The sequence below is a fragment of the Calliphora vicina genome, chromosome 2 (genome assembly GCF_958450345.1).
Source record: "Calliphora vicina chromosome 2, idCalVici1.1, whole genome shotgun sequence".
In the NCBI taxonomy this organism is placed as follows: domain Eukaryota; kingdom Metazoa; phylum Arthropoda; class Insecta; order Diptera; family Calliphoridae; genus Calliphora; species Calliphora vicina.
Genome location: NC_088781.1, coordinates 124823982 through 124894750, shown reverse-complemented (window position 1 = coordinate 124894750; position 70769 = coordinate 124823982). Strand labels below are relative to the sequence as shown.

The following is a 70769-nucleotide window of genomic DNA, read 5'->3' as shown; positions in this document are numbered from 1 at the left end:
ATACTTTAAAATAAATTTTTTTAAATATTTTTAGGTAACAAAATTTTATTTTTTTTAATTGTTTTTTTTTAAATAGTTTTTTAATTTTTTTTTTTGGAAAAAAAAAATGTCAGACAAAAAAAATTTTTTGATGAAAAAAAAATTCGGGTTAAAAAATATTTTTCCCGATTTTGACCCATTGTAGGTCCAACTTACTATAGCCTTATCTACATCGTTGCAATGGACTTTGAAATATCTATCATTAGATATCCATATTGTCTATATTAATGACTTAGTAATCCAGATATAGATCAAAAATAGGTCAAAAATCGAGGTAGTCCCGGTTTTTTGCTCATATCTCCGTTATTTATGGACCGATTTTAAATAGAAAACTTCTCGAAAGCATGTCTGACAGAATTATTGAAGATTTGGACCCCGAAGATATCTGGGGTCTTCAGAAAAATTACAAACGGAATGACAAACTTATATACATATACCCTTCTCACGAAAAAAAAAAATTTAAAAACAATTTTGAAATAAAAAATTTAATTTCGTTTACCTGAAAATATTTAAAAAGAATTCATGTTTAAGTATAGTTAGGTGAAGGGTATATAAGATTCGGCACAGTCGAATATAGCTGTCTTACTTGTTTATCTATATATGGATTACTAAGTCATTAATATGGACAATATGGATATCTAATGATAGATATTTCGAAGATCATTGCAACGATATGGCTATTATAGTAAGTTGGACCTACAATGGGTCAAAATCGGGAAAAAAATATTTTTTAACCCGAATTTTCTTTCTTCAAAAAAATTGTTATAAAAATTTAAAAACAATTTTGAAAAAAAAATTAAAATTTTTTAATATTTTTAGGTAAACAAAATTTAAAACAATTTTTTTTTTGAAAATTTTAAAAGTTTTTTTTTAATTTTTTAAAATATAATTTGGTGAAGGATATACTATATAAGATTCGGCACAGCCGAATATAAATGAGTTTGTGTCATTGGATGAAAAAGTTTATTTTTCATTTCTAAATTTTGAATTTTTCTACTGAAAATAGATTGTCGGTTTGGGTTCGGTTTTAGGTCTTGATAAACCGCGTTTTCGGATGCGGTTAACACCGAACACGAAACTCTAATATTTATGACTGCTCAAACAGTTTTAAGTGGCGACATTTTTTATGGGCGCTAGGTGAAATTATTGACCGATATTGATCATTTTCAATACCAAACAAGCCTTATCAACAAAGATTATTCGTGTAAAATTTTAGCCAGCTAGCTAGTTGGGCCCTATCGTGTTTTCAACAGACAGACGGATGGACATATCTAGATCGTACCCTTATTAGTACCCAGAATATATACACTTTTTGGTTCTACGATTAATATTTCGATATAATACAAACGGAATGATAAACTCAATATCCATGCCCCATGTTTTTTGATAATGAATATAAAAAATAGTTTGCAGTGTGAAAAAGTAGTATTCAATCAAAAGCATGCAGGTTACAAACCTTTTAACAAAGTTAAATATGGAAATACTTCCTCACTAACACCGGTAATTCAGTGGCTTAATCATTAAGAATATGCGGCAGTATGTAATGTACCTTTTGAGGTATTTCAATTATTATTATTTTATTTATTTAATAATTGAGTAAAGAACAAACTATGCTGTGCAAATACGAAAAAGTCAGCCTCAATTTGCTAAAATAAATAATTAATTTTTTGTTGTATTGTATTTCTAAATTGGTTTTTGTTTTATTATAGTGTTTATTTCATAAATACCATATGGACAAAAAATAAAAAAATAAAACAATAATTAACATCATTATTATGTTCTTTATGATTATTATAATAATCATTATTAAATTGTACATTTGTAAATACTCTTGTCTACACAAAGCATTGGGCATATTTTATTTTTGAATGATGCCGTAGTTAAGGAAAATAATAATATTCATCTAAATTCGCCACTTAGTAATAAATAAATGATTGCTATTTGTATTAAACACAAGTGTTAATAAACAATTTATAAACAAATGTTTCAAAGAAATTATATTTTTTGTAAACAAAATATTTGTTTCTATTTTTTTTAATAAAACAATAACATATTTTCTAGGTGCAATTTAATAAATAACAAAAAAAAAAAACTTAACAAAAAGTTTACTTTCCCGGCAAAAAGTTACATGACAAAGAACTAGTTCCAACACTTATTCAAATGATAATAAACAGGTTCGATTTAGATGAATCATGCTAAATAAGAGCCAGCCTATTTTGAAAGATTATCACTTCCTCTTAATACAATATTAAAAATTCTTAACATTTACTAAACAACAAATGTTTTGCATTTTTATTTACCTCTTTCTCTTAAGAATTCTTTAAATATTATTCATCTTAGTTTGAATTTTTCGCATTTGAATATTTTCTTAACAAACATTTTTTATATACTTCCAAAATTTTCTTTAACAATCATAAAACATGATAAGCCATACAACTATCAAAGCCGCTTTATTTTTTAGCAATTGTTAAAAGAACTAGATAAGACGCACAATATTTGGGTACCAGCATAGAAATTCAATTTAATAAAAACATGATAACATACAAAATTAAAAAAAAAAATTCTCTTAATGAAACTAGAATTCTAGAAAAAAACAAGTAAAACAATAATTTGTTGACGAACAATTTAATTATTTTTTGAGAAAAATTTAAAGTTTTTGGAAAACCTTTTTCTTTGATAAAAAAACAGTTTATTTCTTGGAAAGATTTGTATGATTTATATTCTGGGTTCTCATAAGACGATCTAACTATTACCGTCCATCTGTCTGTCTGTTGCAAATACGATAGGGCCCAAACAAAAATGTTTGTCTTTTTAATTAATTTTTTTTTAAATTTATTAGTAAAAAAAAATTATGACAAAACATTTTTTCGTGAAAAAAAAATTCAGGTTAAAAAACATTTTTCCCGATTTTGACCCATTGTAGGTCCAACTTTTTTTAATTGCAACATACATCGTTGCAATGATATTTGAAATATCATTAGATAACCATATCGAGCCCTTAGCGCCAAATTATCGTAAGCGACAAAACACAAATTTTACAGAAGAAGGTTATTTCGATTATTTTGAAATTTATACATAGAATTAAAAATGTTATGATGCTATATAATATAATTTCGTTCAAGCTATTTGTCTATTTTTCAAAAATATTTATAACTTTTGACAATTAAAAATTCATGGAATACTTTATTGAAAAATATGACAAAAAATGTTTTTTATTGAATTTTTGCTTAGATACAAATTATTCGAATTGAAATAAAATTGTTATTTATGAATAGTTTTTAATGAAATTTCACTGTTATGTAAAATTTTCTACTTCAAATGGAAAAATAAATCCCGCAATTCCCAAAAAAGTGTTGAAAAATCCCAAAAATGGAAATTTTTAGTTTTTTGGCTATAATATCCATACCAGGGTCGGAGTTATCGGAATTCTTTACAAAATAATTAAAAGCTTATTGGGCCATCTAAAATCGCTTACTATATTTTGATATCGAATATGCGATTTGAAAAGTTTAATTTTACATAAAAATAGGTGTTCTTTGATTGGACCTGGTCCCCTCGGTAACAAAAATTTTTAATTTTTTTTAATTTAAAATATTTTTTGCAAATTTAGCATTCAGAAAGTATAAATTCCTTATACATCGTCTTAGAAAATTAGCGAAAAATCGGCTTTTTAAAATTGTTTAAATTAAAATGCATATAACTTTGGACTTAGTCATTATTTTTAAACAGTTCTTTTTCTATTTGACACATACATATGTTGTTAGTATAATGAAGGAAAACTGGAGAAAATCGGAAAATATTTGGATACGCTGTTATCAAAAAACTGGAGTAGGTTGGGTAAAACTGTTGAAAATATAATTTTCAAATGTGAATATCTCCTAAGCTATAAGAGATAATTGACAGCTACGACTAGGTCTTTTGTAGCGCTCGATAAAAAGATTTTATATGTCCAATTTTTTTGAAATCGAAACACAAACGAAGAAATAGGATCGTTTTACAAATGTAACATACCCGAGGTGTCCTAATGTGAGGGCCCTTGATCGCGCCCCTGTTGGACCCATGAGGTCCACGTTCAGCACTTAAACTCGTCAACACTTCTTCTTTGCGCATGTGAAATTTCATTCAAACCAATCTAACCATTTAGAAGTTACAGATTTATTTCCCTCTTTTTTTTTTCTATACCACTATGTGTCGCTTACGATAAAATTCGTTTACTGTACAATGTAAACATTGACTTACGATAAAATCTTACCCCCTATAATTTTGAAGTTATTAACAATTTTGATATTCTGAGAACGCTACAACATCAGTCGCTCCATAAAATTTTAATTTTTGCAATAAAAAAAAAATTTAGAAAATGTCGCTTACGATAATTTGACGCAAAGGGCTCGATATTGTCTACATATATTAATGACTTAGTAATCAAGATATAGATAAAAACAAGTAAGAGAGCTTTATTCGGCTGGGCCGAATGTTATACTTATACCAAATTATACTTTAAAATAAAAATTTTAAATATTTTTAGGTAAACAAAATTTAAATTTTTTTTCAAAGTTGTTTTTTTAATTTTTTGGAAATTTTTTTTTCGAATTATTTTAAAATTTTTTTTGGAGAATAAGAAAAAATCAGGTTAAAAAATATTTTTTCCGATTTTGACCCATTGTAGGTCCAACTTACTATGGTCTTATATCATAAGATATTAATGACTTAGTAATCCAGATATAGGTCAAAAATAGATCAAAAACCGAGGTTGTCCTAGTTTTTTCCTCATATCTCAGCCATTTGTGGGCCGATTTTGCTAATTTTAAATAGGAAACTTCTCGAAAGGATGTCTGATAGAATTATTGAAGATTTGGATCTCGAAGATATCTGTGGTCTTCAGAAAATTGATTTCAACGGACAGACAGACGGACGGACATGGCTTAAACGACTCCGCTATCTATAAGGATCCAGAATATATATACTTTATATGGTTGGGAAATTATTTTGTGGAAATTACAAACGTAATGACAAACTTATATTTACCCTTCTCACGAAGGTGATGAGTATAAAAATAGGGCAAACATCGAGGTTGTTCCGGTTTTTCCTTATATCTCAGCCATTTGTGGGACGTTTTTTTCGATTTTAAATAGCAAACGAGCCGTAAGAATTCCCGATGTATTGATGTATCAATTATGTTTGTAAGTTATTTGGGGGCTACGGAAAGTTGATTTCAACATACAAATGGACATGGCTATATCGACTTCGCTTTCTTTAACGATCCAGAATAGTTTTTCTTCGTGGGTTCGCAAATGTAAAATGTAGAAATTACAAACTTATATGGAGGATTTCATGTCAAGTGAACCAACTTTTGAAGTCGATGTCTTCCGATCGCGATTAAATTTGCACCAAGGTTAGTCCTATTGGACAGTAATTCAAACACAATTTTTAAATTTTGCAGCCCACAAAGCGACCAAATAGGTCTTCAAGGGAAATATCTAAGCTTTCATTTGAGAAAAAAAGCGCCAAAAAGTTTTTGATTTTTGAAAAAAAATGTCAACATTTTTTTACATACATACATATTTATTTTTTTAAATTTTTTTTTTAACGACAGATTGAAGAATTAGCTTCTAAACTATTTGGGACACATTTTGCTAAGAACAATAGGTAATAAGCAGGGCAACCAAAAATATGCTCTAAAAAAATTGTTTTATGCTCATAAAATATGCACTTAAAAACGAAAAATATGCTCTTAAAATATAAAAAATATGCACTTAAAAATAGTTGGTTATTGTTTGAGTTCAATGTTTTATTAAAAATAATATAAGAAGTAAATAAAAATTTGTTTAGTAATTAGTTGCATAATATTGTATGGAGAGGATATTAAGAATTTCTCGAAATGTTTTTATTCTACATAAAGCTTTTTTTAATTTAATTCAAATATATGGAAACTAAGATCCCTTAAGTCAATGAAAATTTAATGAAGATAAATCGATTATGGGTACTCTATTTCTACCTTTAATTAGCTTAGGCAAATTATTATTGGACCTTACAAAATTGTAAAATATAGAAATGAAAAAATACTATACAAGCAATAAAATTATATTTACAAAATAATGGAAATAAAGAAAATATGCAACAAAAATATGCAGTTATGAGTTAAATATGCAAAAATATGCTATAAAACGCAAAATATGCTAAAATATGCAGTAAAGGGCAAAATATGCAAAAATATGCACTAACAAATCGATGCCAAAATTCTTAAAATTGTCTGAAACGGATAAATATCTAACTCATATGTTTATACGACGCACAGCAAAAAATATGATATTGCATATTTTTGGTTACCCTGGTAATAAGTTACATGGATGAAAAAAATCACATGTTTGGCCAAAATATCAAAATTTTACCCCCTCTAACTCAAAAAGTTCTTGACCGATCCTGTTGTGAAAATTGTCACTATCCAATAGGACTAACCTTGTTGCAAATTTCATGGTTCTTTTGACATGAAATCCCCCACATTTATGTGGATTATATGGATATACAATGATGTTAATACTCGTATAATTACATAAATGTTTCATATTACGGTAAAGTAAAGAATACGAAAGAATTAAGCACCTCCAAAAGCAACTACTTAGCATTTTCAATAATGTATTTACAACAAAATTTTAGGTGATTATTTCTAACCGAAAAAGGTTTTATCAAAGTGAAATATGTAAATGCTTCCTTATCAACACTTTCTGTGGTTAAAGAATTTAAACAATTCACATGCTGCAAAATCAAAGCGTGCACAGTGGGCTTGTCGAACGTAAAAACGAATAGGCGGAGTGAAAAAATTAAATTATAAAACAATCAGAAAGAATTACTAAAGCTGTATGAAAATTGAAGTCAAGGTCAAAAAGTGTTAAAAAGTTTTTATTTACAGCGGGTAATTGTTTATACAAATATGGACCAAATTGATTAAATATTCGTTTCCAGAAATTTTATCCTAATAGATTCATACATAAATGAATAACAGATCATTTGAATGTCTAATTTCATCATAGTGAAAGCTAACAAATCAATTATTCTTAGCTTTCAACAATCAAATCAAAATTATTCAATTAATTATGACTCTAATCAGAATATTAGATTAATAGATTAATTCCTAGTGTTGACGTTTATGAATGTGCAATTTTACAATTAAAATATTATTGATACTGTAGTTTACAGCGTTTTTATTGTTCATAAATTAAAACCAAAACAAAAAGCCAAACCAAAGAAAATCTAAAAAGGTTTCCAACCTAAACAATATATGTAACTACATTTCTATACTATATACTACATACTTATAAGGGGAATCCCCAAATTCGGAACTAATAACATACAATGAATACCTATACATATCGTTGATCTCATGTAGAAAGGCCCTAACTCAAAAAATAATTTGAAATTTACAGCAGAAGGTAAAATGTCATAGAATTATTATTATCAAAATGTTACTTTTTTATACAATTGCTTGTAAATCTATTATTTCTGATACAGAAATGCATTGGAATCACTAAAAAACTTAATTTGGAAAAAAAATCGAGTTAGGGCCTTTCTACATGAGACCAACGATATGTATGTACTTATGAATTTTAATTGTTACTAATGCTAAAATTTTGCTTTATTTACAGCTGACGTTTTACAGCTTTCTGGTTTGGTTGACTTTTTAAAGTAGACAATGTCAATAAAAAGATGTTGACGAAATGGGGTGTTGACGTTATCCCGAGCACATCGTTAATCTATTTGTATGCCCTTCACCATGAGCGGCAAAGGTAAATAAGTTTATTATTCCATTTTTATTTTTCATATTTTTCATTATGGATCCTTATAAATATAGCGGAGTCGATATAGCCATGTCCGTTTGAATGTTTAAATCAACTTTCCGAAGCCACCAAATAACTTACATAAATCGAGAAAATCGGCCCACAAGTTAAAAAAAATAATATTCAAAATTTTATTCAATATTATTTTCAACAAACATTTTTTCACCAAATTTTTTTTAAAAATTTATTTAACCAAACTTTTTTTGAACAGAAATTTTTATAAATTTTTTTTTTCAACAAAAGTTTCACCAACATTTTTTTTCATAAAATGTTTTTTTTTACCGATATGTTGAAATAAACTTTCCGTAGCCTTAAAATAACTTAAAAACTTGATTCATACATCAATATATCTGCAATAGACCCGGTTCCGTTGCTATCTGGATTACTGAGTCATTACTATATGCAGATGTTCTGAAGAGCGCATATCACTTAATCGCTTATCAATTTGAAAAAGCCAAACAGGTGTTCTGACAAACGAAAACGCTAGAAATTTGACGTTTTCGAACCTCTAGTGTATACTGAAACCAATAGTAAATCACGTGGTTTTCAGAACATGCTGAAATGCGTTTTGCGTTTTTCAAACCGTAAGCGATTTGAAAACGCTGCTTTTTCCAGAACATGGACGATAGAAAATATGTATTTAATGATAGACCTTTGCAACGACGTATATAGCGCCATAGTAAGTCGGACATACAACAGGTCAAAATCGAGAAAAATATTTATTAACCCGCATTTTTTTCACCAAAAACATTTTTTCACATACAAATGTTTTTACTAATAAAATAAAAAAAATTAAATTTGAAAAAAAAAATAAAAAAAAATTTTAATATTTTTTCCTAAAAATATTAATAATTTTTATTTTAAAGTATAATTTGTAGGGCATATATTGTTTTTAATAATAGGGAGGGTGACTACATCGACTTTTTTTTATACATTTTTTCACGAATTTTTTTTCCAAAAAATGTTTTTAATACGAGGACTTTTTCCCGCATTTTAACTGAAAGGGCAACACGGTCGAGTCGATTAAACGATGTCCCTTCGTCTGGCTGGCTGGTTGGATGACTGGCTGTCCATATAAACCTTGTGCGCAGAGTACAGGTCGCAAATTTGAAGATATTTCTATATTTGGTACATATTATTTTTTCGGCCGAAGGACCAAGCCTATTGAAACTGGCTGAAATCGGTCAATTATTTCGACTTGCCCCCATACAAATGTCCTTCCGAAATTGGACTTTATAGGTCATAAATGTTTAATTTAATTATGTATCTCCACAAATTCCGCTCCAAATAAGTTTTATATATACAAAATTCATGTCACCAAATTTTGTTACGATCGGTCCCTAATTAGTCATAGCTCCCATATAGACCCGCTTCCGAAAATCACTTTAACGTGCATAAATCGCTTAAAAATGTTGGTATACTCACAAAATTCAACATAGTTAACTTTCATATAGACACAAATCACACGACCTAATTTCATGGTGATCGGTCCATAATTGGTCATAGCGCCCATATAAGGCCCACTTCCGAAAATCACTCATAAAATATAAATTATTGAAATTTTAAAAGAAAAATGTTTTTGCTCTTTTACTTAGTGTATTTAGGGTATTATATGGTCGGTCAAGCCCGACCATACTTTCTTACTTGTTTTTTTTTTTAATTTTTTAAACATTTTTTTTTTAAATTTTATAACAAAAAAATGGTTTTTGTGAAAACAAAAAATTCGGGTTAAAAAATATTTTTCTCGATTTTGACCCATTGTAGTCCAAATTGTTTTTAAATTTTGTTTAAAAAATAGTTATTTCCATTTTTTTTTTAATTATTAAAAATTTTTTTTTGAAAAATAATTTATGAGAAAAAAAAAATTTTAGAAAAAAAATCGGGTTAAAAAATATTTTTCCCGATTTTGACCCATTGTAGGTCCAACTTACTATAGCCTTAAATACATCGTCGCAATGTACTTTGAAATATCTATCATTAGATATCCATATTGTCTATATTAATGACTAAGTAATCCAGATATAGATCAAAATTAGGCCAAAAATCGAGGTTGTCCCGGTTTTTCCGTATATCTCAGCCATTTATGGGTCGATTTTGTCGTTTTTAAATAGAAAACGAGCCGGAAGAATTCCCGATATATAAAATCATGTATTTAAGTTATTTGGGGTCTACGAAAAGTTGATTTCAATATACAGATGCACAGACGGATATGAAAAATGTAGAAATTACAAACGCGATGACAAACTTACATACATACTATATTTCAAAATTTAAATTTTTGACATACCTTTGACTGTTTTTTTAAAAATATAGTGCGTAATTTTGGACCGAATGGACTCAAATTTCTTTTGTTAGTTAGACAACTAAATTACCAATAATATGCAAAAGATTTCAGTGCAATATCAATTATGCCTCCAAAAATAAACGATTTTCAATTAAAAAAATCCAAAAATTGTAGATTTTTGCTGTTTTTTTGGGCGAAAAGGTGATTTATCTCTTTTTTTATTAAAAAGAAATTTTCTTTAAGAATATATGACAATTTGATGTTTTTCTGTAAGGCATCTTTACGGAGAATATTTTGGTATAAAAAACATGTGCTATTTTTCGCTCTTCAGAATTTGACCTATTTCTTATATCAAAATTTGAACTTTGAACTACATGTTCTAAAATCCGAAAGCTGGGATCAGAAAAACGGAAAGCAGGTTTAGAAACCTTGATGTGTTCCCTATTTATGGCCAAAATATTTTCTAAGCCCTGAAGGATCCTATGTATCCAATGGGCAAAATTGTAAAAAAACACCATTTTTTGAATTTTTCTCCAATTTTTAGGAATTGCGGGATTCTCTTTGACAAGTTTTTATTATTAAGACAAATTTAAAAAAACATTGAAAATTTCATTGAGTTTTGTTAATAAATAAAGATTTTGTTACATATTACATATTTATTGAGTTTCCAAAACTTAAATTTGTATCAAAATTTTATTAGGATTGCGAATATTAGGAACACATTTATTCCGATGTAACTTTTTTTGTTTAGATAAGTTAATTTTTGGTCTTACAAAAAAAATTTCAAGTCAATATCTCAATTAGATTAAAAAATATGCCGCTTTAAAACTCCATCCTTCAAAACGGGAATACTCCTGGGCTACGCTCGCGTCAATTTTTATACCGATCAGACCAGCCGTTTAGAAATGCCAGATTTATTTTTGATTCTGCCCAACAGTGTCATGGTGAAGGGTATAAATAATCACGGCTTCGTTTTTTTTCTTGAAGATTACCAGGTGAAGAGTATATAATTTTCGGCTCAGCAGAATATAGCAATCATACTCATACAAAGATCCATATAAATAACACATTTTTGTTTGCGATCGATTCCACAGTGCTGACTCAGTAACTCAGTATTTGAATTGTTGTGGATAAGAATTTATTAAAATTAGTAAAGTAACAACAAAATATATGCCACCACTTTCAAAATAAATTCTATTTATTTAGCTAAACCGATTTTGGTTTTTTCTGAATTTAGTTCTTTAAAAAAAGAAACCAAAATAAAAACAACATAATCACATTTATGTTTATAATAATTAAACATAAAAAAACAATGACTAACATCATAATCAAGTACATTATCAATGAAATAATCATTAGGAGTAAAATAATTCTTTTAAAACTAAGTAATGCTGGGTAATTGTATTCAAACAATTGTGCATGTTTAGCTAATTCAACATTTAGTAATAAATGATCGCTGAAAGTAGCAGCACACACAAATAGTGTTAGAGAATAAACAAAAAAAATATATATTTTCGAAATAAATGAAAATTATAACCAAAATATTCATAAATTAAATACAACAATATATATATATTTTTTTTAAAAAAAAGAAAAGTATTTCAAATAAACAAAACTGCGTTATTATTGTACGTGCAATTTGGCGAAAAAAATCGTTTAAAATAACGTGTACGCTGTAATTGTTTGTCATAAACTAATAAGTTTTATTGTCGAAAAAACAACAATGTCAAAAAATATTCAAATTGCAAACAAATAGTAGAAAAATGCAATGATAATTTTAAAATTAGTTGAAAATTGAAGCTTAATTTAAAAGGTTTATGTAAACCAACAAGGCCAACAAAAAAAAACGGAAATTAAAAAAATTAAAAATTGTTTGAAATGAAATAACAATGTTTAATAAATAATAACAAAACTATATAACTGAAAGTGAAATTAAAAAAAAATATTCAAATTTTTAAAAAAAAAAATTTAAACTAAAAACAACTTTAAAAATTTACTGTGTAATTCAAAATATCTTTCAAATATTTCTAAAAAAAATGACCATTCGAAAAATTTCCCAAAACCATGTTGTATCCTTTCTTTGCCGCAAATATTTGGAAATTATAACCTTCATCACATTAGTTGCCTTGTTATGTGTGCTCCTAAGCACACAATTTCTAACATCATACCAAACATTAAAAGTTAATTATGTTACTACAACAAATATATCTCAATTCGCAATGCCTCATACAAAAGAAGTGGAGAAAACAGTGAAAAGTAATTTAAATCTCATTTCAATAAAGTCGCAGTCTGAAACAATTGAAAACGAAAACGAGTTACCCTTAAAAACGCAACTAAAAAATATCTTAAATTGTCGTGACATTCCTCTGAGCATGGAGAAGATGCAGTATGGCCAGTATTGGTTGATTAAGAATTATATACGTGGCCGCAGAAGTACGGAAATGGGTTGTGCCGAGTCCATAACATACACCACAAATGGAGATTATACGTTTATGGAGAATTTACCAACAGTTGTAAAGCGGTAAGGAGACAGATAATGAATTGTTATGGTGTTATTATAACATTTACCAGGAGTGGTTAGGGTGCATATAAGTCAGGCAGGGATGCAGAGGGGGTGAAAGAGGAATTCCCTCCCCCCCAAAACCGAAAAGTTTTCATATAAAATAGGAGAAAAAAGAAAAACGTAGAACAAATTTTAATTACTAGCAAAACCCCCCCCCCTCCAAAATGTAAGACCAAAAATTAACTTATTTACACAAAAAAAGTTACATCGAAATAAATGTGGATCGAATTGTTACTAATATTTGCAATCCTATTAAAATTTTGATACAAATAAATATGTAATAAAATCTATATTTATTAACAAAACTCTATGAAATTTTCAAAATAAATAAATAAAGTCAAAGGGAATCTCGCAATTCCTAAAAATTGGAGCTAAAATCCCAAAAAAATATATTTCTTACAATTTTGCCCATAGGATACACAGGATCCTTCAGGTCTGGGATAATACTTTGAGGATAAATAGGGAACACATCAAGGTTTCTAAATATGTTTTCCGTTTTGTGATCCCAGCTTTGGAATTTTAGAACATCTCGGTAAAGTCAACAAAGTCAAACATCTAAAAAAATACCATTTTTGGGATTTTTTGATTCCCATATTTTTGAATAAAAATCTTCTATAAATTTTTTATTTCTTTAAAATTTTATAAATTTTTAAAAAACAGAACTCAATTTCCTTCACGTTTTCTTTAATCTGTGTTAATGTTGTCAAGAAAAAAATATTTAAAAAAAAGTACCAAACTGTTTACCCGGATTTGGTCCAATATACACTGTGCCATTTTTTAATAAATCCAGGAACCAATGTTAAAACAATTATCAAAATTGGCTTATTAATTTCAAAAAACATATTTTATGAAAAAAGTACCAAAATTGTTATCCCTTCGAATTTAAAAAAAAAGTACCAAATTCATATTTGTTATTTTTTGTAAGTAAAGAATACGATTTAAAATTTATTTCTATGTTTATTGGTTTAGCAGATACATAGAGTGCCATAGAAGTACCAAAATACAGTTTTTACCCGTTTTCTCCCCATAAGGGTTTGAATTTCGAAAAAGTACCAAACACATGTCACCTTTTTTTTAAATGGAGTAACATGCAATTTTAAGTTTTTTTTGTATCTTTATTATTTGTGAAGTAAAATGTTACCGATTTATCCTCTAAACGTTCCCTCTTCAGTGGATCGTTTAAATTTCATGCTTTTAGCTTCAGTCGTTTGGGCTGTGCGATGTAAAGTAAAAGAGTAACGTAGATAATAAGAGTATGTAGATAATATTCAAAATACTATTATAATGCACAGTGGGGCAGAATCAAAATATTTTTGAAGGACGGAGTTTTAAAGTGGCATATTTTTGAATCTAATTGACTTAAAATTGTTTTTGTAAGACCAAAAATTAACTTATCTAAACAAAAAAATAATATTTCGTAATAAATGTGAATCAAATTGTTTCCAATATTTGCAATCCTATTAAAATTTTGATTTATGTTTTAGAAACTCAATAATGTAATATGCAGGGCAACCAAAAATGTGCTCTAAAAAAGTGTTTTATGCGCATAAAATATGCACTTAAAAACGAAAAATATGCTATTAAAATATAAAAAATATGCACTTAAAAATAGTTGGTTATTGTTTGATTTCAAAATTTCATTAAAAAAATATATATGAAGTAAATAAAATATTGAGCTCATAAATTAAAATTTGTTATTATATGACTAAATTTCGATTTTAGTGAATTTGGTACTCCATGAAAATAGTTAGATTCAATTCATTTTATTATATTTAGCAATAAATTACTATGTGTTTACTTAAGTTTTAAAATTTTTAAACTAAATCTTTGTTTTAGATTTCCGAGTTTCTTAGACAATCTTAATCATCTTTTAAACTGCCTAAAACTTTTTTTTGGTAATTAGTGGCATAATATTTTACTTTCTCAATCCATGTGTCCCAATGTTTATAGGATCCCTACTGAGGATGTACCCAATCAATTTCTCGAAATGTTTCTATTCTATATGAAGCTCTACAAACTTTTTTACCATTTAAATAATGTTTCAAAAATCTATGAATAGCCTGTGTCATTTTATGGTAAAAATTGCAATGGATTTTGGAGCATTCATCATGTATCTAGATTAATATCTGAATACGTCTTCTAAAATTTAAATAGAATTATCAAAAAGCCTTACAATAGTGGAATGACTGCAATTAAAAAAATATAAAAAAAACTTTTTATTCATTGGGACTCAAAATTCCCATGTTTCTCCCTTTCTTATCCATTGTATCGTCTATCGATATCCACGTATATTGTTTTTTAATGATTTCTTAATAACTTTTTTTACAAGTTATGTAAATACATATATCAATGGGAAATTTTCGATGGATCTTAATATTCTGAACATCTGTTGAATACTTATTAAATTTTACATTAGTGGTAAACTATTAATGCCCAACCATAACTGTCTCAAGCTGCCTTAAATTCCTTCTTTTAAATGTATCCAAAAATTTGTTATGAAGTTTTGTCCATAATAACATACAATTTTGGAATTTTCTTTTAATTTTTTACGTATTTTTACTATTTGTGTGTGTATATTTTTAATTTAATTGAAATATATGGAAACTAAGCACCCTTAAGTCAACGAAATTTCTATGAAGATAAGTACTCTATGGGTACTCTATTTTTGTATTTAAGTAGCTTAGACCAATTATCATTGGACCTCAACAAAATAGTAAAATATAGAAATGAAAAATTACAATACAAACAATAAAATTACATCAGGAAGATAAAATAATGAAAAATAAAAGAAAATATGCAACAAAAATATGCAGTTATGAGTTAAATATGCAAAAATATGCTATAAAACGCAAAATATGCTAAAATATGCAGTAAAGAGCAAAATATGCAAAAATATGCACTAACAAATCGATGCCAAAATTCTTAAAATTGTCTGAAACGGATATATAACTAACTCATATGTTTATGCGACGCACAGCAAAAAATATGATATTGCATATTTTTGGTTGCCCTGGTAATATGTAATAAAATCTTTATTTATTAACAAAACTCAATGAAAATTTCAAAGTTTTTTTGAATTTAATATTCTAAATAATAAAGTGTAAAAACAGTTGTGAAAATATCAAAGGGCATCCCGCAATTCCTAAAAATTGGAGCGTAAATTCCAAAAAATATATTTTTTTTACAATTTTGCCCATAGGATACTCAAGATCCCACAGGGCTGAGAATATGCTTTGGTGATAAATAGGGAACACATCAAGGTTTTAAAAGCTTTCCGTTTTCTGATCCCAGCTTTGTGATTTCAGAACAAAGTTGAAATTTTGATAAAAAATGGGCCAAATTCTGAAGAGCGTAGGGCGACATATTCGAAAAATAGGACATGGTTTTTATACCAAAATATTCTCATAACAAAACATAAAAATATAAAAGAAGAGTTTTTCTCCCTTTCTCCCAGAAAACTGCAAAAATCTACTATTTTTTTAAGTTTTAAATTGAAAATCGTTTATTTTTGGATCCATTATTGATATTGCTCTGAAATCTTTTGTATATTATTGATAATTTAGTTGTCTAATTAACAAATAAAATTCGAGTTCATTTGGTCCAAAATTACGCCCTATATTTTTAAAAAAAGTGGACCAAGTTATGGCAAAATTTCAATTTTGGCATTTCAAAATTGAAATTTTAAGAGATAAATATCATACGCAAGCATATGCTTTCCAAAAATATAAAAATCTTTGAAATCGGATGGGAAACAAAAACATGGCACGTATTTAAAAATTTTACATGTAGAAGGTACCCTACTTTGAGCCTCCATAGCGCCGCCACTGGAGCATTTATAGGGCCCATTTTAATAACATAAACTCTAATTCTCCTTGGCTACGCTCTCGTCACGTCACTTCTTGATCGGCTCAACCGTTAATAAATGCCAGATTTATTTCCAAAAAAATTTTGATTCTGCCCCACATGCATTCTGGTATTTATCTCTTTGTCATTGCATCGGCAGTTTGGTCCAAGGTTTTGATCAGGAATGACGTTAAGACAATAACACAGATTGGTAATTATTCTACTACTTCTAAGTAATGCAGACGGTATGTAGTAGTCATTGAAAAGTAAGTTATACAATAATGAAAAGTTATAACCAAATTATAACAAGAATGTGACTCTATATTTTTATACTCACCATCAAAAAAGATGGGGGTATATTGATTTTTTCATTTTGTTTGTAACACAATATTCATCGCAGACCCACATTAGTATTTATATTCTGGGTCCTCAAAAGATTCTAAGACGATATAGCTATGTCCGTCTGTCTGTCTGTCTTTCTGTCCGATAGGGCGAAAACGAAAGGAGCTAGCTGGCTGAAATTTTCCATAAATACTCGCTGTTGATAAGGTTCAAACCATTAAAATAGATGGATTATTTTCGAATTTATTAACAATTAAGAGAATTCCCTTATAAAATGACTGAATTCACTTAATTGTGAATAAATTCGAAAATAATCCATCTATTTTTATTATCGATATCTTATTTTGTTCCTATTACATGCAACTTTGATATTAATCTATAAATCTGAACCATTTCTGCCGTTTTCAAATTTTCATGATTTTTTTAAAACAAAAAAATTGCTATTTTCTCGTAAAAAATATATTTTTTGCTTATATTTGTTATTATAACTCCGAAACTACTGAGCCAATTGAAACGCAATATATATGTGAACATTTGTTCATAGCATGAGGAAAATGTTTTCATAATTCAATTAATCGATAGAAGAACATCAACTGCTCAATTTTATGTATATCAAACAAAAAACTAAAATTTTGTGAAAATGAGCGAATTCACTTAATTGTGAATAAATTCGAAAGAATTTAATTGATTTTTATGATCGATATCTTATTTCGTTGCTATTATATACGGCTTTGCCAAAAGTAATAAACCTGAACAAGTTCTGCCGTTTTCGATTTTTCATGATTTTTTAAAACATAAAAATTTGCTATTTTCTCGTAAAAAATATATTTTTTGCTTATATTTGTTTTTATAACTCCGAAACTACTTAGCCGATTAAAACATAACATATAAAGAGCTTAAAGGTTATATAAATTTGTACTTTTTAAATTTACTTCAATAATATTGGACTAACCCTTTTTGAGTTATCATAAATTATGTGCAGAAAAGTCTAAAAAAATTCACAATTAAAAAAAAAATTCTCTATAGAATTCAAAATTTGGATCCTATTTTTGCCACTGGCACAAAATTGTGTAGTAGTTTAAAAAGCCTCCAAAATTTTTTCAATTTTGTTGCCCTGCGTAATTAGTCTGATTTGCATTTTAATTTAATTTGTTGTTTTTTTTCGACTAAAAATGATTTATTATATTAAATTTTACAGAATTCAATTAAATACTATCTAATCAAATCTAAACCTTTACTATTTCATTAATTTATATTTTTTCTCTCTTCCTTCCTTTTCCAGTTGGTCTGCTCCCGTTAGCTTTGCAATTTATGCACCCGGTGATGACTACGATGTCACCATGGACTCCATACTCTATGCTCTCAATTGTCTGCCTGAAAGTGAACTTATACGAGATTATGTCACATTTCACATCTACTTCCCCAAGAACCATCTGCCCTCCTTTATAGCCAAAAACGAAAATGAAGCCCTACAATGGCCCTACGATTGTGAGCTGCAGGCTCCCTACTCAAATGTTAATCGTTCGGAAATGTACAAGACCATGAAAAATCTAACGTATCCCATAAATGTTGGTCGTAATATTGCTCGGAAAACCGCCAATACATATTTCATATTTGCCTGTGATATAGAGCTCTATCCCAGTTTGGGTTTAGTGGACAAATTTCTGGAAATGGTGATAAGAGATCCATCGGCTGTTTTGGAGGGTGAAAAACCTAAGGTTTTTGTTTTGCCCGTCTTTGAAGTGCAAAAAAATGCTACCCTACCGGATAATAAAGAGCAGTTACAGCATATGTTAAACAAGTCTATGGCCATACCATTTCATAAATTTGTATGTTCGAATTGTCATTTGGTGCCCAAACAAAAGGAATGGGTAAAGGCCAATAGCAGCGATGAACTGGAAGTATTTACTGTGGGCAAACGTTATGATAAGTTTCTTTATTGGGAGCCCTTCTATATTAGCGACAACAAAGAGCCCATTTTCGATGAACGTGTCACTTGGGAGGGTCAATCGAATAAACGTATACAAAATTATGCCATGTGTTTGATGGACTATGAATATCACATTTTACATCCTGCCTTTCTGGTACATGCACCCGGTATTAAAGTGCTGAATGTAAAGTCTAATGAGACCAAAACAAGATGGAATTATGCAGCGGCTATGAATAAGGTTATACGTCGTGAAATTATGCCCGAATATGCAGTGCTGTTTGGTAAAAATAAACGTTGTGCGGTGTAGAGGGGAGGGGATAGAAAAAAATTATATGGTTTCTGAAATCTGAAAAATGTTCATAGTTAAGTAAAATATTAAGTTGTATTAACTGAAAAAGCTAATGCAGCCGTTTTTTGCCTTAAATAGTTAAGTAAAGTCATGAATTGCGAATATTTTACATGATGTAAATAGTGTGTAGACAATGTAAATAAAATAAATAACGAAATATTAACGATAGATCTAAAGATATATATTTAAAATGATTTTTTGATACAAAAACTGAATTGTTTACATGGTTGTTTACATGATGTAAACAATATATATTTAGGAAAAATACGATATTATGCATGAAAATTAGTCAAGATAAACATAAACTTCATATTTTTACATAATGTAAACAATGTAAATAATTATGTTTTTTACGTTAATGATTCAAATTTACATTTAAAATGTTTTTTTGAAACAAAAGCAAATAAAATAAACTTGAAATGGAAATTTACATTAAATATTGAAATATTAATTGTCTACATTAAGTGTAAACAATGTAAAATACCTGAGTTAAATGTAAATTTTAATTAATGAAATATATTTTGACCTCGATTTATAATTTTTACATTGGGTAAATTATAAGTAAACAATGTAATTAATTATACAAGTAAAAAGCAGAGCAACTTAAAATGGAATGCAATTTTACAAATATTCATTTACTTCCTAGTTTTACAGTACTTTACATAGATTTGAAAATGTTCAATACAAAAAGTAAACAAAATATTGAAAAATAGTAAAACTATCAGGTAAACTAACAGACTACACATGTAAACAATTCTTTTTTTACACGTGATAAGAGAGCAATGTAAAAATATATACTCTTGAAAAATTTAATTGTTTACATTATGTCAATAATACGTAAAATTTATTTTTTTTTACTAGAAAGTGAAAATTAATCGATTATATATTAAACTAGTTGACCTCCCCGGCTTCGCCCGGTAGCTTTTTCATGTTAGTTTGCCAAGTTTCTCCAACCCACATACACCTGTCTGTTATTATTTATTGGCAAATAAAATATCTAAATTTGTACTGCATACTTTAGGGAGATTTTTTTATTACAGTTGACTGGATTAAAAAAAATATCCGAGTTTTACCCGGAATTTTTGAATTTTTTTTCATTACAAACTATCTCCTGAAAATTTCGAATCGAATAAAAAACAAGTAAGAAAGTATGGTAAAGTTTTTTAAATTTGTCATTCTAAATAACAAAATATAAAAAAACTTATCAAAAGGTCAAAGGGAATCCCGCAATTCCTAAAAATTGAAGCAAAAATCCCAAAAATGGTATTTTTTACAATTTTGCCCATAGGATACACAGGATCTTCTAGGGCTGGGAAAATACCTTGGAAGTAAATAGAAAACACATCAGGGTTTCCAAAGCTGCATTCCTTTTTCTGATTTTAGAACATGTGTCCCAAAGTTGAAATTTTGATAAAAAATAGGTCAAATTCCGAAGAGCGTAGGGCCAACATATTCAAAAAATGGGACATAGGTATGGCAAATTTTTTAATTCAATTTTGAAATGCCTATAACTTGAAAATTATAAGATCTAGCCGAGCGCTTTCCAAAAATAGAAAAATCTTTGAAATCGGAAGGTACCCTATTTTGAGCCCCCATTTGTAGGGCCCATTTTAATAACTTGAACTCAAATACTCCTTGTCTATGCCCACATCTACTTTTATCCCGATCGGAGCAGCCAGATTTATTTCCAAAAAATTTTGATACAGCCCCTACCACTGTGCATTATGTTAATTAAATGTAAACAATGCAAATATTTGTAAGTTAAAAGAAGTAGCACTCAAACAAACAAAAAATAAAACAATAAAATATATTAGTTAATTTAAAAATACTTAGCAAAATGATTGCTACATTTAATATGCAAATAATAGATAAACAATGTAAAGAATTGCATTTTAATAATTATAATGAAATAGACTTTACATTTAACGGTTAAATTATAGTTTTTATAAAACAAAATAATGTTTACACTATTGTTTACAGCAATAATTGTAAACAATGTAAAATACTGGAAATTAAATATATAAAATGTTTTACATTAAATACGTACACAATATCTAATTATTTACCTTGTGTAAATAATAAATAAAAATAAAGAAAATACCTAAATAAATAATATTTCCAAACTAAATTATTTACAAAATGTAAACAATGTAAAATTAATTAAAATATTAAATTCTAATTAAAAACATCATACATACTAGATTTTTTATAAAAAATATGAAAATAAAGGCCATTCAATTTTTATACTTTACTTTATGTAAACAATGTAAATAACGAAAAACTTATTAATATATAGAAATAATTAAACCGAACAATTTTGAAAGATTTGTTTTATTTACATGGAGTAAAACAGGTAAATAACACAGGGCTACAAAATCGAAAACATTTTAGATGCTTTTTAATCCACTACACAATTTAGATGTATTGTGGTTCCAGTAGTACAAATATGGTCAAAATTATAAATTCTTTGGAGAAGTTTTTTTATTAAATTTTTTTTGTAAAATTGTGATTTTTTTTAGACCCCTATCCACATAATTTATGATAACTCAAAAAGTGTTGGTCCGATATTGTTAAAATAAACTTAAAAAAGATAAAATTTACATAGCCTTTAATCTGTTTATATATTGCGTTTTAATCGGCTCAGTAGTTTCGGACTTATAATAACAAATTGAAGCAAAAAATATATTTTTTACGTGAAAACAGCTAATTTTTGTGTATAAAAAAATTCATGAAAAATCAAAAACGGCAGAAATTGTTCAGTTTTATTACTTTATCGCAAAGGCACATATAATAGCAACAAAATGAGATATCGATCATAAATATCGATAGATTCTTTACGAATTTATTCCCAATTAAGTGAATGTACTCATTTTCACAATATTTTACTTTTTTGTTTGATATACATAAAATTGAGTAGTTAATGTTCTTCTTTCGATTAATTGAATATCGAAAACATATTCCCCATGATATTTACAAATCTTCACGTATACATTGTATTTCAATCGGCTCATTAGTTTCGAAGTTATAATAACAAATTGAAGCAAAAAATATATTTTTTACGTGAAAATAGAATTTTGATTTTTTAAAAAAGTCATGAAAATCGAAAACGGAAGAAGTTGTTAAGGTTTATTACTTTATCACAAAGCCACATATAATAGCAATAAAATGAGATATTGATCATAAAAATCGATGGATTCTTTACGAATTTATCGACAATTAAGTGAGTTCGCTCATTTTCACAAAATTGTATGTGAGAAATATTGAAAAAATTGATATTTGGTAAATATCGATTTACCTGGACAAACACAAAGCAACCAGTATGATTTTTTATTTTTATTCTTTTCTTAATAAATATATCTAGTAACAGAATCAAAAATAATGACGATCCGTTATCTAGTTTTCGAGATATATCTGAAAGCGAACCAAAAAAATGGTCTGTTTTTTGAAAACTAAAAATCAGTCAACTTTGAAGGGCTATATCTTCTGAACCAAACATCTGATTGTAATAATAGTAGCATATTTGAAATCGTAATTTCCTGTAAAATAGGTTTATTCAATATTTTATGGGTCAGCTCATCAGCAATGGTTCCTAGTGGGAACTCAAAATACAAAAGTCATGTCTTTTATAAGAAATATAGTTAGCGCTACGTCCATCCAAAAATTCTTTCTAGCACTTACTCTCTTGCTTATAGAAGGCATGATTTTTGTGTATCGTAAACAAGTTTTTCAAGTACAAAATTATTTTGAATTTGTTTTTGATAAATATCTTTTCAGTTCTATTTATACCCTTCACCATCAGTGGCAAGGTTTTATATAAGCTTGTCATTCCATTTGCAACTGCCACATTATTCATTTGCCACCCCATAAAGTATATATATTATGGACTAGCTGACCCGACAGACGTTGTCCTGTGCAAGTTAAAAAAATGCTTGTGTTCGATTTGTGAATTTGTGAGAAGCGGTTTGAAAAGAGTAAAAATATGTAGTTAAAAAGAAAAACAACATATTATTGAATGATAATTTTTATTCAAATAGGACATAGAATAAAATATACATAGAAGCACTACTGAGAGATAAAGAACCTACGTTTGTTGTCAAAAACCTAAGTCCTGCAACAACAGAATACATGTAAATCAATGTACATATTTTGAGTTTTTATATTGGTCAAGTTATTAGCGAATTTAGATATTTTGAGTTTTTATATAAAATATCGATTTTTGTTCAGAAATATGAGCTCTTTTTCTTGAGTAAACGCTTATTGGAAAAGTTATTAGCGAATTTAGATATTTTGAGTTTTTATATAAAAAATCGAATTATATCAGAAATATGAGTGATCACAGATCGAGCTCCTTTTCTTGATTACGTGCTTAATGTCCAAGTTAATAGCGAATTTAGATTTTTTGATTTTTTTTTTTTTTTAAAAAATCGATTTTTGGTCAGAAACATGAGTGATCACAGATCGAGTTCCTTTTCTTCATTAAACGCTTATTGGCCAAGTTATTATCGAATTTAGATATTTTGAGTTTTTATATAAAAAATCGATTTCTGGTCAGAAATATGAGTGATCACAGATCGAGATCTTTTTCTTAATTAAACGCTTATTGGCCAAGTTATTAGCGAATTTAGATATTTTGAGTTTTTATATAAAAAATCGATTTTTGGTCAGAAATAAGAGTGATCACAGACCGAGCTCCTTTTCTTGATTAGACGCTTATTGGCCAAGTTATTAGCGAATTTAGATATTTTGAGTTTTTATATAAAAAAATCGATTTTTGGTCAGAAATATGAGTTATCACAGATCGAGCTCTTTTTCTTGATAAAACTCTTAGTGGCCAAGTTATTAGCAAATTTAGATATTTTAAATTTTTATATAAAAAATCGATTTTTGGTCAGAAATATGAGTGATCACAGATCGAGTTCCTTTTCTTGATTAAACGCTTATTGGCCAAGTTAATAGCGAATTTAGATATTTGGAGTTTTTGCATAAAAAAACGATTTTTGGTCAGAAATATGAGTGATCACAGATCGAGCTCTTTTTCTTGAATAAACGTTTATTGGCCAAGTTATTAGCGAATTTAGATATTTTGAGTTTTTATATAAAAAATCGATTTTTGGTCAGAAATATGAGTGATCACAGAACGAGCTCCTTTTCTTGATTAAACGCTTATTGGGCAAGTTATTAGCGAATTTAGATATTTTGAGTTTTTATATAACAAATCGATTTTTGGTCAGAAATATGAGTGTTGAAATCAACTTTCCGAAGCCACCAAATAACTTTTATGCATGATTGATACATCAATATATCCGACATAGATCAGATTCGGTTGCTATTTAAAATCGAGAAAATTGTCCTACAAATGGCTGAGATATAAACCAGAAACAGAGACTACCTCGAAAATTAAAACAAATTTAATCGAAAGTTTCATTTTATTAAACACAATCAAATATTAAAAAACTTCTTATACTTATTCAAACACTTTACATACATATATCGCTAATAATTCCACTTTGAACCCATATAAATATTTCTCTTATTTCTAGCTGAAACGGCTGGTGCCAATTCTGACCACTGCCAATTATTATAATTCACCCCGTAATTATTCTCATTACGCCTAAGCGAGGGATTATATCCAGTGGGCGGTGGATATCGTTGAGCCGTAGGTGGTGTCTGCACAGTGGTAGTAGGCCATTGACTTTGTTTCCATTTTGCATTATTTTTCTGAGAATTTAGATTATTTTCCAAATAATTAACGGGCAATACCGAGATTATGGGTTGCGGCTGGGGTAAACTCTTTCTGTTAGCGGCATTTAATAAGGCATTACGTTTTTTCTGTTCATCTATGTCCTGAGCATTGGGTGTTATAAGAACCCGGACATTTTCGGTTACCAAAGGGTTATAGGTTTTGGGTATTAAGGGCTTGAAAGGATCATCACCATACAGAGACTTATAACGTTCGGTATTGATGAGGGTAATGATTTGATATAAAGCCACACAAGTGGCCCAATTGTAGCCAAGGAAAACTGTGATTGAAGAGGGAAGAGATATAAGGAAATTTATTAAAATAAAATAGTTTTGTTTTTTAAGAAATTTAGACTTACGTATTAAAAAGCCTCCCGCCAAGGTAGTAGTTATTAACATGCCCAAATTGAGACGACTCTTAGAAACAGTCATCAGTAAAATATGACAACCCAAACAGTAGATAACACGACAGAATTCAAAGAAGATCAAAGGTAAAAGGAAATATTTTTTAAGCTATAAAGAGTAGATGAAAAAAGATTAAAAATAAATAATAAAATTAACAAGATTTTAATACAACTGATTTTAGACTGAAAAATATACTGATACTTTTTATGAACTCTGTGACAGGTCACGCAACTAACCTAAGTCAAATTTTTCTGTTTCAAATATTAATACGGACTGATTTTGATTTAATTTTATTGTGCCACAGAGAAAATCGATTGTATAAACATAAATTTTTCATATTTTGACCTTTGAAATTATCTGTAACTAAAAAATTTTAAGTTTAACAACAATTTTACTTTAAAAAGTTATGACAAAATTCCATATACTAATTTAAATATGTTCATTTATATTTTGCAATATAAACTACTAAAATTATTTACAGACTCTTCAAAGTTTTAAGTATTTTAGTATCAAACACATGTTTTATTATATTTGCTCAATAATAATATTAATTTGTTTTGTAAAATAATACAATCAAATAAAACTTAAATTACCTTCAATGTGCCATAAAATGCTAAAACACTTGCGGTCATATGAGCAAATAAGTATAATTGAAAAAATACCATCAATTTGTGGGAATCTAAAATGACACGGATAAAGAAAAAATATTAATAAATGTAGTGAAAATTATTTATAGAAATGAATGAAAATGAAGCTCATATTTATTACTTTACTAATTAATTAATAAAGCCTAAAAATATGCTATAATTTTATGCACTTGGTTTATACAGTTAATTTGAGTGCATCAGTGTTGCCAGAAATGCATGTTTTTTATCTGCTGCTGTTTATACTCTACACCACCATAGTGGGGAGGGTATTATGCGTTTGTGCAGATGTTTGTAACGTCACTTTCTGAGTCGATTAAACGATGGCTGGCTGGCTGTCCATGTAAACCTTGCGCGCAGAGTACAGGTCGCAATTTTGAAGATATTTCGATTAAATTTAGTACATATCATTTTTTTGGCCCAAGGACCAAGCCTATTGAAACTGGCTGAAATCGGGCCATTATTTCACCTAGCCCCCATACAAATGTCCTTCCGAAATTGGACTTTATCGGTCATAAATGTTTAATTTATAAATGTATCTCCATAAATTGCGCTCCAAATAAGTTTTATATATACAAAATTCATGTCACCAAATTTTGTTACGATCGGTCCATAATTAGTCATAGCTCCCATATAGACCCGCTTCCGAAAATCACTTTAACGTGCATAAATCTCTTAAAAATGTTGGCATATACACAAAATTCAACATAAATAACTTTCATATAGACATAAATCACACGACCTAATTTCATGGTGATCGGTCCATAATTGGTCATAGTCCCCATATAAGGTCCACTTCCGAAAATCACTCAAAAATATAAATTATTGAAATTTTAAAAGAAAAATGTTTTTGCTCTTTTTCTTAGTGTAGGGTATTATATGGTAGGGCTTGACCGACCATACTTTCTTACTTGTTTTTTTTTTCAAGAAAAAATTATAAATTTTAAAGAATTTTTGTGCAAAAAGTTCAGTTTATAGCCTACTTTAAAAAATGTCTTGATTTATCCAAAAATAGTCTTACCATTATCCACTTTATTCGTAAATGTTGATACAATCGGATGGTTACGAAAATGTTCATCGTCATTAAATAGTCCTAAGATTGGATTTAGCACTCCTTTAGTACCCAAGGCAAAAAATAATATTGATGGTATGAAGAGGGAAATCTGAAAAAGTAAAAACATTTTTCTTCAAATAAGGGAGTTTAAGAATAAAGTATAAGTTCAACAAGTAAGAGATGTATTTATGTGATTTTCGGAAGTTTAATTTATATGCTAGGTTAAATACAGTGTTTAAAAAGCTACGATAACTAACAAATTTTTAACTGTTGCTACAACTACTGCTTCAAAAAAGTGTATGTAGCGGTAGCGGTAGCAGTAGCATTTGCCTTTTTTCGTTTTCTTGTTTTTTTAAAACTACTGCTACCTTCAAAATATAAAACTCTTAACAGAGCAATAGTAATAAAACATGAATTGTAAATGGAGTAGTAGCATAAAAATACAAATCATTGCTACTGCTCTATATCGAGTTTAATTTTTAAGGTAGCAGTAAAGTAGCAGTTGATGCAGCAGTTAAGGTAGCAATAAAAGTAGTCAAAAAAGAAAATCTTCAGTCGTAACACCAAAATTGACAGAATTAAACACTGTGTGTGGTTTTTGTTTTGAGAGAGTTTGAAAGAATTATTCGTTTTTATTCGTCTCAGATGTTCGTGTTGCTAACAGAAAGATCGTGTTTTCTGTGTGTATAACAAAAAAGCCGAACTTTTGTTTACAACACGACCAACTTACACAAATATACATTCACAACAACAACACATAATATACTTTTTTGGCTGAAGATTTTTATTTTTGACTTATTTTATTGCTACCTCAACTGCTACTTAGCTGCTACTTCAACTGCTACTTAACTGCTACTTCTTCTACTACCTCAACTGCTACTTCTATTACTACTAAATTTTAAAAGTAGCAGAATTAATAAAAAAACTAATGACTGCTGCATCAAAACTTTTTCTTTTTTAAGGTAGCAATAGAAAATAAATTACGCTGCTACTTTAAAATTTTTCTTTTATTAGTACTACTACAACTACTGCTACCAAAATGTAGTAGCAGTAGTAGTAGTAATTATTGACTTCGAGTTTTTATTAATTTTTTAACTAGACTACTTGTGTTTTTTCGTTGCTACTGCTACTTGTAGTATAGTTTTTTAAACACTGGTTAAATACGAAAAATATTGTCCAGTAATTTATTTTTACATGATACATTATATGGATACTGCTATTCAATAGGAATTTATGCACCATAGAGCCATATTCCGTAAACTAAGTAAGGGGTTAGGAGAAATCATGAATTGATTCTTATCTTCCTTTCAAGAGGGTTTGTCCTTTCTTGTGACCAAGTTTCGAGCCTATTTTTAGTTAAACTACTATTTACTTTATATAACCTGATACCACCCATTTGCAATACGCCAATAGTACCAAAATAACACATGTAAAGTATTGAGAATTGCACTATTAAAGTTCTCCAGATATTCGATAATAAATATTTACTTTGTATGGGAGAGTGCACGTTCCCATTCACCGGGCCCATATAAACTTTATTTCATGTTTCAATTGTGAAGAAATGAAGAAAAAGTACCAAAAATTCTCCCCATAGAATCCTAACTCACTTAGCACCAAATATGCTTAAGTTCATGATTCTAAGTCCATTGTTATAGAAAATTAAAAAAGTACCATTAGATTAAAGAAAAAGTATTAAAAAGTCTCCCCCTAGAATTCTAACTCACTTAGGACCATATATGTTTAATTTCATGTTTCTAAGTCCTTTGTTATAGAAATTTCAAAACAGTATCTTTTGATTAAAGAAAAAGTACCATGAATTATCCTATTGAATTTTCAATCACTTAGGACCATATATACTTAATTTCATGTCCAGTGTTATAGAAAATTCAAAAAAGTACCATTAGAATATAGAAAAAGTACCAAAAAGCCCACACTTGTGGTGTCTTTATTTCATGTTTCTAGGTTCATTGTTATAGAAAATTCAAAAAAGTACCATTCGAATAAACAAAAGGTACCAAAAAAGACTCCCCCTAGAATTCTTATTCACTTAGGACCATATACGCTTAATTCCATATTTCTATGTCCATTATTACAGAAAATTCAAAAAGTACCTAGAATAAAGAAAAAGTACCAAAAAGCAGCCACTTGTGGATTCGCACTCACTTCATTCCATATACATAAGCTTAATTTCATGTTTTTAGGTTCACTGGTGAAGAAATTACAAAAGTACCATTCGAATAAAGAAAAAGTACCAAAAAGTCTACCCCTAGAATTTCCAGTCACATAGGACCATATATGCTTAATTTCAAAAAGTACCATTAGAAGAATAAAAAAGTACCCAAAGTTCAGTTCTCCCCTATTCCTAACACTAACTTCACTCAGATGCATATCAGCTAACTTTAATGTAGATAAGTGAAATAATTTAAAATATTAAAAAAGTACCATTAGGAGAATAGTACCAATTTCCCTTTTCCTCCTCAAGTTTGAAATTTAAAAATATTCCATTTTGCCAAAATTGTTTATGCTACAGATATGTCTCAAGCGATTAAAATCTGTGTTAATTTGCACATGAAAAAATATGTTTTAAAAAAAGTACCAAACTGTTTACCCGGATTTTACCCAATATACACCTTGGCACTCGAGGTCCAAATAACACGCCGTTAGTTAATTTCGGTATGAATCCAGGAACCAATGTTAAAAAAATTATCAAAATTGATTTAATAATTTCAAATAAAATGTATTTTCCCGATTTTATCTCCTTTTTGGTACCTTTTTTATCCCCATTGCGGTGGTAAAATTTTATTCAAATAAATTTTTATATCGTGGTGGGAGCTCATAATAAAATATTCGTATGTCTACGTCAAATTATAGAAAAACATATTTTATGAAAAAGTACCAAAAATAAACACAATTTTTATCCCTTAAGGGTTCGAATTTCCAAAAAATACCAAACTTATATTTTTTATTTTTTGATAAGTAAAGTTTACGATTTAAATTTTGTTTTTATGTTTATTGGTTCAAAAGATACATAGGGTTCCAAAAAAGTACCAAAATACAGTTTTTACCCGTTTTCTCCCCTAAAAGGTTCGAATTTCTAAAAACTACGAAACACCTGTCAGTTTATTTTTTAAATGGATTAACACGCAATTTTAAGTTTCTTTGTATCTTTATTAGTTTTGAAGATATAAGGTTACCGAATTTACCCGTTTTTACCCTCTTCTTAGTGGATCGTTTTGGGGAGGGAGGAACCCACAGTTAAAATTTCATGATTCTAGCTTCAGTCGTTTGGGCTGTGCTGAATCAGTCAGTCAGTCAGTAACGTTACTCTTTTATACAAGGTGGCGCAAAAGTAATCCTCCTATCAGAAAATGTTATAAATTAGCGATTGGCCCCTAATGTCAGTTTTGTTTTGACATTTTTGTAGTAAACAGGTTAATAAACAATGTTACGCTACACTGCTCCACTACACAAATTTCAAAACAGAACTGACATTAGGGGCCAATCGCAAATTTATAACATTTTCTGATAGGAGGATTACTTTTGCGCCACCTTGTATAAAAGAATAACTTTACTGACTGTATATATAGACTAGAAAACCCGTTTAACTTCACTACACCAATCATAGTAAAACTATGAAAGCATTTTAAAAAAATTTATTTTAATTATTTTTTTTCATTTTTATTTATTTATTTATTGGCCTGCTGTGTCCCCCTTTCTTAATCGAGTGTGGCCACGGTTATCTAATATGTTGTGGGCCAGTGGGTTTGGGATGAATTTCAAGTTTTTTTAAAATATTTTTCTACATTTTTCGTGATCTCAGTTTTTACAAGGGTTTAGATCTTTGTGTATATTCGCGTTTTTGATATACGAGGGGGCAACTGTGATCATTCTTAAACACTTGCCTCTTCGGATCTTTTCTACATTTTCTAGATTTGAAGCTACCATTGGCTGAAAAACGCAATACTTGTTAAAAAGTATTTAGAATGAAGTGGTTGGAAAGCTTTGCCTCACGCGCTATTTATCCAGACCTTGTCCCGTCCGACTTCTATTTGTTTCGATCGATGCAGAATACGCTTCACTTTTGAACTGAGTATTCGATATTGTCTTGATTCGTTCTTGTCCTCAAAAGATGAGCAGTTCTTTTCGCTCGGAATGTATATGTATGTTGCCAGAAAGATGGGAAAACGATTTAAAATATTTGAGTTTTTATACTAAAAATCGATTTTAGGTAAAAATAAAATATGAGTGATCACATATTGAGTTTATTATCCCTAAAATAGCAGTATTTATGAAGTTATTTACGATTTAAAATATTTGAGTTTTTTATACTAAAAATCACTTTTTTGAATAAAATATGATTTAGCACTTATTGTGCGTATTTTCTTTAAAATCATAACGAGATAAGATAAGATATTTAAGGTTTTAAAATATGAGTGATCATAGCTAGAACTTATCTTCCCTAAAATCGCAGTATTTACAAATTTATTAACGATTTAAGATATTTGAATTTTTCATACTAAAAATCGATTTATAAGTGATCAGATAATTGAGTTTTTTGTACTAAAGATCGATTTTTGGTATAAGAAATGTGTGATCATAGATTTAGCTTATTTTCCTCAAAATCACGATTTAAGATATTTAAGTTTTTTACACTAAAAATGGATTGTTTATGAAATATGCTTTGTTAGCGATTTAAGATATTTGAGTATTTTATACTAAAAATCGATTTTTGTTACAAAATATAAGTCTGCACAGATTGGGCTTATTTTCCTTTTCCAAAGTTATTAACGATTTAAGTGATTTTTGGTATGAAATATGAGTGTTCACAAATTTATTTGCATTGAATTTATCTACTCCTTCACATTCGAAATCAAAATAGCATCCTGTTAGTTAATTTTTATATTATAATTAATTTTATAATAATTTCGAATAAAATGTTTTTTCCCGTTTTTATCCCTTTTTGGTACTTTTGTAGTTGTCTCATGGAAAAGTACAAAAAATAAAAAAAATGTTAACTCTTTAATTGTTCGAATTTCGATTGATTAGCCGATTACTATTAGCCGTCAGCCAAACTGAATATGAGAGGTCAATACAGATTTAATTATTTGGTTAAGTAACTAGTCAGTAAACCGTTAGAGCACTAGTGAATTAACTGAACGATTGTAACCAGTATCGGCAAACAGGCAATATCATTATAATCATGTAGGCTAAATTGATTTTCTTCTAGGTCATGAATATATTAAAATAATTAGTCAAATTGGTTAACCACCAGAATTGCTGGTATTGATGATTTTTACTCAAAATGGGTAACAAAAATGACAACTATCAAAATATCAAAAACTTACTTACTAACACACAGTACCTAGCAGTTAATTTAGTAGTCAATGTATCCCTTATATACAGTAATTGTCACTAATGTCTGCTCTGACTAGACTGACTCCAATTCATATAGTTTGAGTCATTTGACATGAAGAAGTCAATTGGTTACTTTTTGCATCCCATGTTATATAGCGTGAAGACAATTATCACTTTACTGTCTCTAAGTAATCTAGAGTGCAATCACTTTAAACGTTTATTTTGTTCTGTACTTTTTTGTGAGTAATTTGTACAAATTGGTTTATACAAATTGTGTTGATATAATTCTCATACAGTTTATTTATTTTTTTGCTTAAGTATACTGACATGCCATGTAACCTAGCATGAAGCCAATTGTCACTTTAGTGTCTCTAAGTAATCTAGAGTGTAGTCGGTTTAAATGTTTATTTTGTACTGCAATTTTAAAGTTGTTTTCTTGCCCATCAGAAGTATTATATTGCAGAGTTGTAAAGTATATATATTCTGGATCCTTATAGATAGCGGAATCGATTAAGCCATGTCCGTCTGTCTATTGAAATCAACTTACCGAAGCCCCCAAATAACTGACATACACGATTCATACATCAATATCTCCGGAATTCTTCCGGCTCGGTTGCTATTTAAAATCGAGAAAATCGGTCTAAAAAACCAGGACAACCTCGATTTTCGATCTGGATTAATAAGTCATTAACAGGGCAACCAAAAATATGCTCTAAAAAAAGTGTTTTATGCGCATAAAATATGCACTTAAAAACGAAAAATATGCTATTAAAATATAAAAAATATGCACTTAAAAATAGTTGGTTATTGTTTGATTTCAAAATTTCATGAAAAAAATATATATGAAATAAATAAAATATTGAGCTCATAAATTAAAATTGGTTAGTATAGGATTAAATTTCGATTTTAGTGAGTTTGGCATCAATTCATTTAGTTAGTAGTTTGATTCACTTCATTTTATTATATTTATCAATAAATTACTATGTGTTTACTTAAGTTTTAAAATTTTTAAACCAAATCTTTGTTTTAGATTTCCGAGTTTCTTAGACAATCTTAATCAATTGATTTGTCTCATCTTTTAAACTGCCTAATACTTCAAACTTTTTTTTGGTAATTAGTGGCATAATATTTTACTTCCTCAATCCATGTGTCCCAATGTTTATATGATCCCTACTGAGGATGTACTCAATCAATTTCTCGAAATGTTTCTAATCTATATGAAGTTTTAAAAACTTTTTTACCATTTAAATAATGTTTCAAAAACTCTATGAATAGCCTGTGTCATTTTATGGTAAAAATTGCAATGGATTTTGGAGCATTCATCATGTATCTAGATAATATCTGAATACGGCTTCTAAAATTTAAATTAGAATTATAAAAAAGCCATACAATAGTTGAATGACTGCAATTAAAAAAATATAAAAAAACTTTTTATTCAAGTTTTATCATTGGGACTCAAAATTCCCATGTTTCTTCCTTTCTTATCCATTGTATCGTCTATCGATATCCATATATCAATGGGTTTTGAACGCGAAATTTTCGATGGATCTTAATATTCTGAACATCTGTTGAATACTTATTCAATTTTACATTAGTGGTAAACTATTAATGCCCAACCATAACTGTCTCAAGCTGCCTTAAATTCCTTCTTTTAAATGTATCGAAATAACATATGATTTTGGAATTTTCTTTTAATTTTTTACGTATTTTTACTATTTGTTAATTTTTAATATTTGTGTGTGTATATTTTTAATTTAATTGAAATATATGGAAACTAAGCACCCTTAAGTCAACGAAAATTCTATGAAGATAAGTCGATTATGGGTACTCTATTTTTGTATTTAAGTAGCTTAGACCAATTATCATTGGACCTCAACAAAATAGTAAAATATAGAAATGAAAAATTACAATACAAACAATAAAATTATATCAGGAAAATAAAATAATGAAAAATAAAAGAAAATATGCAACAAAAATATGCAGTTATGAGTTAAATATGCAAAAATATGCTATAAAACGCAAAATATGCTAAAATATGCAGTAAAGAGCAAAATATGCACTAACAAATCGATGCCAAAATTCTTAAAATTGTCTGAAACGGATATAAAACTAACTAATATGTTTATACGACGCACAGCAAAAAATATGATATTGCATATTTTTGGTTGCCCTGGTCATTAATATAGATAATATTGATGTCTGATGATAGATATTTCAAAGACCGCCATAGTAAAAATATTTTTTAACTCTAATTTTTTCCACCTAAAAAATTTTTTTTTTCACAAAATTTTTTTCACTAATAAAACTAAAAAAAAAATTTAAAGTTTTTTTAAAAAAAAAAATTTGGAAATTTTTTTTTGTCACAAAATTTTTAATTAAAAAAATTTCAAAAAAAGTTTTTTTTTTTTTTAAATAAAAATTTCAAATTTTTATTTTAATTAGCTGATAAGATTTGGCACAGCCGAATATAGCTTTATATAGCTCTATCTACTGAACCGATATGTTAGATATTCAATACTAAAATGCATAGAACAACACTAAACATTTTAGGTGAATCTCAAAATCGGTCCAAAATGGCTGAGATATAAGGAAAAAAACAGGACAACCCAACCTCGATTTTCGATCTATATCTGGATTAATAAGTCATTAATATAGATAATATTGATATCTGATGATAGATATTTCAAAGACCTCCATAGTAAAAATATTTTTTAACTCTAATTTTTTTTTACCTAAAAAATTTTTTTTCACAAAAATTTTTTAATTTTTTTGTCACTAAATTTGTTTCACTAATAAAATTAAAAAATTTTAAAAAAAGTTTTTTTTTAAATAAAAATTTCAAATTTTTTTTTTTAATTTTGTTTACCTAAAAATATTTAAAATTTTTATTTTAATATATAATTAGGTGATAAAATTTGGCACAGCCGAATATAGCTCTCTTATTTGTTTTCTACTGAACCGATTTGTTTAGATTTTGTTTAAAAAGTTTAACAAAAATTTGTATTTTTATTTGTAATTTATGTAAAACTTATTCAAACTATTCTTTTGATTTCGTAAACTAATTTTAATAATATTTGTATTAGCTTTAATAAATAAACTTCATATTGATTTATTTTTTTTAGAAATTTTCCACAACTTACAAATGATAAAACTGAAATAACCATTACACCCAAACGCACAGAACAATACAAGAAATAGGTTTCCATCCACAGCATAGCCATGATTATTATAGATTTTTTTTTAAATTTTATTTCAAAACCAAAACTCAATAAAAACTTATTTTTAATTAAAGTTCTAACACATATAAACTACATTTTGCCAACATTAAAAATTTTTTAAATTGTTTTTTGAGAATTTATATTTTTTCCTCTCTATTTTGTAGATAAATACACACAACAGCTTTGAAAATAATAAATACAACTAATATTTGTGTATATAACAAATATATGAAAAACAAATCATGAAATCAATACTTACATTTAAATATTATACAAATGTTTAGTTTTTTACATACAGAAAAACAATTAACTAAATGATAATGATCTTTGTATAAAGAAAAAAAATGGACATGAAAACTGTTTTTAGTTGACCACAAAATACATGAATGAATAGTGGTTGTCATTCGTTTTAATACAAATTATTACTTTGGTCGAGGGGGGAGTTCACAAACATATATGAAATTTTGCCACAAAATGGTTTTTTGTGGTTTTCTGAAAGTGATACCAAATATGTAGCTTGTTGTCTTTTATTCTCTTTTATAATAAAAACGTCATGAATGTGCATGCTTGTGCATGGTTTTGTTTTGGTAATTAGTTCAAGGTTTATGGCTACCAGACAAACCTTGACATGTTTAGAAGACAATATAGAAAAGGGGTTACAATATATTCAGACAAAGGCGTATGAGTAATATGTATTAAATAATAAAAGAACAAAAGCGTATGAGTAATATTAACTAATAATATTAATCATACGTAACAGAAATGTTAAGAAAATCTTCATTAAAATTTTGATCATCTTTAAATCCATTCTTAAATTTATAAAAAAAAAAACATTTCATATTTAAATATCTTATATGTATTTATGTATGTACGTTCCCTCTAACATATAAAATCCTTTTGCAAACATTTGTAATCTTTATAATTCCACTTTCCTTTCACCATTATTTCAAATTGCTACAGACATATTTTATATCCATAAAACACATTTGCCAAGGCAATTGACAATGTCGTTAAAACATTCTTGTTACAAATTTCAGCAGAAGATTTCTATTTCTACATTCTTTCTTCTGCTCGAAAAAATGCAATTTTTTATTATTGTAAGCAATTTAAGTTTTATTGTTACACATTGAATTGCTTAAGATGCCATGAAAAACTGCACAAAAAGAAAAAAAAAAACAAACAAAAATGTGGAAAAAAAGCAAGAGCTTAGACAAGACGAGAAAATTCTATTGCAATTTATGCAAAACATGTTGTAAGACATTTCCGTCTTTAAAGTCAATGCAATGATCAATACAGAATTCTGGAATGAAATCTAGAAAATGCAAGACACATTGTTGCAGGAAATGTTAAACAAATTTTAAACGTTATTTAATCAAATTGAGGGTATCAAATAGAATATGTTTAACAAAATTTAAAGTATGGCATGAAATGTATAAACCAGAAAAGGCTGTAAAACAAAAGTATTTATGAAATTGAAATACCTATACTATAACACACAATATGTGTGTTTGAATATTTCCCTTAATTAACACGAGTTTTGTTCAAAGCTTAACATTAAAGCTTTAAGCTTTTTTCTAAATAAAAGTTCCTACTTTTTAACATAGATGGCACTAATATAAATCATTATTCTATTATTTTTTTCGGGTATCTGTGACCAATTACACATTGCAACAGCGTTAAAAACACTTGTTCATGACAGTATAGGTGCGATTATCCTACCAAAGGGAAGTAAAACCCTATACACAGTTTGGCGATTTTGGTGACCAATATTTTTTTATGGGCATCCAAAGATTCTGATAATCAGTGGGCCCTAAAAAAAAGGTGTCATCAGTTTTTGGCCAATAACTACTTCATTCTTGGTTATACCGCTTAACTATATACGGCAACAATTTAGCTAGCATTTCACCAAACAAATTTTGTTTAAACCTTTTGCCAAAAAATAGCTTTTTCTTGTCCTTTTTTTTGAAAAAAAATATAGGAAGACAATTTTTTTCACTTTTTTTAGAATAACTTAGAGGTACTCCTAGTTTTTCACTAACAATATTTAGCAAAGTTGTTGCTACGGTAAAGCTGAACAATACCTAGTCACCAAGATCGTCAAACAAAGTATATGGATTTATTACCCGTTTGTAATACAATCGAATCTACACTCTTCATTCCGTGTGTTTTTCCAAAACCTAGTCCATAGTCTAGTCCATAGTCCAGTAAATACTCTAGTCCATAGTCTAGTCCATAGTGTAGTCCATAGTCTAGTCCATAGTCTAGTCCATAGCCTACTCCATAGTCTAGTCAATAGTCCAGTCAATACTCTAGTCCATAGTCTAGTCCATTATCTAGAATATTGTCTAATCCATAGTCTAGTCCATAACCTAGTCCATACTCTAGTCCATAAACTAGTCCATAGTCTAGTCCATAGTCTAGTCCATAGTTTAGTCCGTAGTCTAGTTCATAGTATAGTCCATAGTCTAGTCCATAGTCTAGTCCATAGTCTAGTCCATAGTCTAGTCCATAGTCTAGTCCATAGTTTAGTCCGTAGTCTAGTTCATAGTTTAGTCCATAGTCTAGTCCATAGTCTAGTCCACAACCTAGTCCATAGTCTAGTCTATAGTCTAGTCCATAGTCTAGTCCATAGTCTAGTCCATAGTCTAGTACATAGTTTAGTCCGTAGTCTAGTTCATAGTCTAGTCCATAGTCTAGTTCATAATCTAGTCCATAGTCTAGTCCATAGTCTAGTCCATAGTCTAGTCCATAGTATAGTCCATAGTTTAGTCTGTAGTCTAGTCCATAGTCTAGTCCACAACCTAGTCCATAGTCTAGTCTATAGTCTAGTCCATAGTCTAGTCCATAGTCTAGTCCACAACCTAGTCCGTAGTCTAGTCCATAGTCTAGTCTATAGTCTAGTCCTTAGTCTAGTCCATAGTCTAGTTCATAGTCCAGTCAATACTTTAGTCCATAGTCTAGTCTATAGTCTAGTCCATAGTCTAGTCCATAGTCTAGTCCATAGTCTAGTCCATAGTCTAGACCATAGTCTAGTCCATAGTCTAGTCCACAACCTAGTCCGTAGTCTAGTCCATAGTCTAGTCCTTAGTCTAGTCCATAGTCTAGTCCATAGTCCAGTCAATACTTTAGTCCATAGTCTAGTCCATAGTCTAGTCCATAGCCTAGTCCATAGCCTAGTCCATAGTCTAGTCCTTAGTCTAGTCCATAGTCTAGTTCATAGTCCAGTCAATACTTTAGTCCATAGTCTAGTCCATAGTATAGTCCATAGTTTAGTCCATAGTCTAGTCCATAGTTTAGTCCACAACCTAGTCCATAGTCTAGTCCTTAGTCTAATCCATAGTCTAGTCCATAGTCCAGTCAATACTTTAGTCCATAGTGTAGTCCATTGTCCAGTCAATACTTAAGTCCATAGTCTAGTCCATAGTCTAGTCCATAGTCTAGTCCATAGTCAAGTCCATAGTCTAGTCCATAGTCTAGTCCATAGTTTAGTCCATAGTCTAGTCCATAGTCTAGTCCATAGACTAGTCCATAGTCTAGTTCATAGTCTAGTCCACAACCTAGTCCATAGCCTAGTCCATAGTGTAGTCCTTAGTCTAGTCCATAGTCTATTCCATAGTCCAGCCAATACTTTAGTCCATAGTCTAGTCCATAGTCTTGTCCATAGTCTGGTCCATAGTCTTGTATATAGTCTAGTCCATACTTTAGTCCATAGTCTGGTCCATAGTCTGGTCCATAGTCTTGTCCATAGTCTGGTCCATAGTGTAGTTCATAGTCTAGTCCATAGTATAGTCTAATCCATAGCATAGACCATAGTCCAGTCAATACTTTAGTCCTTAGTCTAGTCCATAGTCTAGTTCATAGTCTAGTCCATAGTATAGTTCATAGTCTAGTCCATAGTCTAGTTCATAGTCTAGTCCATAGTCTAGTCCATAGTCTAGTTCATAGTCTAGTCCATAGTATAGTCTAATCCATAGCATAGACCAAAGTCCAGTCAATACTTTAGTCCATAGTCTAGTCCATAGTCTGGTCCATAGTCTAGTCCATAGTCTAGACCATAGTCAAGTCCACAACCTTAGTCTAGTCCATAGTCTAGATTATAGTCTAGTCCATAGTATAGTCCATACTCTAATCCTTAGTCTAGTTCATAGTCTGGTTCATAGTCTGGTTCATAGTCTAGTCTTTAGTCTAGTCCATAGTCTAGTCTATAGTCTTGTCCATAGTCTGGTCCATAGTCTAGTCCATAGTCTAGTCCATAGTTTAGTCCATAGTCTAGTCCATAGTCTAGTCCACAACCTAGTCCATAGCCTAGTCCATAGTGTAGTCCTTAGTCTAGTCCATAGTCTATTCCATAGTCCAGCCAATACTTTAGTCCATAGTCTAGTCCATAGTCTGGTTCATAGTCTAGTCCACAACCTAGTCCAGTTTATAATGTAGTCCATAGTATAGTCTAGTCCATAGCCTAGACCATAGTCCAGTCAATGCTTTAGTCCATAGTCTAGTCCTTAGTCTAGTCCATAGTCTAGTTTATAGTCTAGTCCATAGTATAGTCCATAATCTAGTCTTTAGTCTAGTTCATAGTCTAGTCCATAGTTTAGTCCATAGTCTAGTCTATAGCCTAGTCCGTAGTCTAGTCCTTAGTCTAGTCCATAGTCTAGTTTATAATGTAGTCCATAGTATAGTCTAGTCCATAGCCTAGACCATAGTCCAGTCAATGCTTTAGTCCATAGTCTAGTCCTTAGTCTAGTCCATAGTCTAGTTTATAGTCTAGTCCATAGTATAGTCCATAATCTAGTCTTTAGTCTAGTTCATAGTCTGGTTCATAGTCCAGTATTTAGTCTAGTCCATAGTCTAGTCTACATAGTCCAGTCTACATAGTCCAGTCTACATAGTCGGGTCCTTATCTCGTCCATAGTATTTAGCACAGTCTAGTCCATATTCTACTTCATAGTCAAAACCATAGTCTAGGCTATAGTCTGGTCCATAAACAATTTCCTAAGCAGCTTAAGTAATAAATTACAGAATTCCATATTTAAATTTATAATCCTAGTCTTTTGAAGTCACTGAATAATAGACTATAGTACTTGTACTCGAAAATAAAATTAATTCCAATAATTGCTCCCCTAAACACACTACTTATCACCTGATTATGAGGTTAATTTCTTGTTTGTTTTATTTTTTTTATTCATTTGATTGTTCACCTGTTGTTTGTAAATCGTTTTCTTGTTTATGCAATTGTTTACTTCATTAGTTGAGAAAATGTATTTAGATTACATGTCAAGTTTTTTTTTCATCATTATTTGTTGAAAAATATTTTCTAAAGCACGTATAAAGCTTAATTTGTTGTTCTTTCGGGATGCTACAATATTTTTCCTCGACTTATTCTTCTTAACATGTACTTAGGCCTACAGTTTTTTTGGTAGGAGAAATACCAGTTACATGAGAACACGTGCCATTTTATGGCAATACAAACATCGTGACAACATGTTGACAGTATCTAGATGTGAGAGAAAAGCGTGCATTCTACATTTTGTTGCTGATGCTGAACTGAAAGGATGGGTATAACGAAAGTGTTTGTTTCGTGGAACATTTGAATAAAGAAGTCATATTTGTGTGTACAGAAGAGGCGGAAAAAAGATCAGAGATTTTAAATAATGTTGATTGCACAATATTAAATGTTTTCAGCTGTACAAAATGTTGAGATTTGGATCATAAGTATGACTAGTATGGCTTAATTTAAATGTGCATGTCTGTTATATGTGCTACTATTTTGCTCTCTGTTGTTCCTTTTATTAATCATTCTTACAATGTCATTGTTGATAATCAGAGACACGTAAAAAGGTAACATATTTTCTGGGAGATATTTAATACTTAATACTTGTTTTGTTGCAGTATTTTATGTATTTAAGCCAACAAATGTATTGTCAGGCATAATAAATTAGAATTTATGGAAAAGCAAACAATAACAGAATTATTTTCATGGCAACTTAATGCATAGAAAGATACAAATGAACACGAAAAAAGGTTTCGTTTAACAAACACATGAAGGCGTATGATTAACAAATATTTTTGAATAAATACTGCAAAATTTTTGAACTAAGCACGCACTTTATTTTCTCAACACAGTTAATTATTTCAGTTGGATTATATCTTTGTCAACATTTCATTTAGTACTCCTGCTGTTATGTAAAGTGTTATATCCTAAAAATACAGAATATTTATAATATCCGAATTTAAATTTCTCAAAATTCCTTGAAATTAAGGTAAGCTTTACAAATTTTTTTTTTAATTTTTATTTTCATATTTTCTCTTAAATTTAAACATTTAGATAAAAATAAAATCATATTTACTGTAGCCTACAAATTTCCTCTAAATAGTGGGTAAATGATGTTCACTTCTTGGAAATAATGTGGAATTTTTATTGAGTGGCTGCAACTTTCCATAATCCTGGTTATGATGGTGATGATGATTGGATGGCAATAAAGGAAGGGAGGTATTTGAAGTCTAGAAGGAATATAAAATAATACTTATTGAAAATAACCAATATTGTAATCACATATTCTTTAGAACCCCCATAACTTATGATTAATATTACACATTTAATATTAATCATACGTCACCAGTATTATGCATATAAATTCAGCATTTACCTTTGATTTATCTCTGCCTGCTATTGCTGCTGCGGCTTGTGCTTGTGCCACCGCCTGTGAAGTCTGCAATAGTGATTGTTGTGCTTGCTGCTGTTGTTGCAAATGTTGTTGTTGTAACATATGCTGTTGCAAGAGCTGCTGCTGTTGTCGTAGATTTGCTGCCTCTAAACTATTGAGACTTTCCAGTTCACGTTGTTTGGCAATGTAGTCATCAAAGTAGGAGTGTTTGATAAGTTTTTCACAAGACCAACGTTTGGCTGGATCTTTGTCCAAACATTTCTAGGAGAAGTAAAAAAAAAACATTAGGTACTCTGAACAAAAATGAGCTATTTAAATTATATGTGGATTATGACTAGACTATGAACTAGACTATGAACTAGACTATGAACTAGACTATGAACTAGACTATGAACTAGACTATGAACTAGACTATGAACTAGACTATGAACTAGACTATGAACTAGACTATGAACTAGACTATGAACTAGACTATGAACTAGACTATGAACTAGACTATGAACTAGACTATGAACTAGACTATGAACTAGACTATGAACTAGACTATGAACTAGACTATGAACTAGACTATGAACTAGACTATGAACTAGACTATGGACTAGACTATGAACTAGACTATGGACTAGATTATGAACTAGACTATGAACTAGACTATGAACTAGACTATGGACTAGACTATGAACTAGACTATGGACTAGACTATGAACTAGACTATGAACTAGACTATGAACTAGACTATGAACTAGACTATGAACTAGACTATGGACTAGACTATGAACTAGACTATGAACTAGACTATGAACTAGACTATGAACTAGACTATGAACTAGACTATGAACTAGACTATGGACTAGATTATGAACTAGACTATGAACTAGACTATGAACTAGACTATGGACTAGACTATGAACTAGACTATGGACTAGACTATGAACTAGACTATGAACTAGACTATGAACTAGACTATGAACTAGACTATGGACTAGACTATGAACTAGACTATGGACTAGACTATGAACTAGACTATGAACTAGACTATGAACTAGACTATGAACTAGACTATGAACTAGACTATGAACTAGACTATGAACTAGACTATGAACTAGACTATGAACTAGACTATGAACTAGACTATGAACTAGACTATGAACTAGACTATGAACTAGACTATGAACTAGACTATGATTATGAACTAGACTATGAACTAGACTATGAACTAGACTATGAACCAGACTATGAACTAGACTATGAACTAGACTATGAACTAGACTATGAACTAGACTATGAACTAGACTATGAACTAGACTATGGACTGACTATGAACTAGACTATGAATTAGACTATGGACTGACTATGAACTAGACTATGCACTAGACTATGAACTAGACTATGAGCTAGACTACGAACTAGACTATGAATTAGACTATGGACTGACTATGAACTAGACTATGAACTAGACTATGAACTAGATTATGAACTAGACTATGAACTAGACTATGAACTAGACTATGAACTAGACTATGAACTAGACTATGAACTAGACTATGGACTGACTATGAACTAGACTATGATCTAGTCTATGAACTAGACTATGAACTAGACTATGTATTGACTATGAACTAGACTATGAATTAGACTATGGACTAGACTATGGACTAGACTATGGACTAGACCATGGACTAGACTATGACTAGACTATGAACTAGACTATGAACTAGATTATGAACTAGACTATGAACTAGACTATGAACTAGACTATGAACTAGACTATGAACTAGACTATGAACTAGACTATGAACTAGACTATGAAACAGACTATGAACTAGACTATGAACTAGACTATGAATTAGACTATGAACTAGACTATGGACTAGACTATGAACTAGACTATGAACTAGACTATGAACTAGACTATGAACTAGACTATGAACTAGACTATGAACTAGACTATGGACTAGATTATGAACTAGACTATGAACTAGACTATGAACTAGACTATGGACTAGACTATGAACTAGACTATGGACTAGACTATGAACTAGACTATGAACTAGACTATGAACTAGACTATGAACTAGACTATGAACTAGACTATGAACTAGACTATGGACTAGACTATGAACTAGACTATGGACTAGACTATGAACTAGACTATGAACTAGACTATGAACTAGACTATGAACTAGACTATGAACTAGACTATGAACTAGACTATGAACTAGACTATGAACTAGACTATGAACTAGACTATGAACTAGACTATGAACTAGACTATGATTATGAACTAGACTATGAACTAGACTATGAACTAGACTATGAACCAGACTATGAACTAGACTATGAACTAGACTATGAACTAGACTATGAACTAGACTATGAACTAGACTATGGACTGACTATGAACTAGACTATGAATTAGACTATGGACTGACTATGAACTAGACTATGAACTAGACTATGAACTAGACTATGCACTAGACTATGAACTAGACTATGAGCTAGACTACGAACTAGACTATGAATTAGACTATGGACTGACTATGAACTAGACTATGAACTAGACTATGAACTAGATTATGAACTAGACTATGAACTAGACTATGAACTAGACTATGAACTAGACTATGAACTAGACTATGAACTAGACTATGGACTGACTATGAACTAGACTATGATCTAGTCTATGAACTAGACTATGAACTAGACTATGTATTGACTATGAACTAGACTATGAATTAGACTATGGACTAGACTATGGACTAGACTATGGACTAGACCATGGACTAGACTATGACTAGACTATGAACTAGACTATGAACTAGATTATGAACTAGACTATGAACTAGACTATGAACTAGACTATGAACTAGACTATGAACTAGACTATGAACTAGACTATGAACTAGACTATGAAACAGACTATGAACTAGACTATGAACTAGACTATGAATTAGACTATGAACTAGACTCTGTTCTAGACCTTCGACTAGACTACGACAAAGTTTCTTCCCTTAGTTGTCTACTCGATAACACTGTCAATTTAAATATTTTCGTGCAATTTTTTTTACAATTTAAAGCATTTACTTTTTTGTGCTTTGTTTTCATACTTTTTTTACATTTAAAATGTTTACCTTTAAAAAATCTATTGTTAAAGGATTTTGTAAAGACTTGGCTGGCATTTTCTCTTCTAATGGCTCTAAATTGGGTGGCACTGGTAAAGTGATGCCCTGTGTGTGTTGGAAAAAAAGATAGATAGAAAAAAAAAATATGTTATGAATTTTTTTTGTTCTAAAATTTTGTGTAGCAGTCTTTCAAAAGGTTTTAGTAGCATCAGCAGCAGTAAAAACAGTAAGCTACAAACCTTAAAGTATTCATTTTGACCAAATATCTGTATGTGTCTTGGCAGAAGGTCACCCAATGTTTTACGTATCAAATACAATTGATCCACATCACTGCGCCCGGGCCATAATGCTTCACCACGTACCAGTTCGGCAAACAGACAACCAATAGCCCATACATCTACGGGGGTGCCATATTGTGTATCACCCACCAGCAGTTCGGGAGCTCTATACCAACGTGTAGCAACATAGTCTGTATAGTTTTCACCAGGACCTGTTTGTAAGCAAGTATAAAAAAAAGGGTATAAGAATGTAATGTGTTTTTTTTTTGCTTCTTGTTATGTGTATGTGAAACGTGATGTTTTTATGATTTAACTGTATTGTACAAAATTTTGTTGCAAAAACTATAAAGTCTGTTGGAGACTGTGGTACTCACTTAACATACGAGCAAAACCAAAATCACACAATTTCACTTGTCCCTGCGCTGTCAACAATATATTTTCGGGTTTGATGTCACGATGCAGGCAGCCTTGTTTGTGGCAATATGCAACTCCTTGCAACGTTTGATAGACAATTTGTTTCGTTAAATGCTCCGGACAGCCCTGAGGATGACGTTCCAATTCATGCAGCACCGTTAGTTCACAAAATTCAAATACCAAATGTAAACGTCGTTTGCGGCGAAATACCTCAAGTAATGAAATCAAATTTGGATGTTTTAGATTCTAGAAAGAAAAATAAAAACAAGGGAAATAGTAAAGAAAAACTAGAATTGAATGCAAGTGAAGCGGTAATATTTGTTTTGTTGAAGGGATTAAATAAACTGCAACATATTGTATGGGAAATGTTGCTTTATTTCGAGGAAATTTTATTTCATTTTAAATATTTAGCAGACTAGGTTTAGTTTTTCTTACCTTTAGTAAACGTATTTCTCTTAAAGCTATTTTTCTAATGGCAGGATCATCTTCTGACTCCACAAATCTTTTAACAGCCACTAGTTGGCCCGTTTCACGATCACGACATTTGTAAACCACACCATAAGAGCCTTCACCCAAACGACTTAATTTTTCATAACGATCCATTTTACTGCTACCTTGAGGCCTAAAAATATAAAGTTTTAATTAAAATTGTTTTTCACCATAAAAAAAAATCTGTTCTTTTCTAAGATTCATAAAAATTTATTGAAAATTTTTACCTTAAACTCAAACATTGACCTCTTATTAAATTGGCACGTTTCATGTTTTGTGTTTTTTTTTTGGATTTTGACAAATTTTGTTTATTTTTGATGAAAAATTGTGATAATATTTTATTTACATATGCATGATTCGTTTTAAATAAATTTACAAGCTGTATGATTTATAGTTTATTTGGTTTTTCATTAAAATTATTTCTTCTTTTTTTTTGGAATTTTTGGCCAATATTTAAATTTTATTTCATAATATTTACACAATATTTTTCCATAAGTGAAGTCAAGTGTAGATTGTGTGGTATTTTATACTGTTTTTATGATTCAATGATGAAGAAATTTAGATATAAAATATTTGTTTTTATTTATAATGAAAATAGAAAGAAAATATGAGAGAAAAAACAAAGATGCACAATTAAAATTTGGCATAGAATTTGTTAGATATTTGCTTAAATTTATGAAATGTTGGTGAAAATAACAATTTGGTTGAGTTAGTAAGTAAGTGCTGCTGAAGTGTTGGATTTTTGTGATTAGTTATTTAAATATAAATTTTCAATTCTATTCGAAGAGCTTTAGCTTTTATAGAAAATGTAGTTTGAATACTTCTGCTTTCACTAATAACTATTATGAGTTTTCCTTACTTATCTACCATCTAACCTAAAAGGAATAAGTTTGTTGGCAAGTATTTTTAGTTTCTCAAATATTTGTAGTTTATGACGCATTTAAAACATTTTTGGACTTTTTATTTATAGAATAAATATTCATGATTATTATAAATAAGACAAATTTGTATAACAGTTCAAAAATATTGGGGTGGTTTTTCTTTTTTATAAAAGGGAGGATTTTCAAACATGTGCTTTCAATTAAAGTTGTGGTCAATATTATTTTAACGATTTGTACTACTGGCTAAACTGTGCAACAAATGACGTCATCCAAAATACCATGCACAGTGTATTTATTCAGCATGTATCGAACATCGGTTTGAACACATAGATCGGAAACTCTCTTGTCAAAAACCTAACTCAGTTGGCAAAAAACATAAGTGGTGAATATTAAAATATTAGATATTTTGAACCATAGAGAAATTGCAAAAGACCTAACTCAGTTGTAAAAAAGCTAAGTGTTGAGAATGTATTAGTAAACAAAAACTATGTGAAAGCAAAAACAACACTTGTATGTGTAACTTTTCTGAGTAATTTTTTTGTTTGAGTTTTCTCTAGTTCCGCTCAATGTATATTTTCTCAATATTTTGAACAATGTTTTGAGAAATACACATAAAGCGAAATCTAGAAAAAACTCAAACAAAATAATTACTCAAAGTAATCACAACGAGTGTTGTTCTTGTTCACACATAGTTTTTTTACAAATGATATATCACCACTTTGTTTTTTGACAACTGAGTTAGGTCTTTGACAGGAGAGTTTCTGCTCTATCTATATTTCTTTATGGTTTGAAATTTTATACAATCTACCACCTCTGGTTCTGAATGAGACTTCAGACCCCATAAAGTTGCTGCATATGACATTTTTAGACAAACTGTGTAAATAATAGGTAGGTAGTAAACACGCTTATTTACGAAATACGAAACCCAAATTGAAAACAATCTGAAAAAATAAATTTATAAAGAAAATTTAAGATTATAATCGCGGTTCTGTTTAAGACTGAAATCGCGGTTCTTTTATAAAGAAAGTTTAAGACTTTAATAGTGGTTCTTTTATAAAGTAAGTTTAAGACTGTATAAGACTGTAATCGTAGTTCTTTTATAAACAAAGTTTAAGACTGTAGTCGTGGTTCTTTTATACACAAAGTGTAAGACTGTAATCGTGGTTCTTTTATAAATAAAGTTTAAGACAGTAATCGTGGTTCTTTTATAAAGAAATTTTAAGACAGTAATCGTAGTTCTTTTATAAAGAAAGTTTAAGACAGTAATCGTGGTTCTTTTATAAAGAAAGTTTAAGACATTAATCGTGGTTCTTTTATAAAGAAAGTTTAAGACTGTAATCGTGGTTCTTTTATAAACAAAGTTTAAGACTGTAATCGTGGTTCTTTTATAAAGAATGTTTAAGACAGTAATCGTGGTTCTCTTATAAAGAAAGTTTAAGACTGTAATCGTGGTTCTTTTATAAAGAAAGTTTAAGACATAAATCGTTATTCTTTTATAAAGAAAGTTTAAGACATTAATCGTGGTTCTTTTATAAAGAAAGTTTAAGACATTAATCGTTATTCTTTTATAAACTAAGTTTAAGACTGTAATCATGGTTCTTTTATAAAGAAAGTTTTAGACAGTAAACGTGGTTCTTTTATAAACAAAGTTTAAGACAGTAAACGTGGTTCTTTTATAAACAAAGTTTAAGAATGCAATCGTTGTTATTTTATAAACAAAGTTTAAGAATGCAATCGTTGTTATTTTGTAAACAAAGTTTAAGACTATAATCATGGTTCTTTTATAAAGAAAGTTTAAGACTGTAATCGTGGTTCTTTTATAAACTAAATTTAAGACTGTAATCGTGGTTCTTTTGTAAACAAAGTTTAAGACTGTAATCGTGGTTCTCTTACAAAGAAAGTTTATGACTGTAATCGTGGTTCTTTTGTAAACAAAGTTTAAGACTGTAATCGTGGTTCTTTTATAAAGAAAGTTTAAGACTGTAATCGTGGTTCTTTTATAAAGAAAGTTTAAGACTGTAATCGTGGTTCTTTTATAAAGAAAGTTTAAGACTGTAATCGTGGTTCTTTTATAAAGAAAGTTTAAGACTGTAATCGGGGTTCTGTTGAGCAGCAATCGTGGTTCTTTTATAAAGAAAGTTTAAGACTGTAATCGTGGTTCTTTTATCAACAAAGTTTAAGACTGTAATCGGGGTTCTGTTGAGCAGCAATCGTGGTTCTTTTATAAAGAAAGTTTAAGACTGTAATCGTGGTTCTTTTATCAACAAAGTTTAAGACTGTAATCGGGGTTCTGTTGAGCAGCAATCGTGGTTCTTTTATAAACAAAGTTTAAGACTGTAATCGGGGTTCTGTTGAGCAGCAATCGTGGTTCTTTTATAAACAAAGTTTAAGACTGTAATCGGGGTTTTGTTGAGCAGCAATCGTGGTTCTTTTATAAACAAAGTTTAAGACTGTAATATCGTGGTTCTTTTATAAAGAATGTTTTAGACTGTAATCTTGCTTTTATAAAGAAAGTTTAAGACTGTAATCATGGTACTTTTATATACAAAGTTTAAGTCTGTAATCGGGGTTCTGTTAAGCAGCAATCGTGTTTATTTTATAAACAAAGTTTAAGGCTGTAATGGGGCTCTTTTATAAAGAAAGTTTAAGACTGTAATCGGGGTTCTGTTGAGCAGCAATCGTTGTTCTGTTAAGCAGCAATCGTGGTTCTTTTATAAAGAAAGTTTAAGACTGTAATCGGGGTTCTGTTGAGCAGAAATCGTGGTTCTGTTAAGCAGCAATCGTGGTTCTTTCATAAACAAATTTTAGGACTGTAATCGGGGTTCTGTTGAGCAGCAATCATTTAATAATGTAATAGTGGTTATTTTATAAATAACATTTAGGACTGTAATCCTGGTTGTTCTTAACAGAATTTGTTGTGATAAAAGATATTTATATGTCAAAAAGAATAACTGAAGCCACCTCGTGACGTCATAGCGCTTCGTTATAGAAAATCATGAAAAATATTTAAAAATTGCTAATAAAAATAAAAAAGCAAGTACGTTTTTGCGCAAATAAGAAAAACTTTTGAAAAAAATATAAAATTCACACACTTAGCACACCAACAATTAGTTTAAAAAGTTTCAGCACAACATTTTTGTAAAACTACCACCTTACATACAATTTAATTCTTATTTTTTGTATATATAACCAGCAATTTTAAACAGTATTTATGATTATATTTGCACTTTTTAACACTTTATATTCTATATTATTTTAATTGCTTTTAATTTGCTTAATTTGTCCTCCAAACACCAACAATCCTTTCGAAAAACTTTCCAATTTGTATTCATTCAAACAAACATTCACAACTGATTGACAGGTTACTTTTTATTCGCTTTGTAGTTATTCTATTACTTTTGACGAATTGGTGGAAAGAATATGACGAAACACTAAACAAGGAAATAAAAAATAAAAAAAAGCAAAAAACTATAATTTGTTTATAATAATGTTAGTTGAATTTGGTAACCGGTATAAAAAAGAACATAAAAAAGTCATAAACAGTGACATTTTAATACTCTTTATATACGGCAACCCTTCAAGGAAATATATAAAGTAGAGAAGGAGAGAGATACTAGAGAGAAAAGGAGAAAATTCTACCACTTTCTCATACTCGTGTAGAAATGGAAAAATTGTCATAGCAATCAATGCTACCACAACATAAAGACCGCAACAACAACAAACCAAAACAAGAAAAACACTGTTATTGTTTACATTGGGAAATATATAACAACAACAATATGAACTGGCACACGCACATACAAGCAAACACAAATGTTTACAACGTAATAACTGTAACAATATGGCCGATTCCAAGAGTGTTGCCAGTTAAAAGAGATTTTCTTTAGCTTAGATTTCGAATACCAATTATATCTGAACTAATAATCCGATTTGTACCAAATTTCAAACATTTACTGATGAGAAATTAAGCTTTCAGAGAATGATTCTTATAGAAAATACCCCATATTCATAACCAACTTTAAATTTTATAAAAGGTCTATGAAACTGAATTTACATAAAATATACATAAGTTTTATAAAAATATCATAAAATAAAAATTTGATTATGTTAAGCAGCGATCGTGGTTTTCTTATAATGAAAGTTTAAGACAGTAATCGTAGTTCTTTTATAAAGAAAGTTTAAAACACTAATCGTGGTTCTTTTATAAACAAAGTTTAAGACAGTAATCGTGGTTCTTTTATAAAGAAAGTTTAAGACAGTAATCGTGGTTCTTTTATAAAGAAAGTTTAAGACAGTAATCGTGGTTCTTTTATAAAGAAAGTTTAAGACAGTAATCGTGGTTCTTTTATAAAGAAAGTTTAAGACAGTAATCGTGGTTCTTTTATAAAGAAAGTTTAAGACTGTTATCGTGGTCCTTTAGAAAAGAAAGTTTAAGACAGTAATCGTGGTTCTTTTATAAACAAAGTTTAAGACAGTAATCGTTGTTCTTTTATAAAGAAAGTTTAAAACACTAATCGTGGTTCTTTTATAAACAAAGTTTAAGACAGTAATCGTGGTTCTTTTATAAACAAAGTTTAAGACAGTAATCGTTGTTCTTTTATAAAGAAAGTTTAAAACACTAATCGTGGTTCTTTTATAAACAAAGTTTAAGACAGTAAATGCGGTTCTTTTATTAAGAAAGTTTAAGACTGTAATCGTGGTTCTTTTGTAAATAAAGTTTAAGACAGTAATCGCGGTTCTTTTATTAAGAAAGTTTAAGACAGTAATCGTGGTTCTTTTATAAACAAAGTTTAAGACAGTAATCGTGGTTCTTTTATAAACAAAGTTTAAGACAGTAATCGTGGTTCTTTTATAAACAAAGTTTAAGACAGTAATCGTGGTTCTTTTATAAACAAAGTTTAAGACAGTAATCGTGGTTCTTTTATAAACAAAGTTTAAGACAGTAATCGTGGTTCTTTTATAAACAAAGTTTAAGACAGTAATCGTGGTTCTTTTATAAACAAAGTTTAAGACAGTAATCGTGGTTCTTTTATAAACAAAGTTTAAGACAGTAATCGTGGTTCTTTTATAAACAAAGTTTAAGACAGTAATCGTGGTTCTTTTATAAACAAAGTTTAAGACAGTAATCGTGGTTCTTTTATAAACAAAGTTTAAGACAGTAATCGTGGTTCTTTTATAAACAAAGTTTAAGACAGTAATCGTGGTTCTTTTATAAACAAAGTTTAAGACAGTAATCGTGGTTCTTTTATAAACAAAGTTTAAGACAGTAATCGTGGTTCTTTTATAAACAAAGTTTAAGGCAGTGTTCAAAACAGAATTTACATAAAAATATAAATTTAAATTTATAAAAATATCACAAATTAAAAATTTGATTATGTTAAGCAGCAATCGTGGTTCTTTTATAAACAAAGTTTAAGGCAGTGTTCAAAACAGAATTTACATAAAAATATAAATTTAAATTTATAAAAATATCACAAATTAAAAATTTGATTATGTTAAGCAGCAATCGTGGTTCTTTTATAAAGAAAGTTTAAGACAGTAAATGCGGTTCTTTTATTAAGAAAGTTTAAGACTGTAATCGTGGTTCTTTTATAAAGAATGTTTAAGACAGTAATAGTGGTTCTTTTATAAACAAAGTTTAAGACAGTAATCGTGGTTCTTTTATAAACAAAGTTTAAGACAGTAATCGTGGTTCTTTTATAAACAAAGTTTAAGACAGTAATCGTGGTTCTTTTATAAACAAAGTTTAAGACAGTAATCGTGGTTCTTTTATAAACAAAGTTTAAGACAGTAATCGTGGTTCTTTTATAAACAAAGTTTAAGACAGTAATCGTGGTTCTTTTATAAACAAAGTTTAAGACAGTAATCGTGGTTCTTTTATAAACAAAGTTTAAGACAGTAAGCGTGGTTCTTTTAAATTAAACCAATTGAAACATTAAACTCCTTGTATTTCAGATAACATTGAATATCTGCTTTCACATCTGGCATCGCCTTTCACCAAGGATACTTGGTTTTCCAAAAATATTTAGTACACTTAGTTTCTCAGATTTTTTGTTGTTGTCATTTTATGCTACAAGTATCATTGGCACCAGCCGGATGGTTAGGTTTCCTAATCACCTCTTACTCCCTGCCTTTTCCAATACCACAACAACAACAATTCTAAGTGCTGGTATTAAATAGAATCAACTAAATATGCAGACAAGTTAGTTGGAAAACAAATGCAGGACTGCTACACCATAGAAAAGTAAAGAAAAGCAAAGGAAAATTACAACTAAGAAAATAACTACTACTGACTTTTAAGACTCTAAGGGATTATATTTATAATTATGGACACACACAAAAAAGTAGTTTATTTTTCAGGAATTATGAGCAATATTGTGCTTGTTTAACTTCTGTTCTGCATATGGACAGGAAATTATGCTGGTTATTTGGGTTTGAGTAAGTCAGCTAGAGTTAGAAGAAAAATGTAATTAAGAAATGAATAGGGCAATTGTACGTAGCAAATGCTAATCGAACATGGAAACAAAATTGTATTTTATGTGAAAGAAATGAATACAAGAACATTAATTATAGTTTTTTAATTATCTAGATCTAGATAATATGGTATTAAGAATTGAACTTTTTAAGGGTCAACGATTTACCTGGATTGCAAATCTAAAGAACCATGATTACTGCCATTATTCTTTATAAAATACCACAGTTACTATCTTAAATTCTCTTTATGAAAGAACCACGATTGAAACCTAAAAGAACAACGATTACTGTCCCAAACTTTCTTTATAAAAAACCACGATTACTGTTTTAAACTTTCTTTATAAAAGAACCACGATTAGTGTCTTAAACTTTCTTTATAAAAGAACCACGATTAGTGTCTCAAACTTTCTTTATAAAAGAACCACGAATAGTGTCTTAAACTTTCTTTATAAAAGAACCACGATTACTGTTTTAAACTTTCTTTATAAAAGAACCACGATTAGTGTCTTAAACTTTCTTTATAAAAGAACCACCATTACTGTTTTAAACTTTCTTTATAAAAGAACCACGATTACTCTCTCAAACTTTCTTTATAAAAGAACCACGATTAGTGTCTTAAATTCTCTTTATAAAAGAACCACGATTACTGTCTTAAACTTTCTTTATAAAAGAACCACGATTACTGTCTTAAACATTCTTTATAAAAGAACCACGATTACTGTCTTAAACTTTCTTTATAAAAGAACCACGATTACTGTCTTAAACTTTCTTTATAAAATAACCACGATTACTGTCTTAATCTTTCTTTATAAAATAGACTCGATTTCAAACTAACAGAAACACGATTATTGTCTTAGATTTTCTTTGTAAAAGAACCGCGATTATCATATATTTTGGTTTTAACATTTACAAATTAACAAATTTGTTTTAGTTAAAATTTAACCACAGAAAAAAAGTAATAGTTATTATTAAATGTTTATATAATGTATTCTGCATCATATTTTAAATGAATGTCTTTCCAACATTTCCATTCTCTTACCTTCTCAAGGAAAAAATCTTTGAAAATTCAAACATTTTCATTGAAACTATTTAGTTAAGTTAAATAAACAGCAAATTTGTTTGTTTGTTTGTTGTACTTAAGTTTTTAATCGTTTTTTAATGAGCGGATATTAAAATAGTGTATTTTTCCAGAAGTTCTTGCAAAACTTTAATAAATTTTCTTCGTTGTGTAGCCGAAGAAAACAAACTGTAATTGTTGTAAGAATAAGGATTAAGTATAAAAACAAGCAACCAACACCATGTACTAGAAGTTACCAACTAAATAAAACGGTTGGTTTGCTAACGTCCAGCGTATTAAAACTTAAACAAACAAACATGGAAATATAGAAACATTTAAACATACAAACAAATAAAAATATTTGTGCAGATATACAATTATACCAACACATACATACATAAGTGTTGTAACAATTTAGTCCTTACTCCACTACAATCAAAGTTAAATAGGCAGGCTGGTAAATGAAATAAAATGTAAATCGCAAAAAAACATAGTAAAAACACTAACCACTTGTAAAACAAAGAAAGGTTAGAAATTAGACTTTAAAGTTCAAAACGAATTTTGTGTTAACTATAAAATGCCAATTGGTAGAATCAAGTAAATGTTAACGAGAAAAATATAATAAATACTTGGCTATGACCAGACTAGGGGCTAGACTATATAACAGACTATGGACCAAACTATGGAAAAGCCTACGGATCAGACTATGAACCAGAATATTGACCAGGATATCGACCAGACGATGGACCAGACTGTGGAAAAGACTATGGACCAGATTGTGCACCAAACTATGGAGCAGACTATGAACCAGACTGTGGACCAGACTATGAACTTGACTATGGACCAAAATGTTGAACAGAATATTGACCAGACTATGGACCATAATATGGACCAGACTATGGATCGTGTTATGGATCAGATAATGGAACAGGCTATCGACCAGACCAAGGATCAGACTATGGACCCGACTATGAACCAGATAATGAACCCGACCATGGTGTAGACATGGACTAGACTATGGAGTAGACTATGGACTAGACTATGGACTAGACTATGGACTGGACTATGGACTAGACTACGGACTAGACTATGGACTAGACTATTGACTAGACTATGGACTAGACTATGGACTAGACTATGGACTAGACTATGGACTAGACTACGGACTAGACTATGGAGTAGACTATGGACTAGACTATGGACTAGACTATGGACTAGACTATGAACTAGACTATGGACTAGACTATGGACTAGACTATGGACTAGACTATGGACTAGACTATGGACTAGACTATGGACTAGACTATGGACTAGACTATGGACTAGACTATGGACTAGACTATGGACAAGACTATGGACTAGACTATGGACTAGACTATGGACTAGACTATGGACTAGACTATGGACTAGACTATGGACTAGACTATGGACTAGACTATGGACTAGACTATGGACTAGACTATGGACTAGACTATGGACTAGACTATGGAATAGACTATGGACTAGAATATGGACTAGACTATGGAATAGACTATTTACTAGACTGTGGACTAGACTATGGACTAGACTATGGACTAGACTATGGACTAGATTATGAACCAAACTATGAACTAGACTATGGACTAGACTATGGAATAGACTATGGACTACACTATGGACTACACTATGGACTGGACTATGGACTAGATTATGAACTAGACTATGAACTAGACTATGGACTAGACTATGGACCAGACTATGGACTAGACTATGGACTAGACTATGGACTAGACTATGGACTAGACTATGGACTAGACTATGGACTAGACTATGGACTAGACTATGGACTAGACTATGGACTAGACTATGGACTAGACTATGGACTAGACTATGGACTAGACTATGGACTAGACTATGGACTAGACTATGGACTAGACTATGGACTAGACTATGGACTAGACTATGGACTAGACTATGGACTAGACTATGGACTAGACTATGGACTAGACTATGGACAAGACTATGGACTAGACTATGGACTAGACTATGGACTAGACTATGGACTAGACTATGGACTAGACTATGGACTAGACTATGGACTAGACTATGGATTAGCCTATGGAATAGACTATGGACTAGACTATGAACTAGACTATGGACTAAACTATGGACAAGACTATGGACCAGACTCTGGACCATACTGTTGACCCAACTATTTACCAGATGATGGAAAAGACTATGGACCAGACTATGGACCAGACTACAGACCATACTATGGACCAGACTATGGATCATGCACTAGTATATGGACCAGAATATGACCAGACTGTGGACCAGACAATGGACCAAACTGTGGACCTACTATGGACCAGACTATGGACGAGACTATATGTACCTATTCATGGACCAGACTATGGACTTGACTATGGATCTTACTATGTATCAGACTCAGGACTAGATTAAGCAACAGAAAATTAATATTGTTTTTAAATTATTGCAAACGTTAAACTATGTCAAACATGCCTTTCTTGGCTAAAAGATAAATTACAAGAAAACTAGTTATAGAAATTAACGCCAATACTCGTATACATTTACACTAACATCTGTACATTTTTACTTTGTTTTAAGTTTACATATGTATATACATACCTAGGGTGTATGTTAATGTGATAGACATTGAGGTAGGAGTGAAAAGGATTTCTTCACATATTAGGAACTCATTTTTAAGTAAAAGAAATTATTTGGATATAGGTAGTTAGACATTGTTTAGACCCTACTATGGGGTTTTTTTCTATAAATTATTTGTAATGTAGCTTTGGTTAAGTTCAAACTAACTTTGGTGTCATAATTATGAATTAAAATATATACATTTCGCAGATATTTTTTTGATATTAAATTAAACACTAATAGGTAAATAAGGATACTCGCTTCTGAGGAGACATCAATGAAATGATTTCTTGAAGAATATCAAATTTTCCAATTTTTTGGAAATTATCTATGGTAGGGCATAGAAATTCTAGCTTATGTAGCATTATCACATTTTTTGCATATCGAAAATTTGGAAAGACAAATAAAATAGTACAGGAAACAGAAAAATATTTGCTAGAAGAAAAATGTAAGTGGGAAACTATAACAAATGAAATCTAAATAGCATTAGTCTGGAAACAACAGTGGCACAACAAAGAAATGGTCATTGCAAAAAAATGACTGAAGAACATTTATTTTCAGGAGAAACAATTATCAGATATAAAGTCATTAAATGCTGTGATATATATTTGTCTAGTATAGACACTAGTGTCTAGTATAGACACTATTAGGATCTCATGCCCTTCTTTATGATTTTTTACTGTATTTTTTTGTGCTCTTCGTTTTCCTTAAAGGAAGTTTTAAAGGACTCTGATTAAATTTGTATCGCATCAATGAATTCCTTGTACATTTTTCTTCTATTTTGCTTGAAATTTATAACATTCAGACACGCATTTTTACACTTTTTATGTTGGTCTCCATTCCATGGTTCAATTACAAGTTTTTCCGGCTGATTTTTCTTGTACTTTTTTTCGCTTTTCGCAAAATTCCAAAGCGTTATTAAAGGTTTATGTTTTTATTGTTCAGCCTGTAGAATATGTGAGTTGGTTTCCTTGGTTTCTAAGCATTCGATTTTGTATGTATTTGTTATTAAAGTTCTCCTTTCGAAAGCCTTTACTAGCGGCTTTTGACCTTTGTGGTTGTGTTTTTTCCACTCTTTTACCTGGTTTTTTGCAAATGTTTTGAATTTTTTTTACAACTTGATATTTTTCTACGTTTTAGTTTGTTTAGTTGAATAATTTCATTTGATTTGTTTTTTTTTTGTTATATTTTGTTGGAGAGTCTTTTAAAAAGCACGTGCTAAACGTGTGTTGACAGCTCTGTGAGGTTGCAAAAGGTTGCGAAGCCAGTTTAAAGGAATTAATAAACAAGAGTTTTTATAGAAACTAAAACAAAATTCAAGGAATCTTATTATCGATTGAGTTTTTTTATATTAACCTGTTAACATTTTAAGGATTTTGTAAGGAATTGTACACTTAGTTAAACACAATTAAGGTTTGGAATAAACCTAAAAGTATACTAAGAAATAGCTTGGTAATTTAAGCCCAAAAGTATGCTATTAAATAAAAGTATATTAATGGGAAATATTGTGTTTTCTTGCCTATTCGCAGAAAATTTAATTTAATCACTATAATTACTAGGAAAATGGTTTGTAATTTAACCCCAAAAGTATATTTAAAGAGAAAAATTTAATTCTTTATGAGAAAGTTCTTCTTTCTTCCAAGAAAACTAAATTCAAGCACATGTTTTTATAATCAATAATTACTACTAATTCTCTCTATTATAATTCTTTTTAAATTCATATAATTTTTATATTTCTCTTCAGGAAAATTCCTCTATTTTAAGATTTGCACGCTATTTAGGCGTTATTTCAAGGCATTAAACTGTTTTTATTGTGCTTTCTTTGTATATAAATTTGCATAATTTGCACCCTTAAGGAAATATTTTGAACAACTTTTGCTTGCTGTTTACAGGCAATAAAATTTATTCCATTTATGGCGAAAATCTAACTCTTCCCCTTTAAATAATTAAGAGTGTTTTCTAAATGTGAAAATAATATAGACGAATGTTTATTTAGTTTGCTGGCATATAAAATTTGCGTGAGCTTTTCGTCTAAAGAATATGATAGAAATGAAAGTTATACATGAGAAATGTTTACTAAAAAGGGTAATTAATAAAGGGAGATAATAACAAAGTTCAAGGAAATAAACAAGAAAAGTAAATTATTTTGAAGTTTTTAGAAGAATTTTAGTTCTCGTAAGTTTTTAGTAATTATACAAAATTCGCTTGTATCAAACAGTGATACAAAATGATTTGGCACACATTATTGAAAATGGAAATTTACATATTTGAATATTACATCCCATTGTCTAGTTCAAAGTATAGTCCATAGCCTAATCCCTAGTCTAGTCCATAGTCTAGTCCATAGTCTAGTCCATATCCTGGTCCATAGTCTAATCCATAGTCTAGTCCATAGTCTAGTTCACAGTCTAGTCCATAGACTAGTCCATACTCTAGTCCATAGTCTAGTCCATAGTCTAGTCCATAGTCTAGTCCATAGTCTAGTCCATAGTCTAGTCCATAGTCTAGTCCATAGTCTAGTCCATAGTCTAGTCCATAGTCTAGTCCACAGTCTAGACCATAGTCTAGTCCATAGTCTAGTCCATAGTCTAGCCCATAGTCTAGTCCATAGTCTAGTCCACAGTCTAGACCATAGTCTAGTCCATAGTCTAGTCCATAGTCTAGCCCATAGTCTAGTCCATAGCCTATTAAATAGTCTAGACCATAGCCTATTAAATAGTCTAGTTCATAGCCTATTAAATAGTCTAGTCCATCGACTAGTCCCTAGTCTAGTCCATAGTCTAGTCCATAGTCTAGTCCATATTCTAGTTCATAGCCTGGTCCATAGTATAGTCCATAGTATAATCCATAGTCTAGTTCATAGTCTAGTCCATAGTCTAGTCCATAGTCTAGTCCATAGTCTATTCCATGGTCTGGTCCATAGTCTAGTCCATAGTCTAGTCAATAGACTAGTCCATAGTCTAGTCCATAGTTTAGTCCATAGTCTAGTCCATAGACTAGTCCATAGTCTAATCCAGAGTCTAATCCATAGTCTAGTCTTAGTCTTAGTCTTAGTCTTAGTCTTAGTCTTAGTCTTAGTCTTAGTCTTAGTCTTAGTCTTAGTCTTAGTCTTAGTCTTAGTCTTAGTCTTAGTCTTAGTCTTAGTCTTAGTCTTAGTCTTAGTCTTAGTCTTAGTCTTAGTCTTAGTCTTAGTCTTAGTCTTAGTCTTAGTCTTAGTCTTAGTCTTAGTCTTAGTCTTAGTCTTAGTCTTAGTCTTAGTCTTAGTCTTAGTCTTAGTCTTAGTCTTAGTCTTAGTCTTAGTCTTAGTCTTAGTCTTAGTCTTAGTCTTAGTCTTAGTCTTAGTCTTAGTCTTAGTCTTAGTCTTAGTCTTAGTCTTAGTCTTAGTCTTAGTCTTAGTCTTAGTCTTAGTCTTAGTCTTAGTCTTAGTCTTAGTCTTAGTCTTAGTCTTAGTCTTAGTCTTAGTCTTAGTCTTAGTCTTAGTCTTAGTCTTAGTCTTAGTCTTAGTCTTAGTCTTAGTCTTAGTCTTAGTCTTAGTCTTAGTCTTAGTCTTAGTCTTAGTCTTAGTCTTAGTCTTAGTCTTAGTCTTAGTCTTAGTCTTAGTCTTAGTCTTAGTCTTAGTCTTAGTCTTAGTCTTAGTCTTAGTCTTAGTCTTAGTCTTAGTCTTAGTCTTAGTCTTAGTCTTAGTCTTAGTCTTAGTCTTAGTCTTAGTCTTAGTCTTAGTCTTAGTCTTAGTCTTAGTCTTAGTCTTAGTCTTAGTCTTAGTCTTAGTCTTAGTCTTAGTCTTAGTCTTAGTCTTAGTCTTAGTCTTAGTCTTAGTCTTAGTCTTAGTCTTAGTCTTAGTCTTAGTCTTAGTCTTAGTCTTAGTCTTAGTCTTAGTCTTAGTCTTAGTCTTAGTCTTAGTCTTAGTCTTAGTCTTAGTCTTAGTCTTAGTCTTAGTCTTAGTCTTAGTCTTAGTCTTAGTCTTAGTCTTAGTCTTAGTCTTAGTCTTAGTCTTAGTCTTAGTCTTAGTCTTAGTCTTAGTCTTAGTCTTAGTCTTAGTCTTAGTCTTAGTCTTAGTCTTAGTCTTAGTCTTAGTCTTAGTCTTAGTCTTAGTCTTAGTCTTAGTCTTAGTCTTAGTCTTAGTCTTAGTCTTAGTCTTAGTCTTAGTCTTAGTCTTAGTCTTAGTCTTAGTCTTAGTCTTAGTCTTAGTCTTAGTCTTAGTCTTAGTCTTAGTCTTAGTCTTAGTCTTAGTCTTAGTCTTAGTCTTAGTCTTAGTCTTAGTCTTAGTCTTAGTCTTAGTCTTAGTCTTAGTCTTAGTCTTAGTCTTAGTCTTAGTCTTAGTCTTAGTCTTAGTCTTAGTCTTAGTCTTAGTCTTAGTCTTAGTCTTAGTCTTAGTCTTAGTCTTAGTCTTAGTCTTAGTCTTAGTCTTAGTCTTAGTCTTAGTCTTAGTCTTAGTCTTAGTCTTAGTCTTAGTCTTAGTCTTAGTCTTAGTCCATAGTCTAGTCCATAGTATAGTAAAAAGTCAAGTCCATAGCCTATTCTATATTGTAGTCCATAGTATTTTCGAACGCTTTTAGTTATTACACCCAATTATTTAATATATTTTTATATATTCAAGAACTAACTTTTTCTAGTTTAACTTATCGCTATCCTTGCAGCCTTTCTATACTTTAAGCCCATAGCAATATTTTTTTTGGTTTCACAATTTAACATACCTCAATAGTTTTTCTCTAATAGTTACTTTTAATTGTAATTGGTTTCATTGTTTTGTATACCTTGTTTCCTCTCTCTCTCTCTCTTCCATATTTGTTTTTATCTTTCTCATTTCCTGCTGCTATTTGAAATCGATTTCCGGTTATCATTGTTATTAACTAAATCCTACAAAATCAATTGTTAGTGAAAATAGAAAACTGATTTATTTGAGTTTTCCTTTACTTTTTGATTAAAAACTATGTAGTAGCAAATATGTACAAACAACCGCCAACTACCAACTGCTACTACTGGCTATAGCAATTATATTAACCTTGTTGACATGACCTTGTTTTTATTATACATATAAACATGTATTTTTTTTTAAAGTTTTAATTGCTTGTAGTTTATTGTTGTCAGTGCAACTGAGGCATGAAATGTACTCTACACATAATCAAACGCAATAAAAGTTGTTTTTTTTTAACGTATATATTAAGGTCACCCTTTTTGATGGTTGCAAGCTTTTAAATTATTATCCATTAGTTGTGACCAAAAACAGTAGTTCCTCGAAATACAACAATTTCGAAATAGGAAAATTTTTGTATTTAAACTTCTATGAGTAAACAAAAATTTATTTTTTTTGCTAATCTCTAAACTTCAAAAAAATGTGCCACCTCTAAATTGTAAAGATTTATCTTAAATTTTTTTCAGCATTTGGGTTTGGGTATAACGGAGAACAGTATTAGGCCTTGGAAGCATCTAAAGTTCAAAAAGTGGAAAATAAGGGCCAACCTAATATACATATACACATGTGTATGTAGAGAAATACACACTTGTGCTTGTATATGTGTGAATACATAAATAAACAATAGTTGTAGTAGGATACATGCCACAAAACTGTGGTGTGTCTACTTCATGTAGTGCTATAGAAATTGTTTTTAAGTTTTATTGATTAACAAACGTAATTTATCATGATTTAGTAACACTGTCCAACAAATTAAGACCTTTGGATAGGAACAGAAAACGACCAAAAAAATGTGTTTAAAAAAGGACATTTAAGGATTCAAATATTTCACGAAAAATTTCAATGGGGGTTACCAAAGACACAAAAGTTATAAGCAAAAAGTTAATTAGCAAAATTACACGATTTTTGGCGATTTTTTTTCAAAAATGTGACACCCAAGGTGACGTGTAATTATGCTAATAAAATTTAAAGAGCATAATATACAACTTTGGTATCTTTGGTGACCCCCACTGAAATTTTCCGGCAAAAATTTTCGTGGAATATTTTAGTCCTTAAATGTTCTTTTTGAAAGGAATTGTTTTGATTTTCTCGAAAAAGTGGTGAAATTAACCCCTAAAGAGATGAGATAGAGGGTTAAAATCTTCTACAAAAATGATCCCCATAAAATTCTACAATACAACTTTGACAATAAGAATTCTCTCAGGTATTAATTTACAACATTTTTTCCAGTTAGTATAATTCTCTCTTCGATCAAAAAATTAAAACTTATATTTATTAGGGCGGGTCGATTTAAAAATCGCCAAGTGAAAAGGAAAATCATATTCAATATATCAATAAAATAAAATAAGACACTTTGCCCAAGAAACCATACCTCTAAAATGAATTCTGATGTTCCTTATTTTGACCCAAAGGTCAAATTTTGAAAAATTCCACTTTGACCCATTTAAAGTGCCCCAAGCGAGTTTAAATGTATGACAGACCCATACTAACTTTGGAGGACCGACCCACATTTGGGGGGTCCCCATATAAAAATTTCAAAAAATCTACATTTTTGGGCACATTACATGAAACAATCAGCGAAATGGCTATGTTTGGAGTTGATTTTTTTAATACAACTTAATAATAGAAAAGAAACTAAAAAAAATATTGTTTGAAATCTTGGTTGCTCTCAAGTCTGGGCAATTTCGCACGGATCTCTGATGTCGTTGCCATAACATCATCTACATTTTCAGGTGTAACTCGTTTGGAAACGCAAGCTAGCAATTGAACATGTCGTTCCGTTCCTTGTATATGTGACGGAAAAATTGAGATTTACATAACCTTTAATCCGTTTATATATAGCGTTTCAATCGGCTTAGTAGTTTCGCAGTTATAATAACAAATTGAACAACTTAATTGTGAATAAATTCAAAAAGAATCAATCGATTTTTATGACCGATATCTCATTATGTTCCTATTACATGTGGCTTTGCGCTAAAGCTAAAAATCTGAACAATTTCTGTCGTTTTAGATTTTTCATGATTTTTTTATACATTGTTTATTCTACAAAATATGCCCTTTCAGAGTTATAGGGTCGCTATCCTGTTCCAAAACTGATGTTGGACAGTGTAATAAGCTACAACTTAAGATTTTGAAATATATTTCAACTCTTTATTCCATTATTCTAAATGATTTCTGTATGATGAGGTGCGGAATCTTCATGTGAGATTGTGAGATTCTACTATGACACCTACTCACTAAAACACCTTCGCATTTGTCAATAGAACACCAAGCGCCTTTGCCAAATTTATTACATCGTGGGGCTGGTCTGCATACAAGCTAGCTTTATTTGTTTCAACTTTCCTTTGCTCTCCGTTTGCTGCAACACTCCAATTTCTTTCTAAAGCTATCATGACCTCCATTATGCTTTCTGGAGTAATTGTGTGTCCTATGTCTGCCTCACTTAAACGTCTGCTATTCTCTAATCAAGTGTATTCAAAAACAACATGCGTTTGCAATCTCCATGCATTTTGGTGAATCATCATGGCCACATTTAAATAGATAACCTCTATATCGCCAACCACCTGTCAAGAACTGGGTGAGGTGATAGTTAATCTTCTCATGTTTTTGATTAATCCATTTCTTTATTACTGGTACAATCCTGTACGTCCATCGACGTTTTTGGAAGTTCTCACATCTTCATAGTCTAGTGCATAGTGCAGTCCATAATCTAGTTCATAGTCTAGTCCACAGTGTAGTTTATAGTCTAGTCCATAGTCGAGTCCATAGTCGAGTCCAGTCCATAATTTAGTCGATAGTCTGCTCCGTCGTCTAGTCTATATTCAGTTTCACAGTCTACTCCTTACTCTAGTCCAAAGTATAGTCCATAGTATTAACCATAGTCTAGTTAATAGTATAATTAGACTTTAGTCCAGTCCAGTCCATAATCTAGGCCATAGTTTAGTTCATTGTCTAGTCCATACTATAGTCCATAGTCTATTCCATAGTCTAGTTCATAGCCTAGTTCATACTTTAGTAGATAGTCTAGTCCATAGGCTAATCCATAATCTAATCCTTAGTCTAGTCCATAGTCAAGTCCACATTGTAGTTTATGGTCTAGTCCACAGTCCAGTCCAGTCCATAATATACTTTATAGTCTGAACCATAATCTAGTTAATAGTCAATCTGTCTTGTCCATAGTCTAGACCTTAGTCTGGTCTATGTCTAGTCCATAGTCTACTCCTTAGTATATTCCATAGTCTAGTCCATAGTCTAATCAATATTTTATTCCATAGTCTAATCCATAGTATACTCCTTAGTCTTGTCCATAGTCTAGTCCATAGTCTTGTCCATAGTCTAGTCCATAGTCTAGCCCATACCCCAATCCATAATCTACTTCATAGTCTGGACTATAATCTAGTTAATAGTCAATCTAGACTTTAGTCTAGTCTTAGTTTATTCCATAGTCTAATCTATAGTGTACTCCTTAGTCATGTCCATAGTCTAGTCCATAGTCTAGTCCATAGTCAAGTCCATAGTCTAGTCCATAGTCTAGTCCATAGTCTAGTCCATAGTCTAGTCCATAGTCTAGTCCATAGTCTAGTCCATAGTCTAGTCCATAGTCTAGTCCATAGTCTAGTCCATAGTCTAGTCCATAGTTCAGTCCATAATCTACTTCATAGTCTGGACCATAATCTAGTTAATAGTCAATCTAGACTTTAGTCTAGTCCTTAGTCTGGTCTATGTTTAGTCCATAGTCTAGTCCATTGTCTAGTCCATAGTCTAGTCCATAGTCTAGTCCATAGTTTAGTCCATAGTCTAATCCATAGTCTAGTCCATAGGCTAGTCCATTGTCTACTCCATAGTCTAGTCCATCGTCTAGTCCATAATCTAGTCCATAGTCTAGTCCATAGTCTAGTCCATAGTCTAGTCCATAGTCTAGTCCATAGTCTAGTCCATAGTCTAGTCCATAGTCTAGTCCATAGTCTAGTCCATAGTCTAGTCCATAGTCTAGTCCATAGTCTAGTCCATAGTCTAGTCCATAGTCTAGTCCATAGTCTAGTCCATAGTCTATTCCATAGTCTAATCCATAGTCTACTCCATAGGCTAGTCCATAGTCTAGTCCATTGCTTAGTCCATAGTCTAGTCCATAGTCTAGTCCATAGTCTAGTCCATAGTCTAGTCCATAGTCTAGTCCATAGTCTAGTCCATAGTCTAGTCCATAGTCTAGTCCATAGTCTAGTCCATAGTCTAGTCCATAGTCTAGTCCATAGTCTAGTCCATAGTTCAGTCCATAATCTACTTCATAGTCTGGACCATAATCTAGTTAATAGTCAATCTAGACTTTAGTCTAGTCCTTAGTCTGGTCTATGTTTAGTCCATAGTCTAGTCCATTGTCTAGTCCATAGTCTAGTCCATAGTCTAGTCCATAGTTTAGTCCATAGTCTAATCCATAGTCTAGTCCATAGGCTAGTCCATTGTCTACTCCATAGTCTAGTCCATCGTCTAGTCCATAGTCTAGTCCATAGTCTAGTCCATAGTCTAGTCCATAGTCTAGTCCATAGTCTAGTCCATAGTCTAGTCCATAGTCTAGTCCATAGTCTAGTCCATAGTCTAGTCCATAGTCTAGTCCATAGTCTAGTCCATAGTCTAGTCCATAGTCTAGTCCATAGTCTAGTCCATAGTCTAGTCCATAGTCTAGTCCATAGTCTAGTCCATAGTCTAGTCCATAGTCTAGTCCATAGTCTAATCCATAGTCTACTCCATAGGCTAGTCCATAGTCTAGTCCATTGCTTAGTCCATAGTCTAGTTCATAGTCTAGTCCATAGTCTAGTCCATAGTCTAGTCCATAGTCTAGTCCATAGTCTTGTCCATAGTCTAGTCCATAGTCTAGTCCATAGTCTAGTCCATAGTCTAGTCCATAGTCTAGTCCATAGCCTAGTCCATAGTCTAGTTCATAGTCTAGTCCATAGTCTAGTCCATAGTCTAGTCCATAGTCTAGTCCATAGTCTAGTCCATAGTCTAGTCCATAGTCTAGTCCATAGTCTAGTCCATAGTCATTAGTCTAGTCCATAGTCTAGTCCATAGTCTAGCCCATAGTCCAGTACATAATCTACTTCATAGTCTTGTTAATAGTCAATCTAGACTTTAGTCTAGTCTTATTATAGTCCATAGTCTAGTCCATAGTATAGTCAATAGTTTATTCCATAGTCTAATCCATAGTGTACTCCTTAGCCTTGTCCATAGTCTAGTTCATAGTCTAGTTCATAGTCTAGTTCATAGTCTAGTCCATAGTCAAGTCCATAGTCTAGTTCATAGTCTAGCCTATAGTTCAGTCCATAATCTATTTCATAGTCTGGACCATAATCTAGTTAATAGTCAATCTAAACTATAGTCTAGTCCTTAGTCTGGTCTATGTTTAGTCCATAGTCTACTACTTATTATAGTCTATAGTCTAGTCCATAGTCTACTAGATAGTCTAATCCATAGTATACTCCTTAGTCTAGCCCATAGTCTAGTCGATATTATAGTTCATAGTATAATCCATATTCTAGTTCATAGTATAGTCCATAGTATGGTCTATAGTCTAGTTCATAAGCTAGTCCATACTCTAGTCCATAGTCTAGTCCATAGTCTAGTCCATTGTCTAGTCCATATTCTAGTCCATAGTCCAGTCCATAACCTAGCCCATAGTCTAGTTCATAGCCTATCTTGTAAGAAGTATTTAGATAATCAATTTCTTATTTGTATTAAATCGATCTGCCTTTCCATTGGAATAAATCAATTAATATGACTTTAGAAATTCTATCAGAACAAGTAATCACTCACCCTTTACTTTTATTTTGATATGACAGGCCATCAATTAATCTATTTAGCCAGCCACGAGCCAACAGCTAAACCACTGTTTTATTTGCAGTATGAAAAAGTATTAGTTAAAGTCGTATCCTTTGTTGTGTTTTTAAGTTGTATGTTTAAAAATAAACAAAAATCGTTGCATATTTTTAGGAGTGGTTGTTATTTTGTTATAAATGTATGTGTTTATTTTTTTGTGTGAACGAATATGCATTTTTTTATAAAGTATAATAATGTTTATTTTCAAAAAATAAAATGCATTATTTTAGTATTGCTATTATTTTTATTATATTTCAGTTAGTTGTTGCTTTTTTACGTGCGTAATAATAAAAGTTCAAGGTTAATTTGGCACTTTGTTTATAACAACGATGAGTTGGTTTCTTTTAACAATTATTAAACCAGTGGAAAATAAAAAACAAACAAACAAATACAAAAAAAGAAACTTTGTTTAAAAATAATTGCAAATTGGCATACGATGAGTTCTTTTTTTAAAACTGAAAGTTTTTTTTTATAAGGATAATGATATTCTAAAAGGTCGTAAACTAAATTGGCAGTTATACAAAGTACAATTTTATATATTTTGTTTTATTTTCATTTAAATTTTTTTTTATTAAAATAAAGAGCTGTTTTTAAATAGATTAAAAAAAACTTTGTCAATTACCTGACTTCAGTGAAAAATGGTAATTTTTTTATAAAACGTGTAAAATAATAACTCATGTTCATTTCTATTTTTTTGAAAGATTTTTTGATAGTTTGTTGCAATTAACTTGTTTTTTTTTGTTGATTAAAATTTACGATCTTTTTTTTTTTTTTTTGAAATAAAATTGTGTTTATTTTCAACCGTTGTCGTTTGGATAATTGAAATTTATGTATTCATTGTTGTAAATTATATTGACTACTAAATTTGTGTCCTCATTTTATATTTTTAGTAACGCCTTGTGTCCTGTTTGTCCTTTTTTTATATATGAGTGTAGGAGTTGATATCTGTGTGTGTATGTATGTATTGATATTTGTCAATATTAGTCAGTAATTATTTGTTTATTTATTTGTATTTGTGTCTATGAAAATTGCTTTTTTCTTTACATTTATTTAATATTTAATGGCTCATATTTTTTGACAGTCAACCTGGCTATCAAACAAATGTCATTTAATAATTGACTAGATTTAATTTCTTTTGGGTTTCACATGTAAATGGAAATGGTCAGTTGTAAATAGTGACCTAAATTTTATGTGGAGTCAATTTATGTATATGTACGAGTATTACCTTGTCAAAATGTAATTGCTGGTGAGATATTTTACAGTTTGTTGACTTTTAATTTGTTTGAATAAATTAAAAGTTTTAATTATTATTGCTGTTAGATGTATGACAAGTATTTGAAATATTATAAGTAGTTAAGTGAAGTGTTTAATGTTTTTATATAATTTAATTAAGATTTATGTATGAAGGACTTGTATATATGCACAGTCAGTTCTGTAAAAGAAATTTTCGAGAAAAAGTATTTTATAAAATTGTGAAATTCATTTAGAGTTTGCATTTGTTTATAGAGTTGGAGTTTTTTGTGTAATATAGTCCAGACAGTGCCCTGTCCAACTACTATTTGTTTCGATCCATGCAGAACTCTCTCTCTGGGATTCGCTTCACTTTGGAACACATGATATTGGCTTGATTTGATCTAGGACTCAAAAGATAAGCTGGTCATTTGTCTTAGAATTCATATGTTTCCATAAATATGGGAAAAGGTCATAACTAACAATGACCAAGACTTTGAATAAATTTATTTTGTAAAAATGTTCTAAAATAAAAGCTAAAAATTTTAAAATGTCACGCATTCTTAAGTCGTACACCCAATAATGAACAAACACTATTCTCTCTATTTCTCCTCTCCTAAGTTATTTGCATCCTCGTTATTGAAAATGTCAAATAATGCCCTTTTGAAATACTAATAATGTATGTGTGCTAAAACTTCTATTCTTCCTACTACTAACGTATGATTGATATGTAATTATTTCGAATTAAATATCAATCATACGCAAAATAAATAATAAAATAAACATCATCGAACAATTTTCATTTTAAATTAAAAATGTTTAAGAAAACGTTTAATGTTGTTTTTATAAATATATTAGTGATTTCAAAAGTGCCAACAAATTAATAAGAAGTATATTGATATGAATTCCTTATAAACAACTTTGTGTATCATAAAAGACGAACAATTAGTGTTTATAAACCGGTTAACCAAAAACCCGGTTTTTCTTCGAAATTTATGTTTTTTTCGAACCGGATAATATAAAATGTTGATTTTTTGTTAACCGGTTTATCCGGTTTATATCATTCTGTTAACCGGTTTTTAAAATGAATAAATCTCATGTTTTGGTTAGTTTTTACATTCACTGCATACACA

General features: G+C 30.0%; 3 protein-coding genes across 3 annotated transcripts; 1 reads left to right on the top strand and 2 right to left on the bottom strand.

The window, feature by feature from the left end:
* The first annotated feature begins 11617 nt into the window (after window positions 1–11617).
* Window positions 11618–19340, top strand: LOC135951664 (beta-1,4-glucuronyltransferase 1). The gene is made up of 2 exons (XM_065501348.1): window positions 11618–12676; window positions 18186–19340. Exons 1-2 carry the CDS (start codon window positions 12192–12194, stop codon window positions 19138–19140), a joined length of 1440 nt encoding a protein of 479 aa, XP_065357420.1. The 5' UTR covers window positions 11618–12191; the 3' UTR covers window positions 19141–19340.
* A 5335-nt stretch (window positions 19341–24675) lies between these two features.
* On the bottom strand, window positions 24676–25958 carry LOC135950835 (uncharacterized). The gene is made up of 3 exons (XM_065500361.1): window positions 25920–25958; window positions 25281–25434; window positions 24676–25202 (listed from the first exon to the last, which is right to left on the bottom strand). Exons 1-3 carry the CDS (start codon window positions 25956–25958, stop codon window positions 24676–24678), a joined length of 720 nt encoding a protein of 239 aa, XP_065356433.1.
* Window positions 25959–41951: 15993 nt separating this feature from the next.
* Window positions 41952–46857, bottom strand: LOC135951602 (cyclin-dependent kinase-like 1). The gene is made up of 7 exons (XM_065501285.1): window positions 46793–46857; window positions 46512–46698; window positions 46037–46322; window positions 45624–45874; window positions 45394–45489; window positions 42245–42523; window positions 41952–42098 (listed from the first exon to the last, which is right to left on the bottom strand). The coding sequence occupies exons 1-7, from the start codon at window positions 46834–46836 to the stop codon at window positions 41964–41966; spliced, it is 1278 nt and encodes a 425-aa protein (XP_065357357.1). The 5' UTR covers window positions 46837–46857; the 3' UTR covers window positions 41952–41963.
* Window positions 46858–70769: the final 23912 nt, after the last annotated feature.

Coding starts and splice junctions, on each gene's coding strand:
- LOC135951664 (XM_065501348.1), top strand. CDS start 12,192: ATGACCATTCGAAAAATTTCCCAAAACCATGTTGTATCCTTTCTTTGC. Junction 12,677..18,185: donor TTACCAACAGTTGTAAAGCG/GTAAGGAGACAG, acceptor TTCCTTTTCCAG/TTGGTCTGCTCCCGTTAGCT.
- LOC135950835 (XM_065500361.1), bottom strand. CDS start 25,958: ATGACCGCAAGTGTTTTAGCATTTTATGGCACATTGAAG. Junction 25,435..25,919: donor CATTTTATGGCACATTGAAG/GTAATTTAAGTT, acceptor TACTCTTTATAG/CTTAAAAAATATTTCCTTTT. Junction 25,203..25,280: donor GGCGGGAGGCTTTTTAATAC/GTAAGTCTAAAT, acceptor CTTCAATCACAG/TTTTCCTTGGCTACAATTGG.
- LOC135951602 (XM_065501285.1), bottom strand. CDS start 46,836: ATGAAACGTGCCAATTTAATAAGAGGTCAATGTTTGAGTTTAAG. Junction 45,875..46,036: donor TGGTTTTGCTCGTATGTTAA/GTGAGTACCACA, acceptor GCTTACAAACAG/GTCCTGGTGAAAACTATACA. Junction 42,524..45,393: donor TAACAATAGATTTTTTAAAG/GTAAACATTTTA, acceptor TACTTCTCCTAG/AAATGTTTGGACAAAGATCC.